At 46.2% G+C, this 72,089-nt stretch overlaps 1 long non-coding RNA gene across 1 annotated transcript; it reads right to left on the reverse strand.

The window, feature by feature from the left end:
• Positions 1 to 18,298: 18,298 nt before the first annotated feature.
• LOC135276651 (uncharacterized) lies at positions 18,299 to 42,067 on the reverse strand. The gene is made up of 3 exons (XR_010344187.1): positions 41,932 to 42,067; positions 21,450 to 21,514; positions 18,299 to 18,511 (listed from the first exon to the last, which is right to left on the reverse strand). It is a non-coding gene; the product is annotated as an uncharacterized LOC135276651 (long non-coding RNA).
• Positions 42,068 to 72,089: the final 30,022 nt, after the last annotated feature.

Here is a 72,089-nt window from a genome sequence, read left to right on the forward strand (position 1 = left end):
TAGTTGCACAGCAATTGTCATTTGCAAATGTGTCACATATTAATGCTCTCTTTAGTCACCTTCCAAGGTAAAAATCTTGCCCCTAGGTATTAGTCTGTTTTCACACTGCTGATAAAGAATACCCGAGACTGGGAAGAAAAAGAGGTTCAACCAGACCCACAGTTCCACATAGCTGAGGAGGCCCCAGAATCATGGCAGGAAGTGAAAGGCACTTCTTACATGGTGGCAGCAAGAGAACATGAGGAAGATGCAAAAGCGAAACCCCCGACAAAATCATCAGATCTCGTGAGACTCACTCACCATCAGGGGAAGAGTACGGGGGAACCTGTCCCCATGATTCAAACTATCTTCTACTGGATGCCTCCCACAACATGTGGGAAATATGGGAAAACAATTCAAGATGAGATTTTGGTGGGGACGCAGCCAAACTATATCAAAGGGACATGAGCCAAATCATATCCTCTGCTCCTGTTCACCAAGGCCCCTGCCCATACCCCCAGGGTCCCACCCATCCTACAGGACATCATTGTCACACTCACACACTGCCAGCGCAAGTGAGATACAGTCCTGAGGCTCAAAGGGGTCCCGGTTATTTTCCCCAAGATGTGGACATAGTTCAGTTCCCCAGGGGACCCAGGAAGCCCTGAATAGCCGGCCCTCAAATGCTGCCTTCACAAAAAAAAACCCTGAATAATCCACACATGTCCCATGCCTCTCAAACTGCTTGGAAACAGAAATGGTTGTATACACACTGTTCTTTTCACTTGAGGTCCCCAAGCGAAAAGAACAATGTGTAGGAAGGCCCCTATTCTCAGAGTTTTGTTACCGACCATTTATTCTGCCTAAACTTTGGCAAGTGGGTTTGCTGCAAGGGGTGTTGTCAGAGCCTGCGGTTGCCAGGTTGATGAGCCCAGCCGGTGTTCTTGGCTGGAAATTATGATTTTTTAAACTAATTCTTATTGTTGTCCACTTCACAATTTTGCTGCTGCGCTGTAGACCCTAGTATCAATTTTAGTTGAAAATGCTGCAAAAACAAAAAGGTAATGCCACTTCCCACACTGTTTCAAAAGGTTTTTTAAGTGGAAAAGGTATTTAGTATTTTTAATAAGCATCTTCAATACTATTGAGTTGGTTTCTTTGTTAATATCACAAGATTAATTATGCTGTCAGACACTTTCAAGGCCTGCTTAACAAAGATTCAGTGATATAATGGTTTGCTTTGCGCTGCCTTTTTTCTGCATAGCAATCACAATCAGCATTAGACAATTTAAAACCCTTTCACCAGCCGGAAGTTCTGAAGAGCCTTTTAATCAACAAAAGTAATTTTGCAAACAACTAGATACAGCATTTTTCATATTAACTAACTTGCATTTAAATTCAGCAGGCTTGATTCTTCCTGGATCTTTGATTCCAGGAAACTGGGATATTCCCATGGCCTAGAATCTGAAAGCGAGGATCACACACACTCTCTGTCCCGGGTACCCCCCAAATGTTAAAGTCCTGTTACCCTGTTCTGCTTGTTAAAAAGATAGCATTAATATCCAAATGTAATTCATTCATTTTAATTATCCCATTATCCCTTAATATACATAACTCATCTAATCAGTTACATTCTTTCTTTTTTAAAATATGGTTACCTAGAGAGCTTCATCTTGTTATTTAATAAATACAACTTGTGTTAGTGTGTCAAAATTTTATATCGCTTAAAAAATGTTGCTTTTTTTAATGTATGAATATCTTGGGTTAGAAAATTCTATTAGCACCACCTTGAGATTTTAAAATTCAATTTTTTTGAGATTGACAATAACCGAGTCAAAGCTGAAGTTCTCTGCTCACAGGGCGGCAGCCCCTACAAAACTAAAGATCTTGAGGTTTTGTACATGAAAGATAGCTTCTTTGTGACCCCTAGCAAGGAGACATGTTTAGCATTTTTTTTTTTTTTTAAATCAGGCACATTTTAAAAATGAAACTAATCTGTTAATGACACCTTTAAAACATTAATTAAAAAATAAGAGGAGGAAATAAAGGCCCAGCCAGTAGCAGCAATTTGTACCATTGCTGTGTGTAGTAATTAGCGACTGCAGCAGTGATTCCCACACCCTAAACCCTCGTGTGTTTGACACTATTTCAACCCTGGCGAGAAGTGACCCAGGGATCTGGAGCCACAGGACACGAGGAGCAAATCCTGTCACAAGAAATAACAGGGTCAGGAGACACGACTAATGAAGTCATAGCAACTGGTGCGCAGAGCCAATCAGAGGAGGCGCCAATCTGTAAATGAGGATGTAATTAGCAGAAAAAATAACATGCTTTGGTTGAATTCGAGGGGAGCCTGTAATGACTGGATATTGAGAAAGATTCCGAAAGATTAGAGCAAACATTATGCAACAAAGAATACCTAATTAGGGGAAAAAAGTGAATATGCCTTAATTAGAGGGAAATACATGATTGAAAGACGCAAAGTTGTCTTTTAATATGAATGTAGCCATGAAGGTTAGCGTGGGTTTCCTGGTTCCGCGTAGCAAGGCACTCTGTGAATCAGCGGGCGCAGCGCACTCATATCTCTGTGCAGTTGGTGCTTTCTGCGGGGAGACACAAAGGAGCTCCTGGGCACCTCTTGCGCCTGTGAGTGGATGACCCGTGGTGCGTACAGCACATGTATTTTCCTGTCTTGGCCCCAAAATACTCCTGCCTCCTGGAGCGCGAACACCCCCACAACTTGTCTCGGTGCTTAGAAAGCAGGAAACAGATCATCACGTGCAAAGAAATATATGTGTCCATGTGTCAGCATCGAGGCATGCAGCTTACCTTGGACGCTTTCCTTTTGGATCTGTAACTGGCAAGGTGTATATTTCGTTTAGAGAACTGAAGCACAGCCCTCCCCCTTCCAGACCACCCAACCCGAGTAGGTTTGTCTTGTCACCCCAGCAGGAGAGTTTTTATGATCCTTGAAAATGAGAAAAAAAAAAAAATGCCACCAGGAGCCCTTCCTTCACGCTAGCAGACATTTCAAAACTACAAGCAGCTACTAATTTTTTTCCTCTAATAGACAAACTACATGTTGTTTTAGTTCCTCTCTTTTTTCCTTTTTGTCAACCTGTTCTGAGTATTGATTTTCATTTATTTTACACGATTCTTAATTGTCATTATTAGCACATCTATGGCGCATCCCCTGGCTTAAATATGCCCTGTCAATTTTGCCGCATATTTATAGATTAATTTAAATGTGTTTTTAAATTTATGACTGCATACCTTTGGTATGTTTGTAACATTAAAATACTTATGGTACAGAATTTTTTAATTAAAACTATTCATCAAAGAAAGTCCAGGTAGCAAGCTTCTCCTTGTTTGCGGTGGGGGATCTGGCAGCTAGAGCCAGAAAATAATAGGTCAATTAAAAAAAAATCTAAAGATAGCATTTTCAAAGACCCAATTGTTTAATGAGAATTTGCCAACCGATCCCCCAAATTAAATTATGAACTTGATTCTTAGTTATGGGCATCACGGCTGCAGATGGCAGAAAAAGAAAAAGAAGAGGCCAGGGAAGGGAGCCACTCCTGCCTAGATTTCCTGCCAGCAAGGTTTGCTTCTCAGAGTCTGGCGGGCGGGGCAGCAGGGACCACGTTTTGGAAATTGACACCCTGAAACTGTTGGGAAGTCTGCATTGAGTCTCCACAACTCTAGTCTCCCCTACCATGCCAGCTTTGTTCGTACCTCTTAAAACCCACAGCCCCAACCTGGGCAGGCTTCTCTCTAGGAGAAAGCAAGGAGGGCTCCGAGCCGCTACAGAAACAGCCTTTGGCGCTCACAGAATAGAGAAAAAGAGTCCCTTGGTTCTTTGCCCATGTGTGCTACTAATTCCCTCTGCTGCACTGTCAGCTGTCAGAAGAAGAGGAGGACCATCGGAAACAAACAGTGCACCTGTGGGTCCCGTAACTGATGCTTCCTCCCCCGATGCTGCTGTTACTGGTTCTGCACAAGGTGCAATGCTGAACGAGACCACTGGCCTCAAATTCCGGGGAGGCAAACATGTAACTAACGTGATTAAAAAGCCAAACATCACCCCGCCATGGGATTATGGGGCACTGGGTCCAACTCCCAGAAATAACTGGACACTTTGGGGTTCTCAGACAAGGAATGGGTAAAAAGAGATGCTCATTTTCCTTCTAGTGGGCCAGGCAGGTCAGAGTACAAACTTGATGTCGGGTCATTGAAATTCCTGTCTTCCTATCTTATTCTATTTTGAATTTGTCTTAATTTTTAGTATTTTCCTCCTATTTTTTGTCAGTTAAAAAAAAAAATAGCTGGTTGTGCCCTAGATCCCAGTAATCAATTTTGCATTTTTTACACTTTAAAAATACCATTTCCTAAAAGTAAAAAATGATGTTTTTCATCAGCACCCATAATTTCATGTTATTTTATAAATCTTTTTTCTATTTCCCATTCCCTACAATTTGTAAGTCCACCTTCTTGCTCTGATGATCCCAGACCCCCTCCAATCAACTGCAAACAGACACGATTTTTTTAAATTAGCAAATTATTTGGGATACTTCTCACAGATATGGAATGAGTAACATTGATACTCTATTATTATGTTTCTAGTTTTAGAATCCTGCTGACTTGGGGGTGGACATTTTAGTGATAGAGCTAAATCTCTGTCCCAAAATAAACCATGTAAATAATAAAACATTTTCCAGCCATCTAACATTAAGTAGACCATGTCAAATGTATTTCAAGTCAGATGCTAGAAAAATGGGAGTGTTGTACACATTTACCAGCGGCATCTTGAGTGGGTTGGATGGCTGGATGCAGGGACGCCGGGGGAATGGTCTCCTTACCTGGCCTGAGCCACTCCTGGGCATGCCAGGGACAGAGTGGCCTACAGGAAAGCTATTTTGTGCACATCCTGCCATTCGCTTCCCGATTTATTTCCGATGTGAGCTTTTATCAAAATGTCCCCACTGACGGAGGAGGCAAAGGCAGATAATAATAGAGATAGCTAATGGAGCAGGGTTGCATTGGAATTGGACCAAATCCTCCTTTTACTCGACTTTGAATGCTAAATGAATCACTCAGATTTATATGGAGGTAGAGGCTCCACAAGGTCCGCATCAGGGCAAAATAGGGTTACAATTCAATAAAACGCGCGGCAATGCTTTATTGACTAATGAACCTACCGTGCCGCCAACTGCTGTATTTTACTGTCTCAGCCCATAACTGCCTGGCAATTACATTGTGAGTGTTTGCTAAAGACGTGCCTGTCTTTTCCCCAGATCTGGAAACAGGTTCAGCGAGAGAAGCTCCAGAAAAGCAGGTTGCACACCTTTCCCAAGTCTTCTGGGGCTAGAAGCCAGGCACAGATAATAACAGCGCAAACAGTTGATGCTGCTATTTTTAAATAAGCTGTTATTATTGACTAACAGAGGTTGTCGTGGGTGGGATGACAAAGCCTCCAGTGCCAGAGAGTTGCTGCGAAGACTTCCACCGGAGAGCTCGTTAATGAGCAGCGGCTAAGTGCAGAGTTAAATGCCTACCGCCATGCTTTCTGCTCCGTCTTCTGTGGCGGAGAGCTGGGCTGCTGGCCGGGTGCTCCAGCCATAATGTCTTCAGCCCCTGCCATCCTCGAAACATGTTGCCTATGGGCATATCTTGTCATCAGGTTAGGTGAGGAGCCCAAGGCACGAGGCTTTCCACAGCAGAGAAGGTGGCTGTTTGCCAACAACCACGAGCGTTTTTTTAATATTGAAAGCTACAGTGGTCGCCACTGTAGGTAGCTCTGCTCTCACAAGCCACAGTCCACATGTGCCCAAATGCATGAGCTAAAGCAACTTCCAGGGGACTCTTTGCACACTTGCATGCATGCACACATGCACATGTGCACACGTGCACACACACACACACAGATGGGCTATTTCCTCCGAATTGGTCTGTGCCTTAGTGCACTACATGAGCTAGAGCAATTCCCAGGGGACTCTTTGCACACTTGCATGCATACATGCACGTGTGCACGAACACACACACACACAGAGATGAGCTAAGTTTCCTCTGAATTGTTCTGTGCCTTAGTGCAGTTAAAATGAACTTGAGTTTAGGAAAGTTTAGCGCTTGTGGTCCCAGATTCCTATTGTGATGTCAGAAGGATGTGGAGGCCCCAGCAAGGTAGAATTAGCAGAGAGGGCTTCTGCTGTGCTCTGACAGGCTGGGCTAGAGAGGACCAGTGGAGCAGGCAGAGGATGACCCAGCACCACCCTTAGCCCCGGCTCTATGTGTCCGCTTTTGTTTGTTGGTTTGGTTGGTTGGTCAGATTATAGACAAGATCTCATTCTGTCACCCAGGCTGGAGTGCAGAGGTGCAATCATGGCTGACTGCAGCCTTGAATTCCTGGGCTCAAGCAATCCTCCTGCCTCAGCCTCCTTAGTAGATAGGCCCACAGGCACACACCATCACGCCTGGGTAATTTTTATTTTTATTTTTTATAGAGACAGGCTCTTGCTATGTTGCCATGCTAGTCTTGAACTCCTGGTCTCCAGTGATCCCCTGCCTCAGCTTCCCAAAGTGCTGGGATTGCAGGCACGTGCCACGACACCCAGCTAATTTTTGTATTTTTTGGTAGAAACAGAGTCTCACTATGTTGGCCATGCTGGACTCAAACTCCTGGGCTTAAGCAATCCTCCCATCCTAGCCTCCTAAACTACTGAGATTACACGTGTGGGGTGCTGCACCCTTTCAAATGCTGCTTCAGAGCTTCTTGGCACGTGTGTACTGATGTGTTGGGGAAGAAATATTGAAGCTCATCGATAATTTAGAGCAAAGGCTAGTTGCAGAATGATTCAAGGAGTATGGTTGCATCTTTAAATATTTTTTAAAACATCAAAACTTACTGAATATATTTGCACAGTAGTAAACGTGTATGAATAATCTAGAAAGAGCCACATCAACCTGAGAGTAATGCTTGTTTATATGACACAGCGCTAACCTAGTGCCAGGCACTGTTCTAAATATTTCACATACATTAACATGCGTGTGATGCTCACAGCAATCCTATGGGGCAGGTACCTTCTGAGTTTCATTTTACAGAATGGGGAGTTAAAGCACAGAGAGGTGAAGTCACTTGTCCAAGATCACACAGCACAAAGCAGCAGAATGAGGATTCAACCCCAGGCCTCTGGGCTCTAGAATCCATGCCAAGAATCCTGCAACATGTGCCTCTGCTTCAGACAAGGTTGTACTTAGATGGGATCAAGTTCACAGCTTCAGCCTGATCTCTATGTTTCAGCTTTCAGCTAGTAGATCATCAGCTCTTATTATGTGTGAACTGTATTATGTTATGTTTGCATGAATTATGGAAGCCCAGCCTGAACACCACCGTGTGATGTCAGAGCTGGTGTTTGATTTTATGGTTTGATCAGTTTGGCAAAGTAAGTGCAGTCCCAGTTGTTGCAGACTAATGAGAATTGCTGAGAAAGACTTGCTATGAGTAGGGGATGTGTTCTCTCCAAGGATAGGCTGCCTGGCACACAGCGGCTGGATGTGAGAGGGTTCATCGTGTCAGGTGAGGGGATCAGCCCATAGCCCATGCCAAGGCGGGCTGGCCAAGGACGACACAGCACACTGGGTGGGCGTGATTGCCAGTCATACACTGTGAGCAGCTTTTTACGTCATGTATCTTCGAGTGCTGTTTCTTTTTTGGCATTGAAATTTTACTTATAAGAGGATGATGCCTGGGGAAGGGGGCCTGTCCAGTTTCAGTGGCTCAATTCCCTTCCGCCAGCCAGGGCACCCCATCAATGGTATGTCTGCTAATAAGTTTTCTGAATTTACCAGAAGAGAGGCTGGCCTAACCCCGTCTCATCTCATTGCCAAGTCAATGGGGAAACATCTGGCTGTGCGGAGGGGACGATTCACCTCTGCTCACATTCCAAATGCAAAGCCCAGTGCTGGGGACATAATGGGAATTTGTGACACTCGGTGGAGAACTTTAGGCCCATAAACCATAGACAGTATGTAGTCACTCAACTATGACAGACATAATAGGGATAATTGTCACTTACTAAGTAATCCAAGGCTAATTAAATATTACTAATATACATTGCAAAGATTTTTTTTTTCCCTCTCATACTTTTCAGAATGTCCTGCTTGAAAGGGTGCAGGGGATACTCCTGCAGGTAGAAAACGAGGAAAACAATGAAAAATTCCATTGCAACGGGGCTGAGAAAAGTCACTCACTCACTTCTTGGGATCCCTTCAGCACTTCGTGAAGGAAAAATATCCTGTGCTCCCAAAATCACTAAGGAAAACTCAAGCTGGAAACTGCTTGGGGTAAACCTGCCTTGCATTCTATTCAAAGTCATCCCTCTGCTCTGTGAGATAGATGCATAACTGATTTGCCTCCTTTGGAAAGGCTAATCAGAAACTCAAAAGAATGTAGCCCTTTGTGTCTCACCTATCTGCGACCTGGACGCACCCTCCCGACTTCCAGGCTTCCTGTCTCTGCTTCAAGTTGTCTTGCCTTTCCAGACTGAACCACATGTCTCCCTAAAACGTGTAAAGCCAGGCTGTGCCCCGACCACCTTGGGCACATGTCATCAGGATTTCCTGAGGCTGTGTCGTGAGTGTGCCCTCAACCTTGGCAAAATAAACTTTCTAAATTAACTGAGACCTGTCTCAGATTTTCTGGGTTCACAACCTGTAAAGGCAGGTAGGTCCACGGAGCTTGGGGAGGGAATGGGGAGGAATGGCCTGGATGTCCCTGAGGATATGCAGTCAGTGTGGCCAAGGTATAAGCCGTGCCTTGCCCGCCTCTCCTTCCACATAACAGTCTCTTCACTGGCAGATGCCACGTACCTGATGGATTCACTTGTGCTGCACTAGGTACTCAGCAATGCACTAGAAATCCTGTTGGAATAAACGAATCCTTTATGCCTGAGGTAAGTAGACTCTGAGGGAAAGCTCTGCTTGCTCCAGGATGGAAGGATGTAGCAGCTACACCATGCAGTTGACCCCTTTAGGAACAAGAGATGCATTCTCTCACTTCTGAGAAGGCTGGTCTTTGACAGCTTTCAGCTGAATTCCTCTCTAAGAGTTGACCTCTGCTAGAGAAAGCTGGCTCCCCACGATCATACCACTCCTTGGCTGCATGAAGATTCAGTGGAATACTCCCATACTCACCTACCTGCCCCCTGCCACTGTACACTGGGCTCTGGTGAAGCAAGACCTGCCCCAGGGATATTTATGAGATAACCTCTGAAGGGGCGTCCTTGGGCAAGGTCTATCAAGAGGTGAAGAGAGAGAGTCAGGCGCTACAGGTGATATGCACCTGTATTCCCAGCACTTTGGGAAGCTGAAGCGGGAGAATCACTTGAGCTCAGGAGTTCGAGGCTGCAGCGAACTATGATCCTGCTACTGAGCTCCAGCCTGGGCAACAGAGTGAGACATTGTCTCTAAAAGAAAATACAAATTAAAAAAAGAGACAGAGCGTTCAGGATACGGCCTGAGAAAGAGCCCAACAGGACATGGTCTCAGAAAAAGCCTTACCTTGGATGCATGGAGAGAGGGTTCTGGCGCACAGCCTGCAACTGGCAGCAAAGGTCTGGCCTTTCATCTCAGCCAGTCACTGCCTATGGCTGCCCTGGGAGGGGGCAACAGGGACATAGCTTCCCAGGCATGGCAGCTCCCATACAAGAGGTGGTTATCCAGAGCAGGGGCACCTATGAACCGTGGCCACACTTGCTGCGCTTGGAGGAGGAGGGCACTGACTGACAAGAACCATCTGGAGGGGACCACACTGTTTGTCCCAATGCCGGAGAGCCAGTGTGTCCCCTATGAACTGTGTCCACCCAGGCCCAACTGACTCATCCTCCCGTTTCCTGTTTCCACCGCAGAATCCACGCCCACGCTTCCCATCATGGATCAGCTTTTAAAGAAAGATAACTGATATCTGCATGGGTTAAAAGCCCCTTCTCATCACAATCTTCTTGTTTCCTGAGCACATTGAGGCACATGGGACTGGCATTGCTATTTCATTTCACGGCCAGCCAGCACTGAGCCCTAAGAGAGGCAGGGTTTCACCTGAAGCCACCCAGTTAGAGGCAGAGCTGAGCTCAAATCCAACCCTCCAGTGTGTGACCTCTAGCCTGGGTTCTGGAAGGCAGGCAGAGGCTCCCATAATGCTGCAGCCAGGACAGCTGCCCATGTCATTATTTGTGCAGTGTACAGCCTGTGTAGCCGTCTACTGCAGCCCTACCCCTGTTCATACTGACTTGAGCTGAGGTCAGACCCCCGTCGTGACCTGGATGATTAATGCTAGCATAAACCGGTCACATGGCATGGGTCTACTGCACCCTTCCCTGCATCCCACTAGCTTTATTTCCTTCTCACAGTGTCCATTACTCACAGTGTCTATTCCTCAAAACTCCAGCTCTCACTGGTTATTGGCTTGCCAGCATAGCTCTGGTTCTAACTGGATCTGTCTACCTGAAACTGGCCGGCCACCTGGAAGTCCCCTGCCCTCTGACACTGTTCTTAGATCACATTCCTGGAAGGGCAGTGGTTCTACTCATCTTTTGCTGCTGGGTCAGAGGTCAGTGGCCAGTGTAGGGATTGTAGCAGGGGCGTATCATCCCAATGCAATAAGGGCATGGCCAGGACACAGGCGGGTGTGCCTGATACAAAAGACAGGCCGGTGCCCTTCACGAGGTCTGTGCATAGGACAGGCTCCGTGCTCCCTGTAGTGCAGACAGACCAGAGCATCACCTCTCAAGAAGTTTGGGAGAAGATTCTCACACCCCTGGGTGATTGAATGAAGGCTGACTCCATTCTCAATTCTGCAATTCTAGGTCCAAATTGTAATCCCTTAGAAATAAACAGAACAACAACTCACCATCTAGATAATTGTCCCGTTTGGTGAAGTCTTTCCAGTCCAGCCTTCCAAGAAACAGTCTTCCAACAGGCTGTAGCTAGGATCTTAGCAGGTCCCGGTGATCTACACTGCCGTAAGTGACAGACACGTGGTTTTCTATAGGATTGGCATAAACAGTCTGGTACGTGTCACCATCCATCCACTGGAGTGAAGTAGGCTTTAGTCTCAGGGTGACTGACCTACCTTGACAGAGAAGAAAGGTTTTATTTAAAAACAAATCGGGCACTGGACTTGAGGTCAGAAGATTTGCACCACGGCATTGACCAATTAGGGGGTCTCTCCAAGCTGCTGTTCTTTCATCTAAAAAAAAAATGAGGACAGCTGGGCATGGTGGCTCACACCTGTAATCCCAGCACTTTGGGAGGCTGAGGTAGGCAAATCACAAGGTCAGGAGTTCAAGACCAGCCTGGCCAACATGGTGAAACTCCGTCTCTACTAAAAATACAAAAATTAGCCAGGTGTGATGGTGGGCACCTGTAAGCCTAGCTACTCAGGAGACTGAGGCAGAATAATTGCCTAAACCTGCGAGGTGGAGGTTGCAGTGAGCCGAGCTTGCACCGCTGCACTCCAGCCTGGGTGACAGAACAAGATTCCATCTCGGAAAAAAACAGTGGAGGTAGGGGGAGGTGGATGGTGACTCCATCTGGCCTGCCTCCCAGGTGGTTTTGTAAATCAAATGGGTAGATGTTCGTGGAAGCTGAGTATGCCCATGGGTGCTCCGCACAGGTGAGTGTGTGCATGACATTGACAGCTCTGGGATTGTACCTGCCCTGACCCTCTCCTGGGCTGGAGCTGAAGGAGGCCCTGGTGTCGCCTCTGTCTGGCTCCTCACTCTTCATGTCCCCCCAAACCCTCCCTCCTGAAGGCAAGCAGGCGTCCTTCCTGATGGAGGGAACCCGACCCACCACCTCTCAGCTCCACCCGCATCCCTAAGACTTCCTGTAGTCAGTCATGCTCGTTCCACTTTCTTTTAAGGTTTGCTTCTTTTCAAATCCCCGCACAGAGTAGGGGGGAGCCCTGCATAGCTTCCACCTCTTTTATATACAGTAGCTTGTTTTATGACTTTGTTTTAAAAACTATTGGCTTAGGGTGCAATAACACAGATGTCTTTGCCTCACAAGAGAACCGTGAATTTCCACTTCTCTCTCCTTGGTGACAGCTACATTACCTTCCATGGATAGTCTTTTCTTTGGCCCTGGAATAAGGAGGAGAAAAAAAAAAAACCTCGCTGTTTTCTCCTGCAATTGTCCCTTGCAATAGGGCAATCGGATCGATAGAGCTGGCGCCCACTCTCCTTCATGGGGCCCCCTACCACGTCTTCGGGAGGCAGCCCTGTCAGCAGCCTCCTGGTGGTGGAGGAAGACTTAATGTCCCCATCCCCAAAGGAGTGCTAAAGCCATCGTGGGAGAAATATCTGTTTTCTTGCGTGCGATCTGCAGGCGTTTCCCTAAGTGGTGGCAACCCAGTGGCGGGGAAACTTTGTTGGCTGGCTCACTAAATCTTCACCTGCCTGACCCCAGCCTGACAACTTCCTAACACGCGCGCAGAACAGTCAATGCTCTGTGCAGAGCCGAGAGCTCCATCAGCCTCTCGGCAAATGTCGGAGTCCCGGTTGGATGAGAGGAAGGAGCGGGAAGGCAGATTTACACACACATCACGGCCGGGCGAGGCGAGGAGGAGGCAGCCTGTCTTGTGCTCGCATGCAGAACTCTTCCCGCTCCTAACATGTCAGGCTGTCAGGCTGCCTGTTCCCCGTGTGGAAGTGGTAAGGTGTGAGTTTAATTAGCATGGAACAAAATTTCTTACTATCTAATAATAACACCTTGGATTTTTATGTTACCTGCTCTCCAACAAGCTCAAAGCATTCAAAATAAATGTGCTTCTTCATGGCATCTCTTTGCACTCCAGACACAAAGATGGATCGCGTCCCCATTTCACAGAAAGGGAAGTCAAGGCAGAGAGCTATTGGTGGCTCACTAAACCATGGAAGGAAATTAACAGCAGCCTCCTCACTTAATAGTTTTCTTTCAGTTCTGTGCAGAATCTATGGGCTTATATTTCTTGGAAAGAAGGGTGATGGAACCCTCATGGGGTTGCAGCCGCCAGGGCCTTCAGATGATGGGGAGGTGACCTTCGTGAATGGAGTGTGTCAGATGACACAGAGTGGCAGGATCTGGGCAAACTGGAGAGGGCCAGCTGCCTAAAAGGGGAAGCCTAGCTCCAGGTAATTACTGATGTGCAAGAATGCAAACCCAGCCTTACCAGGCCTTCCGATATTTAGATATGTACATGTTGACCAAAAAGAAAAGAAGGAGAAGGAGAAGGAGTAGAAGAAACCATCCCTGGGTAGCCCAATGTTTCCTTACTGGGCACAGCCCCAAGGCCTCCAGCGTGTGACTTCTAGACTGAAGCAGGGTTTAAACTAGATGGGCACACTGGCCCTTGCTTGGCCGGTGAGGGTGGGCTGAAGACGCACTGGCATGGGAATAGTTGGAGGCAATGCTGCAATGTGAGCAGTAGATGACAGGTCCCTGAATTACAGGACTGTCAGTGGTGTGGAGGGAAGGAGGAGGAGCCCAAAGAAGTGGAGGAAAAAGAAATAATGAATATGACCCACTGAAGGAGGGATTAGCTCACAATAGTTCCTGCTGGAGATCCCTGGGTCAAGAGGTTAGAGGACAGATAAGCCCAGAGAGCTGCTTGTGGGATACAGGACCCAGAAAGGTGGATGATAAAGTCTCAACCTAACGCACTCCAGGTAGCAACAGGACCAGCAGGTAGAAATGTCCCATGTCCTGGATGTGTTCAGGCTTCAGGATTCCAGGCGCAGTCCACATGTTAAAATGTGACTGTAGGCCAGATGAGGTGGCTCACGCCTGTAATCCCAGCACTTTGGGAGGCCGAGGCAGGCGGATCACCTGAGGTCGGGAGTTCGAGATGAGCCTGACCAACATGGGGAAACCCCATCTCTACTAAAAATACAAAATCAGCTGAGTGTGGTGGCACACGCCTGTAATTCTAGCTACTTAGGAGGATGAGGCAGGAGAATGGCTTGAACCCGGGAGGTGGAGTTTGCGGTGAGCTGAAATTGCACCATTGCACTCCAGCCTGGACAACAAGAGAGAAACTCGGTCTCAAAAAAAAAATGTGGTCTCTGATTTTGGGGTTATCAACTTTTTATTTGGTCAAGGGAGTCCATGAAAATAAATAACGAGCTACCATCTCTATATTGTCTCGGAATGAAAATGCTCCCCAAATAACAGACAACCCTTTAAAGAAAATATATTTAGCTCTTTAAAAAATTATTGTAATGTAAGTTCTGGGGTACATGTGCAGACAGTGCAGGATTGTTACATAGGTATACACATTTAGCTTTTTATGAAAAACTTACTCCTTGGAAGGCTGGGCATGGTGGCTCACGCCTGTAATCCCAGCACTTTGGGAGACTGAGGTGGGCAGATTGCTTGAGGACAGACATTCAAGACCAGCTTGGGCAACATGGCAAAACCCTATCTCTGCAAAAATAAAAATAAAAAATTATCTGGGTGTGGTGGCATGCACCTATAGTCCCAGCTACTTGGGAGGCTGAGGTGAGAGGGTCCCTTGAGCCCAGGAAGTCGAGGCTTCACTGAGCTATTGTACTCCAGGCTGGAGCACAGAGCAAGATCCTGTCCCAAAATAGAAGAAAAAAGGTTAAGAAAATATTTTTTTTTAAAAAAACTTAACTCCTTGGCCTTTCTTTCTATTTTGTTTAACACAAATGACACAGGTGTGTGAATTGCTGTTTGAGAGCCTCTGCTCTGGCCCCTGAGAAGGAACTGGGGGAAAAAGACCCAGGGTGGAGTTTGGCAGTAATCACAAGAGGAAAAGTGGGAAATTTGGGAGGACACAGGAGCCCCCCAGCACCGTGTAGCCTGGGAAGAGAAGCAAAAAGCAGGAGGCTTGGTTCCAAGACCTGGAGGATGTTCTCAGCCAAGGCTAGAAGAAGAAAGAGAGCAGGAGACAAAGGGAAAGGGGTGAGTGTTGGGGTCGCAGGGCAGCAAGTGGAGTTCAAGCGAAATGCATTTGGAGATGGCCTGGTTGGCTCTATGGGCATCTCAGGCTGCCAACTTGATTCAAAATCACTGGAGCCCCGCCTTTTTCATTTTAGGAGCTCAGACACAGGCTCCTGCATCCCTACTGAGCATAAAAGCACATATCCCAAATTCCAGGAGCAACCACAGCCACCTCTGGACACCAAAAACAGGAAGGTGAGCTCAGCTGGGCAGCTGTTTGGGGCTGCATCAGCCTCCCTGCTGCCCAGGGACCACCCCAGCGATGGCCCCGTACAATCCATAATCCAAGAAGGCCGTTGAGCAGAGACGCCTTCTGGGGCCATTGTCTGTCCCTGCACCGGGCCCTTATGTTGACATTGATGAAGCTTCTCCAGACGCCTGGGCAAGAACCTTTTCCTGGGATGAGGATTAACCACAGCTATTAGTGTTTGTGAGAGGGGAAGCCTCCTCTTCCTTCATCAGAAGTGTGTGCTTCCTGGGGATTATGAGTTAATGTATCTGGAACGGCGTCCACCCATCCAGGTTTTGTGGTCTCCCTGGAAGTCATATTCCAGGGCTCCCATGAGCCACCTGGCTGCGGTTCCACTTGGATCAGGGTTTGCCATTAAATGCAATGAGGAGCTCAGGCCATTTATCACAGTGAATCTGCTGCCCAAATCTGGGAGGAAATGGTTAGTGCTCCAAATTGGAGCTGAGTCCCCCTGCCAGGAACTAGGTAGGGCCAGCAGTGCTGGATTTCTGGGATTCGTTGAGTTGTCTGTTTGCACAAATGGTACCATTCATCTAGTCTCTCCTTTGTGTCTTGTCTGGTTGTGCAATTGAATTCCACGATTGCACAACCATCCACTCACTCATGAAATGTTCACTGAACTCTCACTGCGTACCAGGCCTTATTCTAGGTGCTGTCATGAGATAAAATTCCTGTCTCATATTCCAGGGGAGGAGAGAGGCATAAACACAAGCCTAGGTAACTTCAGAAAGTAATGAGTGCTCAGAAAATTTAAAGAAAAGAAAGAAAATTTAAAAGAGGTTACTATGATAGAGAGTGACTGGGCTAGTTTAGACGAGTGGTTAGGGAAGGGCCTGCTCGAGGTGGTGGTATCTAAGTGGATCTGAATCCAGTCGGAACTGAGGGTCAGGAAGATTATTCCAGGCAGAGATAACAGCAAGTGTTGGGACTCTGGGACAGGAATAAGCATGGCATATTTGGGAAACAGAAAGTTTACTGTGGCTGAAACCAAGTAAACAAGGCAGGACCAGTGGAAGATGAAGCTGGAAGAGAGGCAGAAAAGTAGAGCCTTATAGGTTGCGATGGGGATTTGGGATTGCACTGTAGTTGCCAGGGAAACCATTAAAGAGTTTAAGCAGAGATGTGCTGTATCGGTCAGGATGGGAGAAGTTGTGCTGCAGTAACAGGCTTCACAAATTCATAACTTAGAACAATTTCTCCCTCTTGGCAGGGCAGGGTTGGATGGGGTTGGAAATCTGATCCTTGTGGTTTCATCAGAAATCTCAGATTGAAAGACAATCTGCCTCCTGGAATGTCCCATAACATGAAGAAGGGCAGGTAGCAAATCGGGTACTCTGCTAAAGGTGTCCACCCTGGGAACAACACAGGTAACATCTGTCCCGTTTTATTGACAGAGCTAGCTATTCATGCTGGCCTTTCTTCAGAAATATTTGTTGCTGGCACTAATGACTATTGCATAGGGCACATGTTGGTAGAAGGAGAGCCCAGGGACCCAGCATTCATGGGCCCATGTCCCACCATTCAACATCATTGCCCCAACAAGGCCAATCCAGCCATGGAGTTTGATTGCTGATGTGGTAGTAGAAACTGCAGTTGTAGCTCTGATCTTTTTCAAAATAACTGAAATGCAGCCTTTTGGTAGTGCAAGTGCAAGTGCAATGTTGCAAAGTACAATGACCCCTGGGCTGTTGCTGGTCAAACTCATGCCTGTGAGCACCCAATGCTGCCCACCTCTGCAGCAGCCTGGGAAAGACAATTGCCTGAGCTGGGCGACCCTCACCATAAAAGCACCAGATGTTCCCACCTTCACAGAACAGCCCGGGATGGCCCAATGTCCCAGCGAGTCCCCTAAAATTCTCCTTTTCTGTCATTGACTCTAATCTCCGGTGGCTTTGACTCCTGCAGGGCTGTAGCCTCTGTGATCTTTACTGTGTGGAAGTCCCCCTTGCTGGGTCTTCCCTCGGTTTCCCTGCTGTCTCCTTCTGCAGCCTTGGCTGCCTGTAGCGAGTGGCCTCCTTATAAATTACAACCCCCTGACCTCGACAGGTCCTCTGCAGAACTCTGGATGCCACCAGAGCTTCAAGGAATTTCTGTCCTCCAGTGTGACCACTCATTGACTGAACTCCAAAAAGAGTGGCTTTTTCCCAGGCAGGACAGGGGCCCTCCACAGTGACCATCAGACACAATTCTGTCCTTCTCCAATGTGACTTTCCGGCTCACCTCAAGTTTTGCTAAGAGGTACAGGGGTGCCCTGCCTGGACCACCCTGCATAGGCAATGCCTTTGTCCTCGTGTACCTCTTTCTTGATACGCTTATGTTACTGCCAGGATGGAAAGTCATTCCTAAGCCTCATCCACAACCTCTCTCTCATTTTAGCCCTAACCAGAAACATGCAAGCAGGTGAGCTCTTGGGGCCAGGGAAGAGAAATAGATCTGTGGCGGCTGCTGAGAGTCGAGGGAGCCACAAGGGCCCAATGTATTCACAAGGAAAGGTCTCTGCCCTTCTTTTTTTTTTTTTTTGAGACAGAGTTTAGCTCTTGTTACCCATGCTGGAGTGCAATGGCACTATCTCGGCTCACCGCAACCTCCGCCTCCTGGGTTCAGGCAATTCTCCTGCCTCAGCCTCCTGAGTAGCTGGGATTACAGGTGTGCGCCACCTCGCCCATCTAATTTTTTATATTTTTAGTAGAGCTGGTGTTTCACCATGTTGACCAGGATGGTCTCGATCTCTTGACCTCGTGATCCACCCGCCTTGGCCTCCCAAAGTGCTGGGATTACAGGCATGAGCCACTGCACCCGGCCCTTCTATTGGAAGGCCCCAAAGGTCCGATCTTGGGACTCAAACTCCAGATAAGATTCCCTGGTGAGCACAGAGTGTAGCTGTTTGGTTGCACACAGCAAGAAGAGGGGCTGGGTAGGGCATTTACCTGGGGCTCAGTAACCGCACCTTGGCCAGAGCCTCTCAGCTGACCAGCTCAGAGGGTACAAGCAAATCTCAAATCTCCCTTCTTCCCTGGGCCTCCATGTCTCAGCTGTCAAACATAAGCCTTGATCTCGAAAAGCTTCCTGTTTTTTTTTTTTTTTTTAATTTGATGTAGAGTCTGTTTCAATAAACAATGCACAGCACACATTTAGTGTCCCTCACCCTGTGTCCAGCATTGGGGATGAACGGGTGCTCCAGTCACAGTCTTCGTCCCTGTGGGGCTTTTGCTGATTTATTCATTTCTCCATTCTCTCGTTCACTCATCAATTCCCTCCACGGTTGTATGACACATGCCAGGCTCTGTTCTAGGAGTCAAGGGTACAGTGGTGAGCAAAATGTGCAGGTCCCCACCTTCACATGCTGGTGGAGTGAGGCAGAAAAGTCAGTGAACAAATAAATAAAGTGAAATCCCCGTGTCCTTCCTCCCCGAACCCCAAGAGTCGCTGCAGGAGCTAATGAGGATGCTATCTCTGCACTCCCTAAGGAGGCCAGATGCTTTAATCGGACTTAACTTTCTCTAAAGTTTAATAGGAAAAAATAGTTTGTTTTTAATTACAAAGAGATAATGAATCCTGACTACGCCTCTTCAAAGAATGCTGCCCATCCCCACAGATACTGATCTGTTCTGACCCCTGTTTTAGATTCATTTCGGTAAATGGACAAAGATGAGTCTGTGCTATCAAGGAGAAACTGAGGCAGCAAGGCAGGGAACTCCCCTACGACTGACGTCTTATTGGAAGTGAGGGGTAGGGGGGTTATGCTGGTTTGAGCTGATCTCCTCCTTTCCAACCCGATGCCTTGTCTACCCCGGGGAGAGCAGGGAAGCGTAGGGCCATGCGTAGGGAATCTTGAAGTGATGTGGTCAGTTCAACAAAGTGGGTGGTCTGGGTTGGCCCAGCTGATGAACATTTTTGTCTTGTTTATTTTTGCCTAATAAAACAGGCTGACTTTTGATGCTGTCCAACAACTGACTCTCTCCCTTTTTCCATCCAGCCTCACTTTCCCCTGGACGGGAAATCATTTCTGTTTTTCCCTCTGCAGGCTCTAGGGTTTCAGGAACTGCTGGACTGAACATAATTCTAGCTGAAAGGGTGTCTCCAGAATACTGGGGGTGGGTTCCGACATGTGTGAGGGACTGTAGCCCTGGGGCACAGCCCAGCTAGGCCTATTGCAGGGCCAAGCATCTGCTAGGAGGTTGAAATCAGCAGCTACTTAGATTCACGTGGAAGAAATAACCCTAGGTGTTTAAGTTTTTATTTGGGGATATAGAGATACTTTCATTGACCCAGCTGTCTTAGAAAATTAGAAAAACACCGAAAGATGTGTATATCATAAATTTAATCTCAAACTTTAGAGCCTAAGATGTAGACTGAGTTTCAGGCAAGGAAACGAAAAGGCACCTCCAGGTCTGTCACTGTGGATACTGATGACTAAGGCATCCGACCAACTCGAACGACGCCTCCAGAGAAACTATTTAGGCAAGGCAAGGTGCTTGGCAGGACGTCAGCCATGAACACAACGCAGTTTCTACCCCGACAGAGTACGGTCTCTTCGGAATGGGGCCTGATGTGGCACAGACGTGTAATCAAAGCCACGTGATGTGAGCTACCACGTCCGGCTGTCATGCTAGTAACGGACACCCAGGCCCCAGTCTCTGGGTTGGGAGACTGGGAGGTGGGCACAGACATTAGGGAGGGCTACACAGAGGAAGCAGCCGTGAAGCTTAAACCTGAGTAGTAAATGGGTAGACAGTGGTGTTCTAGGTAGAGAAATACCACGGACAGAGGCCTAAGGATAAGGGAAAAATCAGAACTTCAGGGAACTGAATGCATTCAGTGTTTCTGGATCAAAACCTGTGAAGTGGATGGCAAATGAGGACGTACCCTAGACAGAGGTCTCATCATAAAGGCCCTCGTAAACCGTGTCAAGGATGAAGGCAGTCTGCGGCACTGTCTCAGCCTGCAAGAGACAAGGTCAGATTTCGCTTGAGCCCAGGAGTTCAAGACCAGCCTGGGCAACATAGCAAGACCCCATCTTTACAAAAAATTGAAAAAATTATCCAGGCATAGTGAGGCATACCTGTAGTCCTAGCTACTCAGAAGGCAGAGGTGGGAGAATTGCTTGAGCCTAGGAGGTCAAGCCTGCAGTGAGCCATGATTGCACTACTGCACTCCAGCCTGGACAAGAGAGCAATATCCTCTTTCAAAATAAATAAATAAATAAAATTGCACTGAGAAAAAGGATTCTGGCTGCAGTGTGGAATATGTTGGGTATAGTGAAGGCTGGCAAGATGGAAGCTATCGTATTAATCAAATGAGAGAAAGCGCTGGTGGTGGAGCAAGAATGGACAGGTGGGGGAATCTGTCCTGACATGCCACTCTCGAGGGCTGCAGGGAAAGTTTCTTCCTAAAGTGTATCACCAAAACCACAGCATCCATTATAGCACAATAGGGACATTGAAGGTATAAGGTGGATTAAAGGAGATTTGTTTATCAAGGAACACGGCTTCCTTACAGCAATTTAGAAGGGAGAGGAGCTCAGGGATGTGCTTGGGGAAAAGCAGATCCTGCACAACATAGGAACAGAAGATGACTGGAGGCCAAAGACAGCAGGGATGGGAGGACGGTGAAGTCAGCCTGTGCTGGAAAGATAGCAGTGAGTGGAGGAAGACAGCACTTGCCCTGCAGGGCCAGCCAGCAGGCAGCAGGATTCATTGGTCCATTGGATTCTACCAAGAGTTGGAAACCCTTATTGAATCTGCCCCTATTGTCTTCAGAGGCATCCAACCTGATGTGCCCCACTCCTGTGGGGGCCCCCCAGACAAGCAGGTATTCATACCTATGGTGGGCCTACCTGGTCCCAGAATTTCAATATTCCCACCCCTGCTTCTTCTGTGAAGCTCCTACTTCGTTACTGTGAATCTTAGTCTCTCCTGGAAAACTCATTCCATCTCACATATGAATAAATGATTTTTGTCTTAAATTCGGTTTCAATGGATTAATTGTAAAATTGGTATTTTGCTCAAAAACCCTTTCTTGGAGCTTACAAAAATGGTGTTAGAGAGAAACTTTCTCAGCGGTGATTTTTATAAGATGTAGCATATTGAACTGTATTTAAATACATTGAACATACATAAATTATCAAACGCAAAAAAAAAAAGACAATTATTCCATTTCCAAAAGAACAAGACCTCATGGCCATATCTATTCAAATGGTTGAAGTTTAGAAGACTGTTTTGTGTACCTTAGGACGGGGCATCTCAGTTCTCGGGAAAGAGAGACCAGCCTTCAAGGCATACATTCCACATCCTGAGTGTTGAGAATTGAAAAACAAACAAACAAATAAAACACGGTTTTAAAATTATGACAGTTTTTCTAAAAAGTATATAATTTTTAAATGCATAGACCCTAATTTATTGAATTTTTGGCTCCTAAACGGGTGTCCAGTGCATAATAGTCCTGCCAATGTACTTGATAAACTGAACTAAACTCAATTCTCAAGTAGCCAAATTCAAATTCAGAGCAAGAAAGTCATTAGAGTAACTCTTGGGAAAAGGGTGACTTAAGACCAATACGGATACATAGAATAACCCATCTGCTGATGGCTATGGTTAAGAATGCAAGGCTTTTCCACTCTTCCTCCATATCCACCAAGGGGACATTCTGCAGTACCTACAGAGGGCCTGGGTCTGATGATTCTGTTTCTCCAAGGCTGTGATTTTTTCCATGTGCCTTATCTTGAGATAGGTAGCAGTTCTTACACTCTCCCTCTGCTCTCTCCCTTTGACCCTCTTATTCATGCATTGGGCTCATGTCAAGCTGCTACATGCAAAGCACACTGATAACGGATGGATGGATGAATGGTTGGTTGGATGGGTGGATGGATGAATGGTTGGTTGGATGGGTGGATGGATGGGTGGATGGATGACTGGGTGGATAGATGGGTGGATAGGTAGATGGATGGATGGATGGATGAATGTATAGATGGGGGAATGGGGGATTGATGAATGGGTGGATGGATGGATGGATGGATGAGTAGATGGATGGATAAATAAATGGGTGGATGGGTAGATGGAGGGATAGATGAATGGGTATATGATGGGTGGATGGATGGATGGATGAGTGAATGAATGGACAGATGGGTGGGTGGGTGGATGGATAAATTGGTGGATGGATGAATGGATGAATTGGTGGATGGGTGCATGGATGGATGGATGGATAGGTAGTAAATGAAAGAAGAAATTCACCCCTGAAGTACTCTCACCACTAGGTTCAACATCAATCTGTAATGTCCAAGAGATGATGCTGATACGTCCCTGAGAGTCTGTGTCCCAGTGTGAAGCCACCACCAACTCCCTCCTGGCCTCAGGTTGGAAAGACAAGGGCTTGTCAGTACAATAGGTCCAGGCAGGGAAGGAAGAAGAGCATTCCCCTTCTGCATCCATAACGTGGATGCAGAGAATACAGATTTATTTACCAAATTTTAGAGTCTAGAACTCAAACCTGCATGGTGAAGCCACCCCAGTGCTACCAACCTTCCTATGCTCCCTCCTTCCCAGAGGCTTTAACTGTTGAGTTTAAGACCCACCAATGGTGCTTCTGCCAGGCTGAGTGAGGAATAAAGTTCGAGAGCCCATGACTCTGCTTGGCAGTCCTGGATGCCCCTACAAAGGCATTCAAACAAAGGCTCACACTCCTCAGATGACCCACAGTGGACAATAAGTCAAGTTGGAAGGGTTGGGGAGGATAAGATTCCAGAATCCATGTTTCTTTCTCCCACCTTGTGTGTTTACCTCCCATTCTTCCTCCCGTTTTTCTCTCTCCCCTAAATCTCATTTTTTTGAGACAGAGTCTCACTCTGTTGCCCAGACTGGAATGCTGTGGCATGATCTTGACTCTGCAACCTTCACCCCCAAGTTCAAGTGATTCTCCCACCTCAGCCTCCCCGGGTATCTGGGACTACGACAGGTGCATGTCAGCATGCCTGGCTAATTTTTGTGTTTTTCTTTTCATAGAGATGGGGTTTTATCATGTTGTCCAGGCTGATCTCGAACTCCTGACCTCAAGTGATCCACCCACCTTGGCCTCCAAATTGCTGTGATTACAGGCGTAAGCCACCATACCTGGCCTCCCCTAAACCTCTCACCCAAAAAGGAAAGTACTTTGGTCTGACCCTGTTGGAATCTCTGATACCTCTCCCTTCCCCTGCCTTCCTTAACACATCCTCCACCTCTGCCGTCAGCCAGAACTTGTGCAAATGACACTTGGAGTTCCACCTTCCCTGGCACGTTGGATGAGGAAATGACTGGAAACCTGACAGTCTATCACTACCAAGGAGTGACAATTTAAAAAAAAAAAAAAAAGATTCAAGTTATGAGTGTAAGTTTAAAAATGTAACTAAAAGCCTTCATCAAAGTTTAAAGAGCTTCTTGCGCTTTTAGCATTTGCTTATTCTGATTTATTGACAATGACACACCTAGGAACAGTCATCTCTGCTGAGGCAGTGAAGTAATGGACTGTAGGGGGAGAGAGAAAAAGAGAGAGGGGGGAAAAAGGGGGAAAAAAAGGGGAAGGTGCAGCTCACAGAAGAGAGGCCGCTGATTACAGCCCACTAATTTGTTATGCACTCCGGCAAATCAGCGGTGATTCATATGACAAATAAGGAGAAAAAATTAACAGCTGTCATGTTGTGATGTGTTAATTTCCTGACAGTCTCTGCACTGAAGCCAATTACTGATTTAAGGGCAGGGAGAGAGAGCCCTGTTCAAGCTTCTAATTAGGCTTCTTCAAGACTAAAAGGATAAAAGCAAAAATAAGAGCAAGAGAATGAGGCAGGTAGCTGGGCTCCAGGAAGCTCACATGCTTTTAAAGCCCCAGTTAAATAGCTTTAAGCTTAAGTGTGTTTAAGATAAGAATTTAGAAACATTTATTCACTTTTATCCCTGACCTGGTGGTTTAGGCTTTTGTGGACTAATTGGGAGCTGAGCAAGACCCAGGGCTCTTGATGCCCTCTTTCTGCACGAGTCCAGCCTCTCAGATGTAATCTACCAATAATACCTTTGTTTAGCCGTGTCAACAACCATTCATCACCGTGGTAGACAAAGCGCGGTGGGTGCTCCACCAGCTTGCTACTCAGGGATCCTGCCGAACGCTGACCCACCATGCACTAACTGGTCCTGTGGCACTGCCCCCAGGAGAGGGCTGGGGTGAGAGGAAGGTAGCCTCCACGTAGACCCAAGGGAAAGGAGAATTCATATGCTGTTGGCTTGACTTTGGTTTCTTCCAACATACTGCCATGCCTGATTCCAGTTACCTTATTTGTCATCTCCACTGATCCAGCTATCCAGAGTATGAACGGATCCTTTCTAGGGATGTGAAAGATCTTCCCTGGGAAGAGTTAAGGAGTGCTGGCTGCTGAGAGATTCATTCTTGGCCATTCTAGACACACTGGGGATTCCATAAAGTTATCCATAGCAGGAGCTCCTTTCTGTAGCCATCATCATGAATCAGAAAAATGGGGATTCAAGAGATTGTGTGCCTCTGAGTATGACCAGCTACACAGGTGGTGGCTCTTGTTTTAATTTGTTTTCCAAAAAAGGCAGTTCCCTTCCCATCTGTGCTCTTCATTCTCTCCTAGGGCTTGTTTGAAGGCTCTTTGTAAATTTATTTGTTAGTATTCAGAAACCAGTAGCCTCATGGGTTGGTGCTATGGTCACAGGGGCCCTTCCTCCGTGGATTCCCAGGAAGGGCTTATTCTCTAGATGGACAGAAGCCTATTTCCCAATACTCATTGTTTTTTCCTTATAGGTGGGGGAAATTCATTAGGATTCTTTGATTGCCTGTGACAACAGAGAGAGGGGGTGGGGAAGAAGGAGGAGGAGGAGGAAAAGGAGGAGGAGGAAGAAGAGAAGAAGAAGAGGAAAAAGGAGGAGGAGAAGGAGAAGAGAGGATGAGGAGGGAGGGGAGAGGATGAGGAGAAGACAGAGACAAAACCAAGTCTAAGTGGCCAGAGTGAAGAGGGAACTTCTTGGCTCACAAACTAAAGAATCCAAGATCTTGCTTGGGGGTCAGAACTTCAGGAAGGAACCATGAGGCTTGGAATCACTGCCTTAGCCCCTTATCTCAACTTCCTTGATGTGGGTCACATTTTCAGATGGGCTTTTCACCAGCTAATGGCCAACCAGAAACATACTCTGCAGGTCCACGTCTGATGGGAAAGAGAGAACCAGGGCTTTCTCTGTGAGTCACCCATTAGAAGTCCTGAGCTGACACTCTGGTTGACAGGATGAGATTCATTAGAGAATCAACGACTGACTAACTTAGACCTTGATATCACTGGGATGTTTTGTCCCCTCTACATCTCATGCTGAAATGTGATCCCCAGTGTTGGACATGGGACCTGGTGGGAGGTGTTTGGGACATGGCTGTGGATCCCCCATAAATGGCTTGGTGCCCTTCCCATGGTAATGAGTGAGTCCTCACTCTACTAGTTCACATGGGAGCTGGTTGTTTAAAAGAGCCTGGCATGTCTCTTTCTCCCTCTTGCCATGTGATACCCCTGTTCCCCCTCCACCTTCTGCCATGAGTAAAAGCTTCCAGAAGCCTCTCCAGAAGCAAATCATAGTGCTATGCTTGTACAGCCTGCAGAGCTATGAGCCAAATAAACCTCTTTTCTCTGTAAACTACCCAGCCTCAGATATTTCTTTGTAGCAATACAAAACAGACTAATACAGACCTGAATCCTAGGCCAACTGCAGAGCTAAGAGAACAGAACACTCAGACAGGAGCAGGAGGGAAAGATGAATTTCCAAAGAAAATCCGGGGATGATCCATTAAGAAGAAGGAAACCATAAATGTACCTCGGAGTGAATCAGTGGACGCAAAAGAGTGTTGCAGACAGCTTCTAGGTCAGTTCTGGTGTTTCTGGGCTCCCTTCAGCTTCCTAATATTTAAATATATTTAAGGTGGTGTTAGATAATTTTTCAGAAATTTGCCGGGGAGGAGGGAAGAGCAAGGGGTAAGGGCAGAAGCTCTTTGATGGTCACATTTGCAGCCAGCTCCTATTTTTGTAAGTGACCCTAGAATTCAGATATAGAGCAGGGCTCATTTATTGCAGGGCTTTCTTTCAATAGAGATTTATCACATGGCTGGGAGTCACACAGGCCCCTAACACGGGCACTTGCACGGCCCCTGGTGATGCAGCCCTGCTTGGAGACCTGTGCAGCCCCAGCTGAGGTCACGCCAACTCTCTGCCCCAGAGAATTGCTGCCTCTTGCTGCCTGAGAGTCTGGGTCCAGGGTAAGCACATCATTACTACAATTAAAGAATCACTCATGCGTTGACCAGTAAGGGGAAAATCGGTCCCTAGAGCCCCAGCCTCCTCTGGATGGCTTCCTCCTTTTAGGCAGGTGGTCTGATTAAAAGGCTTCAATGGTTTATTTCATTAGGAGTCACTGTTGGTATTGCCTGAGACAACAAGAATCCTTCGACATTGATTTTGTTGGTGACTGCAACTCTAAACTGGAAGGGATGGCTAAAAGGTAATTCACTTGGTAAGCTTTGCTCAATCCTGACCCATTATCAATTGAGTTGAAATATGTCAGCACGGTGAGATATTGAGTGTATTATCTTTTTTAGGAAGGTTCGCTGAGTGAATAACATACATGCATTTACCTATCTAAGTGCTGTCCAACAGACTTATGATTCATGGATTTATATAGCACCCTTCATCTGCATCAAGACGCTCTCCAAGAAAGTGCCACGGCCCAGGAGAATTCTGTGCTGGCCTTGGGGAGAAGAGGCCACTCTTAGGGTGGGCAGTTTCCACTTTGTCAACCCCTCTGGGCTCTGAGAAATCCTTCCCCTGTTGGGGAGACCTTGGTGGCCAACTGGGGTTCCTTGTGTGGGGTGGAGACCTCGGACTGAGCTGAGTTTCGTCAGAGTGGTGGAAGAAGCAGCCAGCCAGCTGTGGTCTGGGAAGGCATGAAGGTAATTCTGACCTAAAGAAGAAGACAAGGTTGGCCGAGCGCAGTGGCTCACACCTGTAATCCCAGCACTTTGGGAGGCCAAAGTAGGTGGATCACGTGAGGCCAGGAGTTGGATACCAGCCTGACAAACATAGTGAAACCCTGCCTCTACTAAAAATATAAAAATCAGCTGGGCTTGGTGGCACATGCCTGTAATCCCAGCTACTTGGGAGACTGAGGCACGAGGATTGTTTGAACCCAGGAGGTGGAGGTTGCAGTGAGCCAAGATCATGCCTCTGCACCGTAGCCTATGTGACAGAGTGAGACTCAAAAAATAAATAATTAAATAAATAAATAAAAAGAAGATAAAGACAGGGTAGACAGATATGGAATTGAAACAGAAAAAGCAGGTGAGACTCGTAGGAGGAAGGCAAAGAGGCTTGACAAAAACCCAGTGGGAATTCTGGCTTTGATGAAAGCAAAGCTTTTGCAGGCTGAAAATCTAGGCCTGGCGTGGGTAATAAAGATGAAGAGGACAACATGAGAAATCCCAGCATGTGTGATCTGAGGCTCTAAAAATCCAGAAAATGAGTTGAGCCCTCCGTTCCATTGCTTGTCGTGTTCCACACCTGCTCGACTTCCAGAACTCTTGCAGTGTCTTTGAGGGCTTGGAGAGACGGTGCCTCTGTTTCCACGGCCCTGCCTCTTCTCTCCTTCTGTCTCCAGCTCTCACTCTCTCCACAGGTTCCTTTGTCTGCCTTTGTCTTCCGTCCCTCCTCCTCCCTTTCTCGCTGTTTCAGCTCCCTTTTACCATAACCAATTCTGACGATTTTAATCTCTGATGGCTTTTAATTACTACTCAAGTGTTGTAGGACATTTGTGGGAGTGAGAGAGGACCCCAAAGGAAACAATCAAAACCCAAACAGACTACACGAGCAGTATGATCGGATGAGCCAGGCAGGAGCCAGGTTTAGTCTGCTAACTCCAAAGGCTGACAAGCTCCCTCCTACCCTCTTCCCCCTCTTTTCCATGCACAATCATCCTTGCACTGATGTCCATTGGCCAACGAAGATGCTTTCATCATGATGCTTTCATCATCGTGGCCTTTGTGACAATCATGGGACTTTGACGTAGTCCATGCATGAAAACCCCATTCTCCTTGGCTTCCTCTTTTTCCATCCCAAAAAGGTATTTTTTCTCGCATCTTCCTCCTCTATATGTACCTGTAGATATTTTCTGGTGCTTTGATTTAGCTCCATAGTAAGGTGGCTGTTGCATTTAAAAGGCATCATTTCTGATGTGCATGTGGCCTTATCAGCTCCTCTCTCCCTGCACGGCTGAGTGTTATCAGTGCATGCTGGGAAGCACTTGTGTTAGGGAAGCAGGTCTCAGCTGAGAGGTGCTGTGTTACTATAAAGCTTTTAGGTGATGGAGTGGCTGGTGCAGAGAGACACATAGAGATAGCGGGAATCCTGAGAATGTTCTAAGATTAACCAGCAATAACAGGTCAAAGCAGGGGCCCACTGTCTAAACGCGTAGGGAGAGGAGAAATAGTAACGTATGCGGTCCTTAGAAATAAAGGAGTCAGAGTCCTCTCATTGACATGGAAGTGCCTGGAAAGGATTCTGCATTTTACAGATGAGCAAACTGAGGCTTCGTGACTTTCTGCCAGGTACCAAGCCTGTCTGGGCTCTTGGCTGGAGGAACTGTCAGGCTTACAGGTGACTTGAAGGAACTATACACCCAACAAAGGATCACCATCTAGCATCTACAAGGAGCTCAAACAAATCAGCAAGAGAAACACAAATAATCCCACTAGGCAGCGGGCAAACGACATGGGTAGACACTGTCTTTCGAGCAATGTCTACTCATCTTTGCCCGCTGCGTAATGGGATGACATACAAATGGCAGCAAAGATGAAAACGCACTCAGCATTGCTAGTCATCGGGGAAATGCAAGTGAGAACCACGGTGAAATACCGCTTTATCCCGGTCAGAATGGCCACGTTTTAAAAGGTTAAAAAAAAAAAGTGGGGGTGGATGTGGTGAAAAGGAATCACTCAGACACTGTTGGTGGGAATGTAAATTCCACAGCTTCTATGGAAAAGCAGTATGGAGATTTCTCAAAGAACTAAAAGTAGAGTTACGATTTGATCCAGCCATCCCATACCGGGCATCTACCGAAAGGAAAAGCAATCATTAGGTAAATAAGACACCTCCAGGTGTATGTTGATTGCAGCACAATTCACGAAAGATATGGACCGAACCTAAGTGCTCCGCAACGGATGAATGGCTAAGGAAAACGTGGTGCATCTGCTCCATGGAATATACTCGGGTTTCGACTCCTCTTCCAAAGAACTGCCGTGGTGGGAGGGAGGGTAGCGCTGAGAGAGCCGGAGGACCTGACGGGGGCTCGCAGGCTCATTACTCTCCAAGTCCCCCTGGGCTTGGAGAAAAACAGGTCAAATCCCAGCACTAAACGAAACTCCACTCCCCCAGGCTCCACTGGAACCCATTTCAAATTCTGAGTCTGGCTAATCTCAGCTGCCAGACAGAGTTCATGAAGGAAAGGCAGGGCAGGAGACAGAGCATTTGGTGAGGTTTCAGTTGATTTATGCTGCGTACGCAACAAAAGCATCTGATTCCAAGCTCTCATTTGGGAGTTTCTGACCTGGACCACAGAGACTTGTGTGGGTCCAGACATGAGCTCCAGCTAGTCCCAGTAGCTCATAAAATGATAGGCAAATTTGCTAGTGATGTGGGAACTAGGCACTCCCTGAGGGAAAGGGATGGGGATGTTGATTTCATCCAATTCTCAAAAGAGGTGGTGACCCCGAAGAGCTGAAGATGTTTCCTCTCACTGCTTCTGGAGTGGGCTCTAAAGTCAGGGAGACCTGGCTCCAACCTCTGCTCTTGCATGTGAAACTTAACCAGAGGTAATTCTTTGTCCTCCTTGAGCTGCAGTTTCATAAAAACTATGAAAGAGAGATAACAGTACTGCTACCTCAAGGAACTGCTGTTACTATCAAAGAAGGCATTGCACATGAAATGATTCCCCAAGCGCCTGGTGCAGGGTAGCCTCCAGTTGGCACACGGGTGTGGCAACAGAGCTGGTGGAAGTGGTGGAGGCTGTAGGGCTCTAGCTGTAAGACTGACCAACACTCAAAAGCCCCTTCTTTCAGGATCATTGCCTCATCTGTAAGATGGGTACAGGAGTCCCAAGCCTACTGCCTTCTAGGGCTGCTATCATGATCAGAAACAGTGGGTAGAAAAGAGCGTAAGATCAAAGCAATGATACATGCAGCCTTTCCCCACCCCACAGTTTATTGGGGTGGTTTCCCTGACCCCATTACCAAGCATGGGGGCTGGGCCAGCCTATGCCAGAGGAGGACTGGTGAACTGGCAGAGGGTCTGTAATCCTGATCGCCAGGTGGCTTCCCAGAGCCCACAGCTCCAGGTCTTCACCTTTTATACAAGCTCAAGGGTAGCTGGGGGTGGGGAGATTGCCTTTTAATTTAATAGGGAAAATAATTCACGTGCTTATAATGAAATGCGACAAGCAGAACATAACAAGTAAATACAATACAAACTACGTTGCAAGCCTCTAAGGTAACAGAAAATAACTAGTTTTAGTTGCTTTTTTATCTATTATGAGGAATGTCAACCATTTGACAACAGAGTATTTAATAAAAAATACCATAATTTGTGTTTAAGCGATAGCAATAGATATTACATTTATTTTATTTCTATCCAAGGAGACAGGTTTGGGATTTCTTAAAGGAATTAGGAAATACAGAGTGAGAGGTTTAATGGGCCTGAGATGCACAGGCTGTGGGCTGGGGATCCCTGGGACTCGCATGTGGGGACACAGCCAGCTGGAGGAGAGCCATGTGACCAGCACGTGCAGCCTCAATGGAGAGCTAAGGGAGAGATGCGACCGCATATGCCAGGGAAAATACTGAGGGACCAACTGGGGATGTGCTGGGTATCCTCACATGTGGTCCCTAAGGGGCCCACAGAAGGTCTCAGTCCCACTAGGGAGAGAGACCCATGACACATTCAGAGAGTAAATAAAACTCTAGGCAAGTCTGGGCACGGTGGCTCACACCTGTAATCCTAGCACTTTGGGAGGCCGAGGCGTGTGGATTGCCTGAGTTCAGGGGTTTGAGACCAGCCTGGCCAACATGGTGAAACCCCATCTTTACTAAAATACATAAAATTAGCTGGGCGTGGTGGTGCATGCCTGTAATCCCAACTACTCAGGAGACAGAGGCAGGAGAATTACTAGAATCCGGGATGCAGAGGTTGCAGTGAGCAGAGGTCACACCACTGCACTTCAGCCTGGGCAACGGAATGAGACTCCATCTCTAAAAAAAAAAAAGAAGAGGAAAGAGAAAAAAAAAAAAAACCTCTAGGCAAACCTCATTAGCAAACCCCAGAAAAGATGCAGAGGGTTGTTGCAGCTTCATTGGTGATAGTAAAAAATCCACAATAATGCACATACCCATCAAAAGGTTATCAGGGAAACAAAATGGCACATCCCTCAGAGGATGGGATTCAGCCAAGCTGGATTTACAGGAGGGGGTGGGAGTCAACCTCTGTATTAGTTCGTTTTCATGGTGCTAATAAAGACATGTCCAAGACTGGGTAATTTACAAAGGAAAGAGGTTTAATGGACTCACGGTTCCACATGGCTGGGGAGGCCTCGGAAGGCAAAGGAGGAGCAAAGGTACATCTTACATGGCGGCAGGCAAGAGATCGTGGGCAGGTGAACTCCCCTTTATAAAGCCGTCAGATCTCATGAGACTTATTCACTATCATGAGAATAGCATGGGAAAAAACCCACTCCCATGACTCAATTACCTCCCACCAGGTCTCTCCCATGACTTGTAAGGATTATGGGAACTACAATTCAAGATGAGATTTGGGTGGGGACACAGCCAAACTGTATCAACCTAAAAAAATGCAATGGTGATGGAAAAAAGCAGAAGTGATTTATGTAGATCTAAATACATGCATGTAATCAAAGAACATATGTAATTTACAAACGTGTGTGTGTGTGTGTAAACACAGATTAGAAGGATTTGGAGGAAAAGTCACAATAATGCTTCCTTCTGGAAGAAGAGAATGGAAAGGGATCAGGAAGACATGTGTAGAGACCTTAAAAGTATAATGAAGCCAGCTTCCTGGATGGGACTCAGAATTCCACGATTTTTTTTAAAACATCTGCAGCATATATGGCAAATTTTGATTTTTGGTTGATTCTGAATGTTGGGGATTTCGTTATTTGCCTGTTCTTTGTGTTTTTGGTATTTTTCCCCCAAAAGAGCAAGCAAGGTGAACATTCAGATAGTGAAGTGATCAGGGTGACTTCTTGGGGCCAGGAGAAGGTCTGGGAATAGGGTTGGTGACATAGAAGGTCAGGCACCCTGTCTCACCTTAATTTCATTACTATAGACAAGAAGGTTGGATTCAGATGTCTCCAGGGTGCATCTGGCTCTGGTGTGCTCATCTGCCTCAACCAGCTGAAAAATCCTTTTGTAGGATTTTTCTACCAAGACTGGTAGAGGAGCTGGTGAAATGACTAGAGCTGACTTGAAAGCCAAGAAGGGCTTGGACAGAGAGGGAGAAAGCGGATGGGTAGGACAGGAAGGCATGGGTGCCTTAGGCAGATGGGGCAGCAGTAAGACTGGGTTACGGGAGGATTAGAGGTGAGCCATTGCATTGAGTCATTGAGCAGAGAGTGAGGGTTTGGGTACTCAGTGTCTCAATGTGTGTACTGGCCAAAATGTGTCTCATGAGCCTGTGAGAGCTCAGACCCCTCTGAGTGGCACCATAACTCATCATGCCCCCAGTGCCACTACAGTGAAATGTCAGCCCAATGGCCAGATTCCAAGTTTTCAAGAGAAGTTGAAATCCTTTCTATGAAATCTTTTAATTTTTAGATGTTGGATCCACTTGTTTTTGTAACTCTATTGGAGCACAGCACACAGGTCTGAAAGCTACATAGGACCTCTAGAGATGGGCATGGGTGCTTGGACTCAGAGAACTTTCCATCAGTATGTTTGATAGGAAGAAAGTCCCTAGACAGTCCCAATCCTTCCTGCAACTGAATCTTATGGTAGCTGAGCCACTTCCCGGGCACGTGAACTCAGCCAAGTCTTTTAAACTCTCAGAGCCTCTGTTTCCTTAGGGAGTCAAGTGGGAATCACTGGACCCAACTCATGGACCGCTGAAAGATTAAACAGTAGCTCATACACATGGGAATGCATGCAGAACATTGTGAAGTGCTGTACACTCACAGAGCATTAATGCTACCATTCATGTCAGGTTTTGTGAGTTTGTATAAGCAAAGGGTCTATGTCAAATCCATTCAGCATCCTTGCGTCTTAACGACAAACGAACAAATGTGCCTAAGAATTTCTCTTGCATGGCTCAATGCAGACAATGATAGCATTTAGACTCTTTTGAGAGGTTGTTTCTGGGGGTGGTCAGACAAGACCCTCAAATAGGTGGGAGTTTCCTGGGGTTTCCTGCCAGATCTGGTGCCCAATCACCACCAGGTAGTGACACTGAGAAAGGAGCTCCCCTCTCTGCCCCAGGTCTCATCCCCAGGCACCCCACTGGGTACTGCTGCACCTGCAGCTGTTCTGACCTGGCTAGGACTGCACCACAGAAGAGAGATCAAGACTGACCTCCCAAGAAGATCACAATGACAAGAGACCTGCAAAGGCTGCCACTGGAGAGGCACTCTGGAGGACGTTTGAGGAGAACGTGCTCCCTGTTCTCAGGTGAACAGAGGGCAATCATGTGTGTGGGGTAGACATAGTCCTTGTTTTCCGTATGATCCTGAGGGGGTGAAGTAGGACCCTTGAGTTGTGCAAATCAGAGTTGCATGTGTAAAATGGGTAGTTTTGCAAATGGAGAGCTGCCTCTCATTGGAGGAGCTCCAGACAAGGCTAGTGGCCCTGGAAGAGGTATCAGTTATCATCTGAAGCGTAATCTGACTACACACCCTGGGGAAAGGCTCCTTCTAGTCTAGGCTTCCAAGACACTCCAGCAACCAAACATCACAAGCATCCCTGTGGAGCACAGGCTGGGGCCTCTTCTGCAACCCAAGCTGGCTGATCCTCAGAACAGGACAGACCCAGCCATATCCATGGATGATCCCATAGCCCCCCACCCCAGGGTCTGCCCAGGTAGCCTGTGGCACAGCCAGAGCAATTAATAACTTTGGCACCTGGATGAGAGGCCCTGGCAGGTTTCTCCCATTCTCCATTTCGCTTCCCAGTGCCTGTGAATAAATTAATCCCCTAATACATAATTAACTTGGAGTTGAAAGGTGAAGTCAAACTTAACCAATTTACTGTTCTGGAGCTGGTTTAGTTCGGATCATGTGATTTTAATTCTTTCCGTATGACCAGGTGATGGGGAAGGAGGCAGGGGGAGAGGAAAATGCACAGATTAATTTCATTCCTTAACCTCCCTAATGTGCCTGCTTGCTTGCATCGTGTTGCAGACAGCAGATCATCACATGATTTATGGGACTGACCGCTGCCTGCATCTCTCAGGCTAATGACACACACACTGGAGTCATTGATTTGTATGAGTAGCCCCCACTCTTCATTTATCACAATTTAATGTAAGAGTTTGCAATGCAGAAAAAAAATTCACATGGGAAACGTGGACCCATAGGCCCCGCCGCTAACCAGTTATGAATCATTTGCTGCCTTTTAATATATAGACTATTCTATTCTGGAAAATGCCCCGTAAGGTCATATTCTTCTCCTGAACATCCCGACAATTAAAGTCCCCAAGAAGCTGTTTTAAGATGCATGGCCCACCAGCACCTTTGTTAGCTCACGCTCTCTCGTAATGCATGCTATCGATTTGCGTCTGAACTCTCCAGAACCCTTCATAAGCCATAACCCGCAAAAGTTTCCGAGGGCAGCACTATGCAAGCTGAGTGTGTGAGGCCCAGGAGCTCCAGACATGAGCCAGCCAGGCCGCGTGTGGACGTGGGGCTTGGCCCCTTCCCCACAGAAGCACTGGGGCCAGCCCAAAGGGGCTTGTAGCTCTGAGACCTGGGTCAACTCCTCCAAATTAAGGACATTGGATTCCTGATTATAAAAAGTGACCAGAAGTTAAGAACTTGGAAAATTTCAAAAAGGCACTAAAGATATGATGAATGACAACACTGGGAGAGCCTGCATTTTTCAAACTGGAGAGAAGACACCCGGAGCTAACACCTTTGGAACACTCAAAGCCTCAGAACAGCCTGGCACACCTTTCTGGAGGGACATTTTTAGTCCATACATTGGAAGAAAAATATATCAATTTTGTTTAACATATATATCGTCCTGTTGCATAATAAAATGGAAGACACGTTTTTTTCAAGATGAAACATAAGCTTTCAAAAGAACGTGCTTGTGCAGGAACCTTGACTATTCCCAGCGCTGCTTGACCATGGAGGGGTGATCTGTGCACTAGGATATTCCGAGGGGGAAGTTGGAAAGCGTGGTTCTTGTAAACCGTGGTCACAGACAAAGAGCCCTAAAGAGTAAAGCAGGCCAGGTGGGGACTGGAGCAGGCAGGACTAGGAGCCCATCTGTTGGGGAGAGTATGGCTCAGCTCTGATTGGAGAACTATAGGCCCAGTGTGGCCCCACTTCCTAATTTTTCAAGGTATGTATAAAATCCTGATTTTTTAAAACATGAAAAAAAAACCTGTATTTTTAAACCAGAATATAGAAAGAACACAGTTTAGCCCAAACCGAATGCTGGGACCAGTGAGCCAGTCACATGCCGCAGTGTGCTCTGCTCATCACATACATGTGAATGCATGGTCCGCCAAGACCCATCCTTTCCCTCAGGAAGTACCTCTCATACCAGAGCCAGGAGGGGGCTTCTTACAAACCGTAGAGCTCTTTGGAAAGCAGTATTATCACCCCCAGCAACAATGGAAAGAGCATTTTTGGAGCAGGGTGTAGTGGCTTGCACTTGTAATCCCAGCACTTTGAGAGGCCGAGGCGGGAGGATCACTTGAGGTCAGGAGTTCGAGACTAGCCTAGCCAACATGGTGAAACCCCATCTTTACTAAAAATACAAAAATTAGCCTGGAGTGGTGATGTGTGCGTGTGTAATCCCAGCTATTCTGGAGGCTAAGGCAGGAGAATGACTTGAACCCAAGAGGCAGAGGTTGCAGTGAGCCTAGATTGTGCCACTGCACTCCAGCCTGGATGACAGAATGAGACTCTGTCTCAAAGCAAAAACAAAAAAACAAAAAATAACAAACAAACAAACAAACAAAAAAGAGCATTTTCAGGATCCCAGCATAGATTAGAGGTCAGGTTCAATCCCAAGGTTGAGAACCCCAACTTAGAATGGATGGAGAAAGGAGAAAATACTTGTCTATTCACGACATTTGCTATACACCATAGTGCCTGTGGTCAACAACATTGTCTGCACCTCCCACTGAGGGCTAGGGAAGCCCTGGACACCCAGGTGCCCTCAGTGAACAGCTATGAATTGACTCATTGATTGATTCATTGTAAGCCACCATAAGAGGCCATGGGGGGAAGCCAGCCTTCTACACGTTCTGTTCGCTCATTAGAAGCTAGTGACTGTGAGGGTACTTTTGCCTTTAACTGATTAATGTACATCCACTGCTCTGGACTGACAACCTCATGAGGGCAGGGTCTCTTCCCAGTCCCAGTATACAGCAGGGGCTCAGTAAATGCTGAAGCATGAATATCACTGCTTTTAAAGAGGATTTCTTCCTTCTGCTAGGTCTTGTGTGGACTCTGAGTTGTAGGAACTCCTGCCCTGATAGCCAGGCCCCGGTGCCTGGCAGATTGTTGGGCATGTGAAATGCCTCCATGATCATAGCAAAGCTCTGGACAGCTTAAATCACTGCAAAAAATTGAGACCTTGGTTGTGTGTCCTGATTGTGTTATTATCACTGTCAAGTCACATTGTGAAATGATGAGCTCATTGAACCTGCACAAATTCAGCAAAATGCAGTTGTAGAGGGAGAAGAGCAGAGAGAAGTCTTCTCATCCCACCCTCCCTTCTCTGTTGGCATCTCTTTGCTAAACTGCGTGCCCTTCATCTGGTCCTTGGAGGTTTGTCCATGCAGGTCATCTGCAAGGAGATTTCGGTCCTGCCCACAAGCTCCATCAACCTTGGCATTCTGAACTCGGTGTGGGCCCTGCCTCATCCTGGGCTTCCCTCTGATCTGTAGCCTGTGTGCATGGTCACATCACCCAACCAGTGTAACTCAGAGTCTGGCCCAGGCAATGGGGCCCTGTCTCCTCTCACTTTCCGTCTGCAGCCATTGGCGGATCCCACAAAACCAGCTGGGGCTGTGCTGCCTCTTTGCACTTGGCCTGGAAACAGACCTCTCACACTTCCTTCACTTTTTCTGGCTTTAACTCAGACTGGTTTCCAAGCTGGCAGAGCACACTCCTGACCCTTTGTCATCTCTCTCTCTCCCGAATCTGTCCTCTGAGACTCGTCCCTGCCTTATGGCCTAGGCTTCTGGAAATCTACAGTCAGAAAAGACTCCTTTCTCTGCCAGCTTTCTGCTGCTATATTCTGCCCAGGGCCCAAGAGATAGAAACAAAATGAACTGAGGCATAAATGAAAGAGAGAAAGGGAAGGGAATATTGGTTAATATTTTAAAATATTGTCTCAGTACTCTTCTAAGCTAAAATGTATTATCTCACTAAGTTTCATTTTTGCTCTCATTTTATAGATTAGGAAACTGAGGGTTGGTGGGGCCAAGTGGCTTCCACAGGGTTATGATTAGTGAATTAGGGGCCATGATTTACACCCAGGTGTGTCTAAACCCAGAACTTACCTCACAAGTACATTAGTCTATCCATCCCTCCAGAAGAAAGCTAGCAGCTCAGGAGAAGAGGCAGCCAGCTGGAACAGGAAGTAGGAAAATAAGGTAGCCCTGGAGCCCCTAATCTCCAGCAGACATCCTACGTGGTGTCTGCAGACAAAACCACTCCCCACTTAAGCTCAACACTTGAAGTTTGCAGAAGCAACTTTTCTTAGTGACCTAGTCTTTGTGATTTTGGGAGCTCACATAAAGTACGACTGATTTTTATTTTAATTTCCTTCTTGGAAAAGGATCAGTTATGTCTGTTGGTGTTGACACAGATGGGCATCCTTGGTTTGCTGTTGTGGTTCATTTTGGCATCTGCAATTGTTTCCTGGTGTCACAGAGGGCCAGACTATGAGTAGCAAGCAATGAGTATGCTCAGAGCTGGGAAACTGTTCACTTTTAGCTTTCCACTCCTGACAACCTTTTTCTGGTGTTTAGCCTACAAGGAAGACTGTATCCCCTTGCTTCATGTGTGCCAGCTACGGTGTGGCATGTATATTACATCTTATTTTACTTATTTCTCACATCACACTTGTTATTTGACAAACAACTTTACCATGACACTTAGGAACAGATATGTAAAGTGATTTGCCTAAGATTACATAGTGAGTAAGTAAGAAAGCCAGGATGTGATCCTGTTATCTATGATTACAGGCCATCTTCTTAGGTGGGAACTTCACATTAAAAGTTAATAATGTAAGTAATTAAACATATAAGAACAATAGCAAGAAGTAAGGAAAGAAATGCTAGTATAGTGTTCTAAGATTTTTAAAAAGTGTGTTAAGTAGCATGATATTATTTGAAAGTAAATTGATAAGTTAAAAGATGTGTGTTGTAAACTTTAGAAAACTAAAAAACAAAACGGTAGAAATAAAATGTAGTTCTGAAAACATAACTAATCCAAAAGAAGATAGAAATAAAAGAACAAATGGGAAAATTAGAAAACAAACAGCAAGGTGACAAATTTAATCGTATTAAACATTACACTAAATGTAAATGTTCTAAATATTTTGATTAAAATAAAAGAATGCCAGCTTGTAATCATGGGCCAGAGGAGACTAAGGAGACATGATAACTAAATACAAATGTGGACTTTTGGATAGAATCCTGGAACACAAAAGAAGATGAGTAGAAAACCTGAGGAAATACAAATAAAGAATATGCTTTAGTTCATAATAATGCATCAATGTTAATTTCTTAATGTTTACAAATGTGCCATAGTTGTTCAAAATGTTGACATTAGGGAGACATGGATGGCAGTTATGCAAGAAATCTCAGTACTATCTTTGCAGTCTTCTGTAAATTGTAAATTCAAAATTATTCAAAAAATTTTAAGTAAAAAGATGAAAAAATCTATACCATATAAACACTAATCAAGAGTAAGCTGGGGGTAGCTATATTAGTATCAGAGATATATATTTTTAAAAAAGTAAATTTAGAAAATTTACCAGTGATAAAGAAGTACGTTTCCTAATGATAAAGGGATCAATTTATGAAGAAGTTACAACACACCTAAATGCTAGATGCATATACACTTAATAAAGTTTTAAATTACATTAAAACAAAGACTGAAAGAACTGAAAAGAGAAATGGAAAAAGCAGCAATCATTGTTTGAGATCACAACATTCACCTCTCAGTAACTGAGAGAATATACAGACAAAAAGCAACAAAGAGGCAGAAGATTTGAAAACTGCAATCACAGTGGTGTGCTAGAACCACTTTGCACTGGTTAGTGAAAGCAATTTGTATGCTTCTCTTCCCAGCTCCACGTTTGGAGACAGCACATTGGTAGCTTAAAATCAGCCATGATAAGAGTGCATACACCACAGAAGGTATCAAATACTACATATCAGGACTTTTTCTCTCTAGATATTCAGTTACCAAAACTGGAGTGACATTTACAGACATTTAGAGAAAATCCTTAAACAGTAGAAGGCAATGTTTTCAAGTCTGTATGGGTAATTCACTAAGGTAGCTCATATTCTAGATCATAAAACAAGTTTAAATAAACTTTAAAATATTTTAACAAATGAGAATTATATTCTCTGTCTATAGTGGAAATAACTTAGAAATTAGTAACAGAGAGGTATCTGGAAAATCCACAAACATTTGAAAATTAAAAACATACTTCTAAAATTCCATGAGTTAAAAAAGAAATAACAGAAAAAATAAAACAGGATTATGGCCTGGAAATAATATGAACTGAATTTAAAAAAATCAAAATGAGTAGATTACAGCTAAAGTGATAATTAAGCTAATTTGTTATATTTATAGTTATTATTAGAAAAGAAAAAACTCAATTGAATTTTACTTGAAGAAATTATAAAAAGAAGAGCAACTGAAACCCAAAGTGAGCAGAAAGAAAGAACATAATAAAGATTGGACATTAGTAAAATAGAAAACAGATAATTGAGTAAATCTATGAAAACAAAATTTGATTCTTCAAAGTATTAATAAATTAAGACATTTTTAGAAAGACTATTCAATAAAAAAGAATGGGAAAAAGGACCACAGCAATTACCAATATTAGGAGCTAAAGAAGAGACATCACTACATATCCCACAGATATTTAAAGGATAATAAGGAGATACGAGAAATAACTTTGTGTTAGCAAATTCAATAACTTGTAGAAAACTGTCAAATTTCTTGAGAGATACAAATTATCAAAGAACACTTAAGGAGTAAATAACCTGAATAACCTTTTGTCTACTAAAGAAATTAAATTAATCATTTGAAAACATTTGAAAAAGAAAAACTCAGGCCTAGTTTACTTGAGTGTTGAATTCTACTATCCATTTACAGAATAAACAATGTCATTTCTACACAAACATTCCAGAAATTACACAGAATAAATATATCCTCAATCATTTTATATAGCCAGTATTAACCTGATGTTGAAATAACACAAAGACGTTACTATAAAACAGAACCACACATTAACATGCCTTATGAATATTCATCCAAAAACCCTTAACAAATTTTAACAAATAAAGTAGAGAAAAATACAAATATAATAATATATTATGACTAAATGGGCTTATCCAAGGAACGGCAGGCTAGTTTAACATTCAAAAGTCCCCTTATTAGTAAACTAAAAAACACATTTACAATCAAGTCTTCTGTAAGACTTGTTTTGAAATGTGAATTTGTTTCAATGCAATTGACATGTTAAGAAAAATCTGAGTGTTGTGTTTGCTTATGCACAATTTTGCTAGCAAGAAAAACTGGATGAATGCAAAAAACTGCACCCAGCTGAAATCAGCTATGTAGTAATATGTGGAAAACAGTGGTACTATTTTTATTAGGTTCTCATATTTTCTTGTGTGTCACTGATAAAGCTTTTCAGTGTGGTGTCTGTCACCCCAATTTTTCCATAAGGATTGAGGTTTTTCTTGCAAGATTTTAAATAGCACAGCAGAAACTAATTGCAATCATATATACTAAAAAAAGCACTGGACAAAATTGAGCAGCAATTCATGAATAAAAACTATTAGCAAACTAAGAATACAGGGAACTTCTTCAGCTAGATTAAGGGCATCAATGGAAAAACCTACAGCTAAGTTCATATTTAATGATGAAAGATTAAATGCTTCCCCTAAGAATGGAAAAAACTGGAGCACTGATAAACCATTGTGTGGTATATCCTTATGGTGGAATACTACTCTGCAGTATAAAGAAAAACACACAGCAAATCAAACTAATCAAAATCAAACTAATCAAACACACAATAAAATGTCTAACTCTCAAAGCATCATGCCAAGTAAAGGAAGCCAAACCTAGGAAAGAAGCCAGTACATATTATATAATTCCACTTAGACGAAATTCTAAAAAAAGAAAAACTATAGTGGCTGAAAGATCAATACTCACTAGGAGCTGTAGGAGATTGAAAGCAAAGGGCTGGGGCATGAAAAAACTTTTTGGAGTGATGCATTCTAAATCCTGATTATGGTGGTGGTTCCAAGACAGGAGGTGAGACTTGATTCCAGAGGTGGGACTTGAATACCTGACCAAACTGAGGACTAGCTAAAACAGAAGTGGGATGGAAAGTAGTTTTCCTTGAGACATGCCTGCCAATGTGCCATGGCAACACTCCACGGCAACACCCTGCCCCTTTCCATGGCAATGACCCAGTGACCTGGAAGTTACCACCCTGGTCCTAGAAGTTTCTGCATAATCTGCCCCTTAGTTTGCATATAATTAGAAGTGGGTATAAATGTGTCTGCAGAGGTGCCTCTGAGCTGCTCCTCCAGGCACATAGCCTGTGGGTGGCCCTGCTCTGCAAGGAGCAGTCCCTCTGCTGCTGCTGTGTATGGCCACTTCAATAGGAGCTGCTGTGTAACACCACTGGCTACCCCTTGAACTCTTTCCTGAGCAAAAACCAAGAAACTTTCCAGGCTAAGCTCTAGTTTTGGGGGTCTCCTGCCCTGCATCATTTCCACAATGGTACACATTTTCCAAAACTTAACAAATAATTGGTGCACTTAAAACAGATTCCCTATATTGCATGTAAATTACACTTCAATGGAAATAACTTTTAAACATGGATGATGGGTGTTAGGGAAGCCTTGGGACAAGAAAGTGGACTTGGGCCAAGGACCTCCTGGAACATCTGTCTAAACAGATGTTTTCTGTGAAGGGTAATGAGGATCCTCTTTAAGGAGAGCTGTCTGGGAGGAGAGGTCGGGTCATAGATGGCTTCAGGCAGTGAAACGAGTGCTGGGTTTTTCCAGATGAGCTGGGTTTAACCCCAGCTCCTCTCTTAGAAAAGACATGAGGGTTGGCAAACTCCTTGTTTTCCCTGAGCCTTGTGTTTTGTGTCCCAGCCTGTATTGTGGGTATTGAGCCCACCCTGCTCTGCTCACAGACGGCTGTGCTCATCATGTAAGTTGAGACGGGTTGAAAAAGCTCTACAAACTTCAGAATTCTGTGCACGTGTGAAAGGAGACACGGGGAAGCTAGGGTTGAAAATGGCAGGATGAGTTTTAGGTTCTAAAATTGTGTGAGTGTGCATAATTTTAAAATCACTGTTTGCATTGGGCAAGAAGGGAAAAGAGAGGCTCCATTCTTCCCACTGGGTATTCTGACCACTTATCTCGAGGCTTCAGTGGGTTTGTTTAGATTTAAAGATACGTTGCCTGCGACCCTCCAGATCAAAGAGAACAAAGCTCCTACGTATGGAGGCCCTTACCGGCCAAACTAGATAATGTCATTATCCTATAAACAGGTGATAACGGCAGAGCCAGGCTCATCTCAAACTAATCCAGTTCTAATCCCTTCAAGGGTCTGGAAAGACGTCAGAGAATAAAAGGCCACTGCCACTTAGCAAGCTGTATCTTGTGAGTGGATTTGTCACCCTTCAGGCCCGAGCATCTGTCTGGTTGTCTAGACATGACAAGTGTGGTGGGCTGCTGGAGAGGGTGGGAGACACTCTCTTTTCACATGACTGAGGCTGGAGAAGTCCTGTGCTCCCTCCCCCTCCTGGATATCGGGATTCTAAGAAAGATAACTGCTGGTAGCCCCTTAACCACAAAGACTACAGCAATAAAAATTACTCACAAATACTGAACCTGCATCTTGGTCTTGTGTACTCATTTTTGTTTTAGAAATGATTAATTAGAGGCTGAAAGACGTGAAGCAGTGTCCAGGATCACAGAGCAAGAGAGAGGCACAGCCAGATCCAGCCTAGGGAGTCTGATCCTGGGGCTTCTGCAACCACCGTCTCTCAGGAAGTGGAGACCTCCCCTGCCCGCTTCCCTGTTGCAGGCTCCTGCAGGCGGTGGGGCACTGGGCCGGCTCATTTCTCTGAGCTTCAGTTCCCTGACCCTAAATGACGGTAAATAGGGTGGGAGGAGATTAAGTGGGATAATGGATGTCAAGCACCTTGGAAAGTATGTGGCCCTTACTAAATCACTCAAACACGTCAAATTCCACTTTCTTTCCTAAATACCTTTAGCAAGCACTTCTCCAGCCCTGGGGACAGGCAATGAGTCTGGGTCTCTGAAAATGTTTAGGCAAAGATCACGAAGTGGAGCTGCCCTCCTTGCTGGGAGGCATGGCCAAGGCTGCTGCCCATGGAGCTCGTGGAAATGACAGTGGGTCTCCACCCCGGGGTGGAGAGGCCCTCGCTCTGCCCCGGCTGGGATCTCTGTGTGGACAGGGCCTAGTCCTGTTGTTGATGGGGATGGAAGTCCCATCTGTATTCCCATTGACTGTCTACAGCATGGAGGCTGGCAAGCCACGTAAGCCTGGGAAAAAGAGGAGCCTGCTCTCAGCTCCAGCTTGCAGGTCCCGGAATGACACCCTTCAGACTGCAGTCAGTCCTCAAAGCTGGCGATTATGGAGGGATCTTCCTGGTGGGCTCTGCAGCGGCAGCTCAGGAGCGCTCCTGGGATAAAAGGGAAGCTTGCTTTATCCTCTCTTGACAGTTTCATCGGCAGTGCTCAGAAGAGAGATGGAGCGACCAGGGCTCTGGGTGGATGCCGTGGTCTGGTGGGGAGGGGGAGCAGCAGGTCCTCCCACCCCAGCCCACAGCCTCTGGCCACAGCCCGGCCCCCCGCTTGGTTCCACCCCACTAACCACCAATTCCACGGTCTGCAGTTCTGTTCAGTAACTACAAGATGAACACCATCTCAATTAACAGAGTACCTTTAGGGCGTCTCTCCGCCAACTATTCCCGCACGATTGTCCACACTGTCATCAGGGCCTAATCAACTAATGATGGCTGAAAATGAGGGAGGCCAATCCCAATAAATTCGAAGGAAAGTCATTTTTCTCTTTTAATGCCCCTCTCCCTCCTTCTTCCTTCTTCCCACGGCAGAATGCAGTAAATTAATGTCACGGTGGTTATTACAGGACCGCTGCTATGGCAAGTATTCAAGTGACGATCCCGGAATATTTTACCTCAGCATTTATTTGTCCATAAAATAAAACAGGATTTATGGCATGACTCTCCAGTTTGAGGGTTGCATGGACAGCAGCTGGGGCACATCCTTATCTCCTCCACAGGTAAAGATATAGGAGCAGAGGAAAGGAGTCCGTCAGTGCCTGAGGCTGAGAAGGGTGTGTCCCCCGTGGGGGACCCACTGGCTGCTCCAGCCAGAAAAGGCTTTAGTTCGAAGGGCATTGTGGCTTTGAGATGGAGGACTTGGGTGCATGAGAAGGGAGCCAGATTGTTTTAGACAAACAGCCTGGTCCCCTACTTTTGACACACCCTGCTACTCTTCGTACAGGCACCCAGAAAGACAGGGCCGCGACTCCAAGTATGCCCATCAGGTACTTGCCTCCTGGTGGTCCCCAGGACACTGCGATTGTTTCTGTTGTCCCCTGCAATCTGTTTATGGGGACTGAGCGCTGACGAAGGCTGCAGCATCGGGGTGCGGGGGAAGCAAGGTTCTGCCGAACAAATTACCGAAGTACAGTTCATTAAAACATGTCTGCTTGCACAAAACTCTTCCTGGGAAGGGAGAGAGACTCCACCTTGGAGGATACGCTGTGAAATTATAATTCATTGATTCGGAAGCCAATCATTTCGTATTTTGACTGCTGGCTTAGGAATATTCATATTTTCCACCGCATTTAAATTTCCCTGTGCCATTAAAATCTCCGAGCTCTATAATTAGGCCTCTCCTGATAGATATGGATGAGGTCTCTGTTCCGGAGAGAGCGAGCAGGAGCCTCTGGGAAGCAGGGCTTTGCAGAGTGGGCTTCCCCTCTAGGCACGGCACTCATCCTCTCTCCTCCCCAGCGGGAACCCTTCCAGGCTGCCCACCCTCTACAGGGACCCTGACCGGGGATCTCTGCAAACAGCCTGCACCCACTGTCTGCTGCTCTATCCCCTCCTAAACTGGGGGGTTGTGGAGGGGGGGCACACAGTCGCTGCAATGTTTACTCACTTAAACATAATTTGCATTCCAAAAGCTGTATTTTCGACTCAGATGATATTTATGAAATAAAATCCTGCTGCTTGTGCAACCAAAACAGATGTGGCTTGCTACACCGCGACGTGTATACGAAACTGTGCTCCTGCTCAAAACTAAATAAATAAATAAAGAGGCGTCATCGCCAGAGGTAAATATTGTTTTGCAAAATGAAATATAGCACCAAAGCCATTCCCGTCCTGTCCTTGCCAACACGGCCCCAAATCTGGAGTTTTGGAGCCGGTCTGTTGGAGTCCCAGACACTGATGCCTGTGACCAGATGTACTCTGAGCATCTCCAAAGTCACCAAGGCCACCGTCCGGGCTGCCATTTGGACATCAGTCAGGTTTCTGCTGAGATGGACCAAATATTGGGTAATGAAGATGGAAAACCGATACAGAATGGGGGAAAATAAAGAATTGCTTAGAGTGAATTCTGCACGTAATTACTTGCGTTTTTGCTAACTACTGTATAAACAACACTTTTAACAAGGCAAATTGGAATCTTGAAGACAATTCTGCTTAGGGATATAGCTTCAATTTATTATACGAAGATAACTAAAAACTTTGTTTCTGCTGCGTTGCAGTCAATTTCCACCGCGCGCACATTTTGAATGTGTGATTAATCATATGAGTGCCCCAGTTGCCAATAAATACCAAAACTCTAAAACTCTTAACAACTTGCTCATTTTTTGTGGTCATTCCAAATAGCTAAACAGCCTGAACCTGTCAATGTGCAACAGGATCAATGCTCCGGGGTCTCTGCAGAAGATTGATTTAGCTCTCAGAGAATTTCATCTTGCTCATCAACAAAAACACTCAGCTCCCTAAATAATCGGATCCTGGGCCTGGCTTCAGCGTAGTGTCCTACCTGTGGCCACCACCATTTCCTGAGCTGACAGCCAGCGAGCCATAAAGGGCTTAGCGTATGCTAGAATCTCACCACTTCTTGACTAAAAATAGGACACTTTTGGTCAAGTTTGGCCACTCCAAAAAAAAAAAAGAACAAATAAAAAGAGGGGAAAAATCAATAAGTTAAAATAGTTTAGATAATTTGAACAATAATGCATCAGTTTAAAACTAAGAAATCAGAGAAGAGAAGCAACAAATCCTGTCCTAACTTAAGCCTCCATCATATTAATTTTATCATTGCTGGGTGTTTTTCTATATTTTCTGTTTCTAGGTTTTGATCAATCTTCTTTTCTTTTTTTTTTTCTTTTTGAGACGAAGTCCCGCTGTGTCACCCAGGCTGGAGCGCAGTGACATCATCTCAGCTCACTGCAACCTCCGCCTCCCGGGTTCAAGCAATTCTCCTGCCTCAGCCTCCAGAGTAGCTGAGACTACAGGCACATGCCACCAGGCCTGACTATTTTTTTTTTTTTAATTTCTAGTAGAGATGGGGTTTCGCCGTGTTAGGCAGGATGGTCTCGATCTCCTGACCTTGTGATCTGCCCGCCTCAGCCTCCCAAAGTGCTGGGATTACAGGCGTGAGTCACTGCGCCCAGCCAATCTTCATTTCTTATGCATGGTTTCTGGTGGACAGCTCAAAAGTAGTATTCAGAGTGCCTGGAACTACTATTGGTTAATTATAGTGTATATATATATGTGTGTGTGTGTGTGTATCTATATATAGCATATATATATGCATACGATTTGTTGGGTATTTAACCCTGAAGACAAGGCTCCGAATGGTGGAAGACAAGGATGGAAAAACACATTGACGTGTCAATTGCGCCCTGAAGAACAGTGAAGTAGCTGGGGAAAGAAATAGGTGTTTCTACCTAGTGTCTACAAGGAACCTTCAAGTGGCTGCATTACCTACTAATTAATTGAGTCTTTTGCTGAGGGGCGGAAGCCATTCCTCATTCAACATATAAAGCCTGCTTTGAAAGAAACCTTTCTTCTAAGGTAGGAATTCTCTCCCTCCACGGCCCCCACCCAATGTCATTCAAGCCCCCATCCTCTCATTAGGACAGCTTGCAAAAAGACGTAGAATGCCTACACCTCAGACCAGACTTCATAAACGTCAGAGCAGAGCTGAATGCCAAACACCTTTCTAAGAAGGAAAAAAAAAAAAAAAGAATAAGGTGAGATCACTTCATTCTCCTGCAACCTAAAAATAAACGGAAGGGGCTTCTCCCAGCTTCAGGGAGTGCATATGGATTTCTTGCTGACATTCGATTCTCTGAACTGAATGTCACACTCGCTGAGAACAGTTAAAAAAAAAATAATGCTAGACTGTTATCGTTATTAGAAGGGCAAGAAGAATGAAATATCATGATTATCATTAGGAAACCCTGTAAAACATATTTGTACATTATCTTGGGGCAAATACAAGTGTCACATGTTACCAATTGTTAGGAAAAGAACGTGGTAATATATTGTTCCCCTCCGAGCCGCTGCATAGCTCGGCACAGGGCGCAAGTGATGTGCACAGCGTATGTAAGCATCCAGACCATGCTGGCACGGTGTGTGTGGGGCGGAGGGCTGCCCAGGACCGGTGACACGAGGAAATAGTTGAACCACGGGATAGATGCAGCAGTGGTGGAGGAAGGTATTTCGAGGCCAGGCTGGCCACCTGGAAAGCTGGACCAGACCCTGCCTGTGGGAACGAGTCCCAGGTCCCCTCTTCACCAGGCTTTGGACAGGGCCCGGCAGCTGGAATGCCAGAGCTAGCTCACTGCCTAAGGATTTGATTTCTCACTCAGGAGGCCTGAGTTTCCCAGGAAGAAACTGATTTGCTTTTTCTCTTCTGAGACAACAGTACGTGTCAGAAAAGAGGCTTGGGAGTGAAGCTGGTTTGGAGAAAAATATTCCAAAGGGCCTTGCTCCATGAACCCTAGGCAAGTCTGCAAATGAAGGGAGTTTTCTCCTGTTTTATTTATTGTTGATATCTTAGCATCAAAAGCCTTTTTGAGACTGTCATGAAGATGGAAATGCATGGGTGCACATGTTTCATGTCACTGTTGTGGGCTCACAATCCCCCTTCTAGTTCATCCACCAGCCCTTTGAAGTCCCAGGTTTCCACTTAGAAACCTTTGGTCCAATAGCAACAACATGGAATCAACCTAAATGTCCATCTGTGGTAGACTGGCTAAAGCCAATCTGCGTATACACCAAGGAATACAATACAGTCCTAAAAGGAATGAGATCGTGTCCTTTGCAGGGACACGGATGGAGCTAGAGGCCATTATCCTTAGCAAAGTAACACAGGAACAGAAAACCAAACACCGCGTGTTCTCACTTACAAGTGAGAGCTAAATGATGAGAACACAGGGACACATAGAGCGGAACAACACACGCTGGGCTTACTGAAGGGTAGGGTGCAGGAGGAGGGAGAGGATCACGAAGAGCAACTGATGGGTAGTAAGCTTAATATCTGGGTGACAAAATAATCTGTACAACAAACCCCCGTAACACAAGTTCACCTATGTAGCAAACCTGCACGTGTCCACCTTAACTTAAAGTCAAAAATAAAATAAGTAAAATAAAATAGAAAAAAGAAACACCTTTGGTCCATAGGTTCTAGAGGGAGCTTTCCAGGCTCTGGCTTCCCTAATTCCTGGGAGCATCTCTGGAGCTCTCTGCTCCATGTTAAACATCAACTCAACAGCCCTCTGGGGATGCCCAGGAAGGGAGGGAGCTCTCCTAGTCCAGGGACCTAGTCAAGGGCTCCCATGAGTCCAAAGTGGGTGTCTACTATTCCCAGCACCCTCTCTGCATCTGGTGGCTGGAGAGGGTCTGGAGTGGTTAGGAAGCACAGTGACAGCACTCTTTGCACAGCCACAGAGAAAGAACAACCTCTGCCTAGGGACAAGAGGACACTTCTTGGAAAATGCATGCCCACAGTCTCTGGGACTCCCGGATGCTGCAGCTGAGACCACCTTCCCAAGGCTTGGCATCTCTCAGATTGGGGTTTGCCTAGGGAAGCAACACTGTCTCTGGGCTGTGAAGGAGCTGGACACCTTTATTTTTGTAGGGCAGAGCTCACCTGAGGCTGCCTGTGTGCTCTGCTCTTGGTGACAGCCTGGGGGAGAAGGCAGCGTGTGCCTCTGAAGCCAGTCCTCTCTCCCCAGGCAGCCTCACTCATCCCCTGCCTGCCTGCGAGGGAAGACAGTCTGCTCAGAGAAGCCTGGGTCTGCCGCCTCCCTGTGTGCGGTTATACTTTGTAAATAAGCTTCTTTGTCCTCAAAGGAATCATGCGCTAATGATAGCATTTCAGGCAACTTGGCTGGAGGTGAGGAAGGTATTTTGGGACATGAGTTCCCCAATTCACACCAAGTCTCAGACATCTAAACATAATACAGTCACCTGCTAATGGTTCTGTCTCTTATGGGAAACTAGAACCCTAGAATGGTGACAGGAGCCTCTGGCCTAAGCTCCTGGTGGGAACACCGAGGCTCTGGGTGGGAGGTGGAGAGATGGGGCGAAAGGCTTACAGGACGTTCAGGCAGAGTCTAGACTGGACTCTGATCTCTCCTGGATGGCATCTTTCCATTTGGTTTCGCACCCTCTGAACCCCAAACTTGTGTGAAAATCAGCCCTCTGGGTCTGGGTGCCTGATGGTCCGGGGCGTGGCTTGGAGCTGCTTTATCTCCAGTGCAAAGCTCATCTCTGCCTGTGGCTTTTTGCTGGCTTCCTTTTGCAGGCTCTGAGCACTAGACTGTCCAAAGTTACTTCTCAAAGAGTGGTTCCTGGGTACTCACTGCTAAGGCAGGCCCTCACACACCTGCCCAGGCTTCCCGAATCATAAGCCACGTTTCCACAAGAATGCCGGGTGCTCTGCACACATACTAGAGTGTGGGGAGTGGTGGTCTCAAGTTTCTCTTTTGTCTTCACTCCCAGGACACTTGGAGTCAAGTCTCTCTAATTTTTCAAATGGACACTGTTTCATTTCCTGAGCAGTTACAAGCCAGGCAGGTAGGATATGAAGAGGCAGATGGTCAGTTCCACTGCAGGCAACTTGGACACTGTCCGCTCTGAGCCTCTTCCCAAAGCCATGGGCCCCAATAGCCCTCAACAAACTCCCACTGCCCCCACACACTCCTACAGCCCCTAAAAAGCCTGAGACATCTAAACATAATACAGTCACCTGCTAATGGTTTGTCTCTTATGGGAAACTAGAACCCTAGAATAGTGACAGGAGCCTCTGGCCTAAGCTCCTTGTGGGAAAACTGAGGTCCTGGATGGGAGAGGGAGAGAGGAGGTGATAGGCTTGCAGGAGGTTCAGACAGAGTCTAGAACTGGACTCTGATCCCTCCTACCATTCCCCATATGGACCCACACTGAACACCAAGGACCCCCACTGATCCCCATGGACTTCCCATAGACTCACCCCAGACCCCATGTTTCCACAGCCTCCAAGGCTCTTCCACAGCCCCTAAGGCTATCTCCCAGCCCCCAATAGCCCTTAGGCCCCCACAGCGCCCCACTGCACATGGGTGACCCTGAACAAGCTGCTGTCTTTTGGGGGGCAGCTCACCCCCACCTGGCGCTGTGAGCACCCTCCTTTCTCTTTGCATTTTAGACCCCTTCTCCCCCATGTGCCCATGTGTTCTGTGTACAATGCTAAGTTGTGAAAAATGCATGAGGACATTAACCCGAGGTGTTATTTATAAATATGTTATAATTTATTAAATTACATGGCACTCGACAACAACTCAGATAAAGGAATAGCACACGGAAGTGTGAACACAGCAAATGCACTATTTTAATAATCTTTTTTATCTTAAAATATTGCCTTCTATCCAGCTGTCATGGAGCAGCGGGAGAGTCTGTTAAGCACGGAGACAACGGGTGTCTCTCCAACAGGCTCCACTGTGAGTTATTAAATGAGCGAGAGGCACCCACTCATCATTTGATCAGCACACGTAAATTATGTATAATGGGTACCTTCATGTAAAAAGCTCCTGGAACGTTGAGGAAAACATGCCCCACCTGGGGTCTAGAACACAGCCTCCCCTCCACCTGCTCCTCACTGCCCTCTAAAGCAACTTCTGCCCAACTTGAAATCAGGCCTTCTTCTACCACCCTCATCATTCTTGACCACACCCGGAGAACCGCTGGTGCTCTATTTCACTTAATATTTTTATTTAATTTACATTCATTCTTTTTTACTTAAATGGATTTAATTTTTAAAAGATGCTTGATATTATTACTCCGAATAGAAAACTAATAGCACTTACCATAAATATAAAATAACCATTAAAAAGAACTTAAAATGGAAACAAACCATGTAATTAAATTTCAGCTCAATATGAAGGCTTGATGAAGCCTGAGTCCTTCTCTTTCTATTAAAAGGGGCGGCCAGCCAATGTCACAGAGACAGTCAAGATATACTCGAGCCAAAGACGGCCTTCGTCCCTGACCTCGGGAGGACTGAAAGTGCCCAGACAGGCCCTGGCTGGACATCATGCTGGCTGGATACCGTTAAAATCCCCTCAAGTTTCCATGGCAGGACTGCCCCACATTTTTGTAGGTACTGGCCCTAAATCAAGATCAATGATCCCACCGCTGTTCTTTTAGGCCTCACAACGCAGGTTGGACAGGTGAGAGTCCTCCTTTCTGTGTGCCGTTGTAGAGGGCATTGTGGAGTGGTGAGGACAGGACCCAGGAGGCTGGGAGCTGAGTCCAGCTCTGCAGTGTGACTTTGGACAAGTCACCCTTTCTCTCTCCCATCATCAGAATCCAGGATGGTCTTTTCAAGTCTCACAGTGTCTCCCAGGCTGGAATGCAATGGCGCAATCTCAGCTCACTGCAACCTCCACCTCCTGGATTCAAGAGATTCTCCTGCCTCAGTCTCTGGAGTAATGGGGATTACAGGCATCCGCCACCAAGCCCAGCTAATTTTTGTGGTTTTGGTGGAGACGGGGTTTCACCATGTTTCCCAGGCTGCTCTCCAACTCTTGACCTCAGGTGATCCACCCACCTCGGCCTCCCGAAGTGCTGGGATTGCAGGCGTGAGCCACCGTGCCCAGCCCCAGTGTGGTCTTGATGGCTATAGAGCTTCTCAAAGACCACATGCCTTCTAGTTCTTTAGTTTCCTGGACACACAGGGAAACAAAGACATTTTTAAAAGCATGTTACTGTGTATATACTCGATGGAATATAAATCATTCTATTATAAAGACACATGCACACATATGTTTACTGCAGAGCTTTTTACAATAGCAAACACGTGGAACCAACCCAAATGCCCATCCATGATAGATTGGATAAAGAAAATTGGTGCATATACACCATGGAATACTATGCAGCCATAAAAAGGAATGAAATCATGTCCTTCCTAGGGACATGGATGAAGCTGGAAACCATCATCCTCAGCAAACTAACACAGGAACAGAAAACCAAACACCGCATGTTCTCACTCATAAGTGGAAGTTGAATAATGAGAACACATGGACACAGGGAGGGGACCATCACACACTGGAGCTTGTCAGAGGTTGGGAGGCAGGAGGAGGGAGAGCATTAGGACAAATACCTAATGCATGTGGGGCTTAAAACCTAGATGATGGGTTGATAGGTGCAGCAAACCACCATGGCACATGTATACCTGTGTAACAAACCTGCCCCTTCTGCACATGTATCCTGGAAGTTGAAGTAAAATTCTTTTTAACAAAAGCATGTTTCATGTCACGTGACACAAAGCACGTGTTGGAAAGAAGGGCTTAGGACCTCGTATTTGAGGCGTCTTTCTCAAACTGGAGAAAAGTAATGCTAGAGCATCAAAATGCAAAGCTGAATAGAGAAGAAAAAAAAGAAATAAACCTAGGGTAAACTTTTAAACCCCAAAGAAAGCCAAAGCATCTTATTGTCAAAATAGAAATATCCGGATGCAAAGCCAAGCTCTCCCATCATACTTAGAACCCATTCGAAGCAGGGAGAGAGAATGTCAGATAATCAAAATTCACATGTGAAAACATCCACGTTCTTCCTGTTAGCTTCGATTAATGCTAGCAGTTAGAGAAAGGCTGAAAAAATGAAGTCATACATTATTTTCTTTTCCTCGTAGGTATGGATTTTATTTGACCTATTGCTTTTAAAATAGAATACCTTCCCAAACACACTTTACATGATAAAACTCAGAGACAAAAGAGAGAAAATGCAAATCAATTCTACATTACATGTATGTTGCCGCATTTGGCAAAATCAAATGAGATCTTTTCATCTTCTTACTGTAGAACAAAAACAGAGCAATATTATGAAATCTCACAGAGCTTTATTTCTCGGCGTCTTTTGTGTCCAGCCTTTTAAATTCAGGTTTTCCTGCCTTTTTTACTGACAAGCCCACAATTTTCAGAAAAGAAAGCTAGCATTAATTAAGACAGTGCCAGATGTAATTTTCTTGGGAAGTAAATTTCTGCACAACTAAAGGTTACAGAGACCTTTTCACTGTCAAAATTTACTACAGCCTGTGAATGTTAATGTTTCTAATGAAGACATGTTCTCTGTCCCTGAACTTAAAAGTACCCAGAGAAGAAGGCAAAGAGAGAGAGAGAGAAAAAAAAAACTCTATTTGACGAATGTATCTGGGGCCTGCGCGTTAATGTAGGGAGCTCTCGGCTTCTGGTGCACGTTGTAATTATAGCGTTTGGATAGCCTTGTTTTCTAAACAAGGAATATTGCCATAAATTGGCAATTTTGCATGAGGAGTGGGATTGTAGTAGGCGCCTTATGTTACAAACGAGCTCCTGGTGTAGTCAGCATTCACCCCATTAGGCTTAAGGATGTTCACCTTCTGACTCTGGGACAGGTCGGGAGGGAAGCTGGCAGGAGACCCATGTCTTCCAAGGCTGGGCACCAGCACTGGCATGTGGGGGGACCCTGGGTTTCCCATTCTCTGACCTCTCAGCATCTGTGCTCAGAAGACTTGAAGGCTGCCTTGGTGTCTGAAGACACAGATGTGGTTTTTTCTTTCTGGCCAGTCTTTTGATTTTTGTTTTGGAAGCCTGAATGCCAATTACATCAGCATTTTCTAACTAGTTCCTAGGGTTCTAGAAGACTGTGTGGATGGAAAGGAAGCAGGGCCTTCCAGCTCTCCCTGGGGGGCGTGGCTGTGTTCTTGCTAGAGGTCTCTGGCATAAGACATCGACGGAACCCCGTCTCACAACTTCTTGATTTTTTTCTCCTTTAGGAAGTTGAGGAAGGAGCTACCATGACCCTATGTGGGATTAAAAGACAGTCATTTTATTCACCTAGGGATGCTTTTCCAGGAATCTCTTTAAAGGAAACCATCCGTAATGACCACACAGATGTACGCACCAAGATGTCCTTCTTATATAAAAACGGCAATGACAAGCAGAAGAATAAAAGACGGAATGTTCCACAACGCGGACATGATGAAATAAATCATGAGACACTCATAAAACGGAATACCACACAGGCATCAGCCTTTGATTAAGTAGATACTTCAGTCAAACAGGAAGTATTTATAGCCTATAATGTGAAAAAAGCAAGATACAAAATTTTGTGATCTTAACTCTGTTAAAAGAAAAAAAAAATGCCTGATTTGCACAATAAACTGTATGATCACTGCTCCAAAGGTGGATTTGGGGATATTGTATCCTGTGCAAGAAGAAATCATGAGGATTCAACCATCCATGTAACTCACATGAAAGAAAATAAGTTTAAAAATAAAAAACAAAAGCTTACAATTACAATTAAGGAGCAGATTCTGCCCCCCGGTCCACCGGGATAGACAGAATCTTTGTCTCAGGGGGGGCCTGAGGTGGAGGTGTCATTGGAAACCTTCCTCAGTCTCAGCTTGGGGCCGGGTGCGCAGGCTCACACCTGCAATCCCAGCACTTTGGGAGTTCTAGGTGGGGGGATCACTTGAGCCCAAGGGTTTAAGACAGTCTGAGCAACGAAGTGAGACCTTATTTTACAAAAAAAAAAAAAAAAAAAAAAAATAGCCAAGCGTGGTGGTGTGCGGCTGTAGTCCCAACTACTCAGGAGGCTGAGATGGGTGGATCGCTTGAGCCTGGAGGGTGAAGGTTGCACTGAGCTCTGATGGTACCACTGCACTGCCGCTTGGGTGACAGAGAAAGACCCTGTGTCAACATCAACAACAAAAATATTGACTTGCAGATCCTGGGAGACTGATTATTCAGTGGTAATTTTGGCTCTTGGTGATTTTCCCTTTGTGCATGGCTTTGGGCTCTGGCTGCCTGGGAGGATAGCACATGCCCCTGTCCCCCACTCATGCTCACTCTCCTGTGCCCACCCTGCCCCTGGCATGCTCCTGCGTGCTCATCCTACAGAGCTTCTCCTCTTAGTCTTACCTCTTTGCCCTCCTCCAACCAACTGGGACGATTGTCTCGGCTCACTCCCTTGGAATCGCCCCAGACTCTTCCAATCACACCCCCACAGGGCATCTGGAGACCAGACAGCCAGCAGATGTCTGTGGAGTGTCTGTGTCATCACCTGAAAGGGCACCCTCGTTCAGCGGGTGACTGAGGAACAGAGGAAAGCCCACAGCAGAGGAGCGAGCCCTACAGCCAGAGAAGGGAGTGAAGGAGAGCAGGGCAGGAGAACAGGGAGAACATACGCCACGCATTACCTCCAAACACCTCTGTCCCAGCTGCCCTCCATCCTCCCAGCCTGACTCTCGGGAGGGAAGGAAAGCAGGAGGAGAAGTAACATCTTGGGGAAATCTGACCTGGCCCAGAATTCACACTCTTCCAGTGGACCACAGTTCCCTGACTCTGGTGAGTGCTGTCCCCAGACCAGCAGCATTAACTAGGACCTTGTTAAAAATGCAGATTCTCAGGCCTCACCCCAGACCTCCTCAGTCAGGAGCCCTGGTGGCTGGGGCGCAGCCCTCCAGGTGATGCTGAGGCATGCCGAGGTGTGGGAGACACGGCCCTAGATGGACAGTGAGATCTGATATACACCCGGTGGCCTTTGCTCTTGAAAAGAGCTAGAGTTAGAAGAAGGCTCACAAGTTTGAGTTGTTTACATGATGGTAAATGAGCCCAGTGCAGTGGCTTATGCCTGTGATCCCAGCACTTTGGGAGACTGAGGTGGGCGGACCACCTGAGGTCAGGAGTTCGAGACTAGCCTGGCCAACATGGTGAAACCCTGTCTCTACTAAAAATACAAAAATTAGCTAGGCATGGTGGCATGCACTTGTAGTCCCAGTTACTTGGGAGGCTGAAGCAGGAGAATCACTTGAACCCAGGAGGCGGAGGATGCAGTGAGCCAAGATTGTGTCACTGTACTCCAGCCTGGGCAACAAAGTGAGAGTCTGTCTCAAAAAAAAAAAAAACGAAAGAAAGAAAGAAAAAGAAAAAGAAAAAGTGATGGTAAATGACAGACTGATGAGTTGATGTCTTCTGAATTGACTGCAGATCCGACCGTCTGTGTCGCAGCAGATGGGGTGATGCAGTCTCTTGTGTTATATGGAGACAGTGCATGTATCACTCTTATTCTGTGCTCTGTGAGGTTTTCCTGAATGTGGTCAGACTAGTGCCCTGTCCCACTGCCATTTACCTGGTGAGTTGAAGTGGCTGTCCCCTACCTGGCCCACGTGAAAACCATGCCTTCCCAGCGTGCTCAGGTTACTGAGGAAACCACCAAGGTGCCCTGGTCCTCACAGGTCACACGCAGTCAGCCACATGCATCTGAGGGTCACCTGACCAGCTGAGGACAACAGCAAGGAAGACCTGTAAAAATGGCAACTGGCCACACTCCACCTCCGCTGTCCAGGAGGGATTTGTAACTCTAGAGTCCGCATAGGTGAAGACAAGAGCAAGAGAGAATTGGAGACCTGGGTTACATGGTTTGAATCCCAGGGTTGACGAGAGGTTTCCACATTCTTCTGCTGCTAAAAGTAAGACACCCGGGATGGCTTTCACCAGTGCACCGTCCCCAGGCTTCCGTAGGGATTGCAGCAGAGGACGGATTCCTGCAGGCTACCCCAGGTGAGGCATCTGGACCTTAAGGCTGGCTGTCGACATTAGAGGGGCAGTGATGAACATAACAGCAAACGTGCCTGCACACCTATTACTTTCGTTTTTTGTGTGTTTTTAAAAGTATGAATTTCATACCCACCCTCCACCGCAGTGCTCTCCATCTCTATTATGCAAAATCAGTCTTTTATTTCCCCCTTCCTCCTTTCCCCCTTTCCTTCTCCCCTCCTTCTCTCCCTCCCCTCCCACCTTTTCTCCCTCTGCCACCCAGCCCTAGTAGAGTGACTGAGACACGTGAGTAGGTGAATCACAGCCTGGCTGAGCCATATGTAGAGACCCAAGGTTGCCAAAGTGCTGATGAGCCCTCTGCGGGTCACAGTCTCAACTTCTCCTACCTATTATATCCTGCAGGTGCTCATTCTCTGAACAGGCGTGTAGCATAGGTCTAAGGGAATCTCGGCAACTCACACATCTTCTTTGCAAAAGGGTCATTGAATGCCCCTTTGCCAGTTCTGAACTGGCACCCTCGGGGCACAAATACTGATAAGGTGGAGCCTGGCCCTCCAGTGTGGACCAGCATCAAACAAAAAAGTCACCTTGTAGGAATCACCTTAAGAGGGGCCAGTGAGGTCCCCAAGGGGCAGGGTGCCCTTGCTCCTGGGGCCTTGGGGGAAATTCACTTTCTAGAAGAAATCTCACAGAACAGGAGCTCTGAGAGTCCTTGGGCGATGAGGACACGGTGATTTATCTCATCAGAGCATCTTCTGACCAGCCCTGTCTCACCTGGCAGGTGCAAAGAGCTTGGGGTGGAGGCACAGTGAGACGCTGGGGGTGGCGATGTGGCCTCAGCTCAAAGCTCCAAGGAGATGGTGGCAAAGGAATCATGAAATATAGGTGGAGAAGGTCACTGAGGTGGAAAATTCCTCTGCATCCCTGGAAAGAGCAGGCTCGGAGAAGCTGGGGAAATGACACCAGTGAGTTCGTCTCAGGATGTGAAAATCCATGTGCCTGTGTTCAAGAACTTTCCGGACCTCCAGAGAGTGATCTGCGGTGGGTGTCCGGGACCTCCAGAGGGTGATCTGTGGTGGGTGCCCGGGACCTCCAGAGGGTGATCTGTGGTGGGTGCCCGGGACCTCCAGAGGGTGATCTGTGGTGGGTGCCCCGGACCTCCAGAGGGTGATCTGCGGTGAGTGCTGTCCCAAAATCTACCCAGGCACTGACGGTGTCTTTTCCCTTGGTCTCACCCTTACTCCTGCAAGGATAAAGGGCCCCTTCCAACCTTCTGGAAGATCCAAGAGACCTCACAGAGAGAAAGCCTCCCACTTGCCCTATGGACTAAGAGATGCCCTTCCCTCCACTCAAAAGTGTAGTTTCTCCTCCTGAGAGTTGAAGGAGAGGGCATAAGAAGACACCATCCTTCCCAGAGGCCAAGAAAGACTCCAGGTTAACCATGAGGCCAACAGTTATTTTATGCCACACATATACTTTTGAAATTGTAATGCAGCTTTGCTGATTCTCATTCAGGTTGGGGACCACTGTGACCCTCAGCTTACTTTCTGCCCAGCTTCCCTCAATAGGATCTTGCCTGACAGACAACTGGTAGAACTCTCTCTAGTTCTTTTTCCCCAGTCATCATAGCCATCCCTCCCAAATGTAGGAAAGGGCTTTCAGGGCGTAGAGAGGTAGGAGGAATGTTATAAAACTACTTCAGCCAAGTATTTCACTTTTCAGCTTGCTGCGAACACCTCATGGGTTTGTTCTCCATCTCACCTACTGGCACCAACCGTGGCTCCCACCGTAATCCATACAATGCCTCCCCCATCTTCAGCGAAATGAGAAGTGATTCTTGATCTCCCATGTGGCTTATCCTGAGTCCTGGTACACAGAGCAGAGAGGACTAGCCCTGAGGAAGCCCAGGAGGGACTCATTCCAGCAAACATGACCAAACCACTCCGGAAGGACAGCGGCTGAGCCTTGCAGTAGGTGGGACTGGAAAGGGTGTGGACATTAGAATCATTCTCATTTCAGATGCCGAGCGGGAGGTCTAGAGATCCTAAATGCCACACACAATAGCATGTAGCTATACCTGGAAGATCAAATCCTAGAACTCAAGCCTAGCCTGCTCCAACAAGCAAGCTCTTCACTCTGGACCACTCACTCACCAGTCCAGCTTAAGCTCTTCCTCCTCTAGGAAGCCCTCCTGATTGACTCCAGACTGCTCCACACTCCTCTGTCACACACATGTTACCTCTCTGGGCTTGGCCACTTTCTGGCAGCCTTGGGCATGTGATGTGACAAGTGCTGTCTTTCCCCTCATTCCCCCATCTCGGCACACAATGGCAGGAGATGCTCAGGACTCTACTTGCCAACAGAAATGCACTGCCTGTTGAAAGAGCTCCAGATTCTCCGTCTCCAGCCTGGGCAATCTACAAAGGTGTGGTGGGTCCAGCGGGAGATTACCTTGTGATCTCTGGGCTCATGAGAGCCATTGGAGGGAGGCCTGTGGACTGTAATGCTGGCTGAAGAAGAGAGAGAATCAGCCCCGGAATGAGCAGAGGACAGGAGAGGGGCTGCGATGGGACGGCTGGAAGACACTGCCTTTGATTTTCATGCTAGCAAAACCCCAGCTTGCCCCACAGCACCAACACATGGCTGAGGGTGAGCAGAAAGAGAAATGCACACGCAGCTGCAGGACACTGAAGATTCTTGGCGTCTGTGAGTAACCAAGACTTCCACGGCTGCCCCAGTGAGCGGCAAGGGATGTGCCCAGCTGCCAGGAGTGCTGTGGCCAGGGCAGCCGGCAAGCCTATACCCACCAGCCACGACCCTGGGGCTGCAGCTCGTCACAACCCCAACTCCAAAATAGTCAGTTTTTTTTTTTTTTATTTTTCAAGAGAAATTGCAAATCTCACTCTTTACACACGCTATCTCTATTAAAAATTGTATAACATTGAAAACAATTCCAACATTCAACAGACCAAGTGAAACCCTTTAATGGGCCAGGTGAGGCTTGAGGCCCTTCCGTTGATGGTCTCTGATTGGAGCTCAGTCCTCCCCGCTGGGCTTGGTCTCAGAGGAACGGACAGGGCTGGAGATGCAGCTGGCAGCTGCCGGGGGCTTCCTTTTCTGGGATTTTCAGCCACAGTGAGAAGCCCTGGTCAGGTAAGCATTTCTCTTTGGGAGTGCTGCCCCGTGTCCCTGGCAGTGTCTCCTCCAGGCCCCAGGCCTCCTGTCCTTGGTCCTCCCTCCCCTGCTGTTGGCAGGCACAAGCTCACCCCATGCACGGGGTCCCGAGTCCCCTTGCCCACCTCCCCAGGCACTTCCCACTGTTTCTGTTCCTCCAGTGCTGTCCCCAGCAGGACGCTGCTGCCCGCCTGCCTGACAACTGTCAGCCCGAGGTGTGGACACCTTCTCCTTGGTGGCTTCCCCTTTTTCATTAGGTTTGACAACGCGTTTTTCAGAGATTAATAGTGCAGGGGGAGCCAGGATATGAGGCTTTTAGTGGTGACAAACTGCCAGGCCCAGGTGGCTGTGGAAGTGGTGCAGCAGGAAGACGCCAACAGCAGCACCCCGGGGGGCTGGAGGAGAAGGAGCGAGGGCTGCCGTGTCCATCAGAGCCTGCATCCGGCTGGACCCGGGCGGCCCCTGCTTCTCATCCCTGCCCTTTCCTGCGCAGCAACGTCAGTCCTGCCCAACCCATGAGCCCAGCAGCAGAGACCCCACCCCCGACACACACAGCCCCGACATGCCTGCGAGTGTCCATCGTGGGCTGCTGCTAGGGGCTGGTGCCCTTGGGAGGGGAGGAAGAGGCCAAGAAGGCCAGGCTCTCCAGGTTGGCTCCCCACACGTAGGCACTTCTGTTCTCAGCTCTGTTTGTCCTGTCCTCCTGGTCCCTTCCCCTTCCACCAGCCCAATCTGGATGTCTCCAGAGAGCAGGAAGGCTTAAAAACCCAAGGAAGAAGAGTGCACCCCCATCTGACCACTTCCGTGACACCAGTCCCTACCATCTGCCTTCTGTCACCACCGCCCAGTCCCCAGAACAGAAACCACACCTTTCTCATTGTGTGGGTAGAAAGGGCCCTGGGGTATAATCCAGGAAATTCAAGTGAAACATGTACATCTATTGATTCTCAGAAATATTTCTTCAATATGTAACACTCTTTTCACACACAAACACATATGCACACACTCATAGATACAATGACCTAGCCTTGGCATTGTGTAGCACTATTTCCACTATATATTCTGGTGGTTCCAATCCAGGATCAAGAACAGTGAATGGTAACTTTACCTCTCAATGAAGAGGGTCAAGCTCATATCGTAGAAAGCATGTGAGGATGGGACAGATAAGGTCATCATTTGTAGAAAATGCTGTCTTCTACACCCAGGATCTCTGCCCCTGGTTTTCCACCTCAAAGGAATTCTCACTCAAGTCAACAGGAGATTTACGGCCATCTTACTGCAGCATTATTTTGGTAGTAGAAAGTTGGAGGTGAGCAGATGTCCACCACTGAGAGAATAGAGAAGTGAGACATGATACCCAAAACATAGTGTTACCCTGACATAGAGTGTTAGCTGAGGTCAGTGCAGTGGCTCACACCTGTAATCTCGGAACTTTGGGAGGATGAGGCGGGCAGATCACTTGAGGCCAAAAGTTACAGACCAGCCTGGCCAACATGGTGAAACCTCCATCTCTACCAAAAATACAAAAATTAGCTGGGCATCATGGTGTGTGCCTGTAATCCCAGCTACTTGGGAGGCTGAGACAGGAGAATCGCTTGAAGGAGACAGGGGTTGCAATGAGCTGAGATCATGCCACTGCACTCCAGCCTGGGTGATCAGGCAAGACTCTGTCTCAAAAAAAATTCGAAAAATGTTTTAAAAGTGTAAGCTCATGGCAATGTTAATGGCTTATTAAAAGAGATAGATCAATTGATCAGTAGATGAATCAATTGATGGCTAGATATAGATAAAGACATATAGATATCATATATAACTTATTTTCTTAGGTCAACAGTTAACACTATAAGATGTATAGTGTAACCCCATTGGTATAAAGACACACAGAATAAAAATTCATCTTTTCCAAGGACATTACAAAAGAACACTTTTAACACATTACGGTTTTAACACATAACAGTTTTAACACAAACAATGTGTCTTATGTTTGAGGACAGGACATGGGAATGGAGAAGGAAAAACAAAGGAAGATATTCTTTTTTGGAGGGTAGGGGATGCAGTTTCACTCTTGTTGCTCTGGTTGGAGCACAATGGTGCAATCTCGGCTCAATGCAACCTCTGCCTCCTGGGTTCAAGCGATTCTCCTGCTTCAGTCTCCCGAGTAGCTGGGATTATAGGCCTGTGCCACCACGCCAGACTAATTTTGTATTTTTAGTAAAGACGGGGTTTCTCCATGTCGGTCAGGCTGGTCTCGAACTCCTGACCTCAGGTGATCCACCCGCCTGAGCCTCCCAAAGTGCTGGGATTACAGGCGTGAGCCACCGCCGCGAGCCAGGAAAACATACTTTTTAAAAAGAAGAGGGGGAGCCTAGAAATGGACTCACGTATGCATTCATTCGATTTTTGAAAAAGGTGACGAAACAGCACAGTTGCGCCCCCTCACCCACAGTTTCATTTTTCACGTTGTCCATTACCTGTGGTCTATCTCGGTCCAAAAATACTAAATAGAAAGTTTCAGAAACAAACCATCCGTAAGTGGTACTTGCTGGGAGTTCCGCGTAGTGCGATGAAATCTCGCGTGAACCGCTCTGTCCCACCAAGGCTGGGCGTCATCCCGTTGTCCTGCATACCCATGTGCATACCACTAGTGCCACCCACAGCTAGTCACTCAGTGGCTGTCTCAGTGATCAGATCGACAGTCACGGAATCACATCACGTAGGCCTTTTATCATCCCATGTCATCACAAGAAGAAGGCTGAGTGCAGTACAGTAAGATATTTAGCGAGAGAAACAGCATGCCCACGACTTTGATTTCAGTCTGTTGTCTAATTGTCCTATTTCTTTCTTTCCTTCCTTCCTTCCTTCCTCTCTTTCTTTCTTTCTTTTTTCTTTCTTTCTTTCTCAGAGATTAATAGTGCAGGGGGAGTCAGGATATGAGGCTTTTAGTGGTGACAAACTGCCAGGCCCAGGTGGCTGTGGAAGTGGTGCAGCAGGAAGACGCCAACAGCAGCACCCCGGGGGGCTGGAGGAGAAGGAGTGAGGGCTGCCGTGTCCTCTTTCTTTCTTTCTGTCTTTTTTTTTTTCTTTCTTTCTTTCATAGAGTGTTGCTTTGACACCCAGGCTGTAGTGCAATGGTGCCATCTCAGCTCACTGCAATCTCCACTGCCTGGATTCAAGCAATTTTCCTGTCGCAGCCTCCCGAGTAGCTGGGATCACAGATGCCCACCACCATGCCTGGCTAATTTTTGTATTTTTAGTAGAGACGGGGTTTCACCATGTTGGCCAGGCTGGTCTCAAACTCCTGACCTCAGGTGACCCACCCACCTCAGCCTTTCAAAGTGCTAGGATTACAGGCATAAGTCACCATGCTCGGCCTGCCCAAAAGAACAGTGTATGTAGGGTTTGGAGCTCTCTGTGGTTTCAGGTATCTGCTGGTGGTCTGGGAACATCTCTGTCACGGATACGGGAGGACTTGTATAATAGAGAAAAAAAAGTTTTTCAGCAAATGGCACCGAATAACAGAATGTTCATGTGGAAAAAAGTAAGCCTCCCCTCCTACCTCATACCATACACAAAGATAATTTAAGATGGATGATAGACTTAAACATTCGAGCTAAATCATAAAGCTTTGAGAAGAAAACAGAATCTCCTTGTGAACTAATGGTAGGCACAAGATTTTGGATGGAGGCAAAACACGCAGTGACCATAAAAGAGAAGCGTAATAGACTGGGCACGGTAGTTCACACCTGTAATCCTAGCACTTTGGGAGCTTGAGGTGGGCTGATCACCTGAGGTCAGGAGTTCAAGACCAGCCTGGCAAACATGGTGAAACCCTGTCTCTACTAAACATGATATTTTTGAACTATAATCATGCACAAAGGTAGGACCTAGGTGGTAGGTACACAGGGGGTCACTGTAAATGTCTTCCAACTTTGCTGTATAAAATTTAAAGTTGGGGAAGAGTTAAAAATAAAAACAACAGAGATCAGACAGAATATTAATTAGATTAGTGCAACCACTGTGCAAAGGACTTTACAGATTTCTCAAAAAATGAAGAATTGAACTACTATTCAACCCAGCAATCACACTACCCGCTTTAGACCCAGAGGAAAATACATCGTTCTACCAAAAATGCATCCGTATCTTCATCACAGTGCTATTCACAAGAGCAAAAACATGGAATCCACCCAGGTGCCTATCAACTGTGGGTCGGATAAAGAAATGTGCTACATACACAACACGGAACACTACCCAGCCACGAAAAAGACTGCAATCGTGTCCTTTACAGCAACATGGATGCAGCTGGAAGTCATTTTTCTAAGTAAACTAATACAGAAGCAGAAAACAAAATACAGCGTATTCTCACTTATAAGTGGGAGCTAAATGTTGGGTAGACATGGACGTAAAGATGGGAACCACAGACATTGGGGACTATAAGGCGGGGGAGGGAGGAAGAGGCGCAAGGGCTGAAAACCTGCCTATTGGACCCTATGCTCACTACCTGAGTGACAGGATCAAGCATATCCCAAATCTCAGCATCATGCAATATATCCGTGTCACAGGCCTGCACAGGGGCCCTCTGATTCTAAAATAAAAGTAAAAGCAAGAAAAAGACGGCCTAGAATTGACTCACCAAAATAAAGTGTCTTGAACGGAAGAGTATAAGTAACTCAGTCCTCTGCCTCTAAGGTCCAGCGAGAAAAATTCGAGAAACTAAAACATCGTGTTTGTTGAGCTGAACTACCAGATACTTGACAGTGGCAATCCTGGGTTCCCTGGTGCTAGAGAGAAGTCCAGGCACGCAGAGATGCTCACGGTCACACTAGGACCCCGACTTGACCCCACAGACTGCGTATAAACCTATCTGTCCGCTTGGAGGGGTCCCATTGCCTAAGAATACTGAAGTCTTCACTGTGTCCTGAAAGCCAGAGGTGAACCCTTGCAGAGAATATGGGAGCAGTGGCTCACAGGGGAGCATCGGACAAAGCCCAAGGTGCAACCCCAAGAGTAAACCCCTGAGAACTTTCATCATGCATGGTCTTCCAAGGTAAGCTGCATGTCCAGTCAAGGCAGGCCAGGGACACTGCTCTGAGCTCCCAAAGCACTTGCTTCCTACACTTGCAAGCTACTTGCAAGACATATTTATTAATGCTGGGGATTGAATGTTCAAGTCTCTCCAAAATTCATGTGTCGAAAACTAATCCCCAATAGAATGGTGTAAGGAAGTGGGCGGGGCATGGGGGTGAAGTGCTCCTGAATGGGATTCCTGTCTTTATAAGTGGTGGAAGAGGCCACTGTTGTTTTCGTCCACCACCTCAGGACACATAGAAGTCACCTTCTATGAACCGAGAAGCGGGCCTTCCCCAGACACCAGGTCTGCCAGCTCCTTGATCTTGAACTTCTAGCCCCCAACTGTGGAAGCTACAACTTTCTGTTGTTTAAAAGCTGTCCAGGCCGGGTGCGGTGGCTCACACCTGTAATTCTAACACTTTGGGAGGCCGAGGAAGGAGGATCACCTGAGGTCAGGAGTTTGAGACCAGCCTGACCAACGTGGTAAAACCTCGTCTCTACTAAAAATACAAAATTAGCCAGATGTGGTGGAGGGCACCTGTAATCCCAGCTGCCCGGGAGGCTGAGGCAGGAGAATTGCTTGAACCCAGGAGGTGGAGGAGGTTGCAGTGAGTCGAGATTGCACCATTGCACTCCAGCCTGGGCAACAAGAGCGAAACTCTGTCTCAAAAACAAACAAGCAAAAAGCTGCCCAGCGTATGCTATTTAGTTATGAAAGCCCAGAAGACTAAGACACAAGCCAAGGAGCAACTGGAGGGCAGGAGCAGTGGCTGACTCCCCTATGCTTTGGTCAGAACTGTTCAGGAAACATTAATGGACTGACTGAATGAATGAATGAATGAACACCTGGCTCTCTGCAAAAATGGTTCAGAGGCAACTGTGACAAGATGGGATTCTCTTAGCTTGAGTAGTGGGAAGAAGGGCTTAGAACAGAAGCTGAGAGGGTTTATAAAGCTTTATGGTGCCATCTGAAAGATTTCTTCATTTGACCTTTTCCTATTAAAAATACTTTCTCATTTTCCTAAGTATTTTCTAAGGGCCATCAATAGATGGTAGAAAGAGCTCTAGAAAAATCCATCCTCTTGGAGATATTTTTAATGCTCCTTTTATAATTGGGAAGGCTGAGCTGTGGCGTGTCTGCAGCTTTCACAAGTTTCACAAGGTTGGTAGTGGCAGAACCACAAAGTGTGGTAACAGCAAACATCAGAGTACATGGACTTCCGAGTAAGTAGGACTAAGGGTGTAGGTGGCATCTCACTTACCAGCTGCCCTACCTTGCGTAGGTGGCTTTATCTCGTTGAGCCTCAGCTGACTCATGCTGCCTGCCTCAAAGGCTTGCTGTGAAGATTAAATGAGATAATATATGTAAATCCTCATAGCGAGAGTCAGACACCCTGTGGATCCAACTCCCTTCTTTTTTTTTTTTCTTTCGAGACAAAGTCTCGCTCTGTTGCCCAGGCTGGAGTGCAGTGGCACGATCTCGGCTCATTGCAGCCTCCACCTCTCGGGTCCTAGTGATTCTCCTGTCTCAGCCTCCTAAGTAGCTGGGATTACAGGTGCCTGCCACCACACCCGGCTAATTTTTGTATTTTTAGTAAAGATGGGGTTTCACCATGTTGGTCAGGCTGGTCTTGCACTCCTGACCTCAGTTGATCCGCCCACTTCGGCCTCCCAAAGTGCTAAGATTACAGGCATGAGCCACTGCGCCTGGCCCAACCCCCTTCTAAGAGCTCTGAAAACTCTCATATCCAGGAAATGTTGCTAGTATTAGACCAACTTACCCAGCGAGAATTTGGCCAACTGAGCCTCTGCTCAGATTTAAGGTAATAAGTCCAGCTATGTTTGCTGTGAACGCTGCAGAAATAGCTCCCATTTTTTATTTATTCATTTATTTTGAGACAGGGTCTGGCTCTGTCACCCAAGCTGGAGTGCAGTGGTGCAATCATGGGTCACTGCAGCCTTGACTTTCAGGCTCAATTGATCCTCCAACCTCAGCCTCCAGAGTAGCTGGGACTACAGGTGTATGCCACCATGCCCTCCCAATTTTTATATCTTCTTAAAGAGTTGAGGTTTAGCCATGTTGCCCAAGCTGACGTCCAACTCCTGGGCTCAAGCATCCTCCCACCTCAGCCTCCCAAAGAGCTGGGATTACAGGCAGGAGCCATTGCGCTGAGTCAGCTTCCGCTTCTTGTTGCCAAAATGATAGCAGATGGAGTGGCTCACCTGATATTCTCCTCATTTTATTCCTCCCCCTTGGGTGAGTATGATCAGAAGGAAGAACACAGCCCCTCCCCATCACAAAACACGAGTCTGAATTTCCTGGGACCTTGGGATTCCACACTAGTCACAGGAAGAATATGCACAAACTTTTAAATAACAGTGCTCCCACCAGGTGCAGTGGCTCATGCCTGTAATCCCAGCATTTTCAGAGGCCAAGGTGAGGGAATTGCTAGAGGTCAGGAGTTCGAGACCAGCCTGGGGAGTATAGCCAGATCTTGTCTCTACAAAAGAAAAAATAAAAAGAATGATCCAGGCATGGTGGTGTGCACACGTAACCCAGCTACTCAGGAGGCTAAAGTGGGAGGATCGCTTGAGCCCAGGAGTTTAAGGCTTCAGTGAGCTACTGTTGTACCACTGCACTCCAGCCTGGGCAACAGAGCATGTCCCTGTCTCTAAACCATAAATAAATACAGAAATAAATAAGTAGCAATGCTCTTAAATGCAAATGACCCAGAGTGTTTTGCCATAGAAACCAATAATGACTGTGCTCCCTCCACCCCCAGCAAATGAGAGCTCTGCCCCACATGCTGATCTCCCATTAACTCAGGCTGACCAAAGACGCTTAGGCCACCGGCATGCCCAGACATTCTGGCCTCCGACCCTTGACGGGCAGAGCCAAACCTCCCCCCAAAGGTTAATGAGGAGATTATGTTTCTGGTTAAAGATGAGAGCAGGCAAAGCCATGCGGTTTATTATCACGTATAGCATACAGAGAGCTTTACTAGAGAAGGAAAAGAACAGGACAAGAAGAAAAGGCAGGAAAGGAAGCATAAAATGGAATCCACAGGGCAGCAGAGCCTCCATGTCTCACGGGCATCGGGATTCAGTTCCTCTTTTTTTGTTTTTTTGAGATGGAATTTTGCTCTTGTCACCCAGGCTGGAGTGCAATGGCACAATCTCGGCTCACTGCAATCTCTGCCTCCGTGGTTCAAGCGGTTCTCCTGCCTCAGTCCCCCGAGTAGCTGGGATCACAGATGCCCGCCACCACGCCTGGCTAATTTTTGTATTTTTAGTAGAGATGGGGTTTCACCATGTTGGTCAGGCTGGTCTCAAACTCCTAACTTTGTGATCCACCCACCTTGGCCTCCCAAAGTGTTGGGATTACAGGTGTGAGCCACCACACCCAGCCTGAGTTCCTCTTTTATTTTCCACTTCCTCCTTAAAATCTCCCCTGCTGTACATGGTGCTCTCTGCTCTATGTCCATGTGCAGGATGTGGTCAGATCATGGACATGAGGTGTCCCACACTGGCCCATGGGAAGGCCCAGTTCCCTGGTTCGCATTTCAGTGTGGTCATTGGTTTGATGCTCCAGGCTTTAGCTTTTGTTTCCAGTGCAGATGGTCAAGCTCTTTCCTGTCCACTTGTTCATTCATCCATTCAGTAAGAATCTACTCTTAGGGAGCTTGCCTTTGAAAGAAGAAACAGGCCAGGCGAAGTGGCTCACATCGGTAATCCCAGCACTTTGGGAGACTGAGGTGGGTGGATCACCTGAGGTCAGGAGTTTGAGACCAGCCTGGTCAACATGGTGAAACCCTGTCTCTACTAAAAATACAAAAAAAATTAGCTGGGGGTGGTGGCACACGCCTGTAATTCCAGCTACTCAGGAGACTGAGGCAGGAGAATCGCTTGAACCCGGGAGGCAGTTTGCAGTGAGTCAAGATTGCACCATTGCACTCCAGCCTGGGTAATGAGAGCAAAACTCCGTCTCAAAAAAATAAACATAAAAATAAAAAAATAAAAGAAGAAACAGACAAGGAGCCTAAAATAAAATGTCCAACAATAGGGACATATACATATTTAAGGTTCTTTATCTATATTGCCAAATTGCCTTCCAGAAGTGTTTTATCCATTTACTTGACGACAAGCATGTTTGATAATACATTTTCTTTATATATTCTCCACAGAGAATCTTATATGCTTTTGTAAAAATTCTGCCATTTTTATACATCAAAATTGTTGTTTCATTGTCATTTCTTTAATTAGTTCTGACTATGCCCATTTTTATGTGTTTATTACCCATTTGTGTTCATATTCTTTAGAATCTCATGTTTTTCACAACCTCTTCCCCCAGACCACTCCTATTGGGGTAAATGTGTGCTTTAAAATATTGTTGGTCTTTATTCTGCTTATAAAAGTAATACACCTGTATTGCAAAATATAGAAAAATACAGAAAAGCATAAAAATTAAAATTGCTAATATTACCACGATTTAGAAAGGATCACTAATTGATTTTGTTTTCTGGTAGATAGATTCTTTTCTTAAATTGATTTTTAAGTAGTTTCAAAAGTAGAAAGGAAATTAATTCTTTACCTATAGCATTTTTTAAAATTCCTATTCATTTATTTTTTTCTTGTTTATGATAGTGATACGTTTTTAGATGAAGAAGTTAGTTTTATCCATTTATTGTATGTCACCCTAATTTTATGCTTTGAAAATTCTTTCCCATTCTGACTGCTATTGTATTTTCAAGTAACTTTTGAAATTTAACTACTTAATCTAAAATTGATTTGCTGTAGAATAGGATAGGTATGACTTGAAGGTTTTTTCCTAATTGTCTAGTAATTATCAATGCCATTCATTGAACAGTCTGTCTTTTTCTTTTGACGAGATGCTGGTTTTATCATAAATGACATGTTTGTGTACACTAGGGAATGCTTCCGGGTTATCAATTCTTATCCATTAATCTGTCCGTTCTTTTTGTTAATACCACATTGTTTTAAGTGCCATGGCTCTATAACGCACTTTAACATCTGTTATTACAAGTCTCTCCTCTTTCCTTAAAAAGTTGATTTACCCTTACTTTACTCTTCAAATGAAACTCAGAATCATTTTGTCAGTAAATCTGTATATACACATGCTATTCTTAGACTGTTGTTAAACTTCCGTTGCTTTGGGAAGGGTACACAACTATTCTATTCGATTCCATTCCATCCCATACCATTTGATTTCGTTCCAATCCAATTCAATCCAATCCACTCTACTGACAGGCAGAGGTTAGCAAACTATGGGTTGTGGGCTAAATCTGGCCTGCTGCCTATTTTTGTAAGTAAACTTTTATTGGAACGCAGCCACAGTCATTTGTTTACACACTGTTGATGAAGGCTTTCATGCTATAGTGGGAGAGGTGAGTTGTGGCAAAGGCCATATGGTCACAGTCAGAAATATTCACTAACTGGCCCCTTAGAAAGTTTGCCAGCATGTGTTTTTAGGCAAAATAATGATCCCTCTTGCTTTCTCCCTCCTCATATTCAAATGTTATTATTAGGCTTCAGTTAATATTCTATATGAGGCCTGAACTTCCCTTACCTTTCTTTTAATTTTTATTTTAGATTTAAGGGTCCACGTGCAGGTTTATTACAAAAGTACATTGTGTGATGCTGAGGTTTGGGATATGATTAATCCCGTCAACCAGGTAGTGAGCATGGGACCCAGTAGGAAGTTTTTCAGCCTTTGCCCTCCTCTTGAGATCAGGAGTTTGAGACCAACCTGGCCAACATGGTGAAACCCCATCTCTACTAAGAATGCAAAAATTAGCCAAGCGTGGTGGCACATGTCTGTAATTCTACTTGGGAGGCTGAGGCATGAGGAATCGCTTGAATCCAGGAGGCAGAGGTTGCAGTGAGCCAAGATTGCACCACTTCACTCCAGCCTGGGTGACAGAGTGAGATCC

The sequence above is a fragment of the Aotus nancymaae genome, unplaced genomic scaffold, assembly GCF_030222135.1.
Source record: "Aotus nancymaae isolate 86718 unplaced genomic scaffold, 86718_ANA_hifiasm-v0.15.2.pri h1tg000028l, whole genome shotgun sequence".
Taxonomy (NCBI): Eukaryota; Metazoa; Chordata; class Mammalia; order Primates; family Aotidae; genus Aotus; species Aotus nancymaae.